This window comes from Cimex lectularius, unplaced genomic scaffold (genome assembly GCF_000648675.2).
Source record: "Cimex lectularius strain Harlan isolate CLEC.00 unplaced genomic scaffold, Clec_2.1 scaffold121, whole genome shotgun sequence".
NCBI lineage: Eukaryota > Metazoa > Arthropoda > Insecta > Hemiptera > Cimicidae > Cimex > Cimex lectularius.
Window position 1 is genome coordinate 652,677 of NW_019392904.1, and position 66,198 is coordinate 718,874.

Consider the following 66,198-nt stretch of genomic DNA (forward strand, 5'->3'; position numbering starts at 1 on the left):
ACTACCGGATCCGCTCCGGCTGCGGTTTTGTTCAAAGTGGAATTGCTAACCACCCCCTAGAGGAGTACCACCTACGGTAAAAGCCTCCAATCGAGCTCAGCCTACACCTACGTGCAAAGCATACTCGAGTAGGAGCAACCGATTCACTACCCGTTCCCATCCGCCACTACTCACGCATTCGAGGGACTTTTCAGAGTAATCATAGCGTCTTCAACGCTGATACGTTGCCATCCGATCCGCCGTATCTCGTGAGGCCGTGTTTATATTGGTGGTCATACGCAAGTTTTGTCACAGATAGAAGACAACCTCTTCTCTAAGGTCCCGTCAGGAGCGTTACCACGAACCACTACGAGTCCATTCCCAATCTAACAGGGGCTGAACCTTGGAACATTTCTGTTACCCCGTAGTACAGATGGTTACGCACCCTCCCCCGTCTATCCAGACAGGATCTGGTACCCTAACCTTCGTGTGCCTCTGATAAGGCACCCTCCGCCCCATGCCGACACGAGTACAGCTTCTGCTTTAGAGAGGTTGCCACGCCCTCAGGACTGCACCATTATTTTGCGCCCGGTGTTTAGTAACATGAAGTTCCCGTTCGGGGTCGCATCGTCTTGAGAAAGACGATGAGGTTCTTTATGGTCCGCACCTGGCACAAGGCCTTATCAGACGTTTGTTTCTCAAGGTAGGAGGCGACGCACCTCTGTCTCAGCTGTGTGCCGCACAGAGCTTGGTTCAAGGGCCGAACGAATTCGATCCGAACCTCCGACGGAATGAAAGTTTAAGTGCAAAAAGGAGAAATTCGAAAGGAAAAATAAAACAAACAATTCAAAAATCAATAGAAATATATGAAACTTAAAAAACAACCTAAGAAAAGGAAGTTCCTCTAAAATTCTGAAACTAATATATGTTTAAGTTGATTGTTGCTATATTTTTACTGATATGAATTTATGTATGAAATCAATGCAGATCCTAATGATAGATCGAAAGCTAGACATAAAATAATGACACTGATCTTTCACTTAGTTTGACCTGTACGTTGATTTTTCCTTAAAAATACCTCTTCTAAATTTTATTATTATATTCACAGATTTTGTATCTCCTTGATACAATTTTAACATTTTCATAAATCCAGACGTCTGCAATAAAACTGTGTAAATAATGTTCTATTATTTTCTAGTGCAACTTGATGAATATTAAGTATAACCTTAAAAAAGCGGCAGAAATAATTCGTCTTTTATATTTATTTTCATGTTTTCAGAAAATTCGAATTATTTAAAAAGATAATTATACATAATTATCATGTAACATATTATACATATAACTTAAGATAAATGCTGGTTTTATTAATTTTAATTGTAAGTTTGCAACATATAACAAAGTCTTTGCTAAATTATATTATTTCCTGTTATTATTTATGACTGTCTCAACCTGTCTTGGTCAGTCATTTGCAAAAATTCAGAAACAAACATTTCACTGAAAATGGCCAGAAATAAAAACGCAAACAACCAAACTACAAAAAATTTTTACTTGATACGTTTCAGTAATTCGTACGATGAAACGTTTGAATTTCCCGCCATGTGAGAACTTGAGCGGTACCACTAGAGTGGTCTTTATTAATGTTTTTAAAACTGTTTTGCAAAGCCTGGTTGATTAGTCTCATGTGAGGATAATTAAATGAAAGTTCGGAATAATTTTTATAGCTATATATCCTTTAAAAAAACAATTATAAATGATATATGCACTGACCATGCGCGAAAGGGAATTATGAGGTTTCAACCAAACACAATCAGTCTTTATCAAAAAATGTCATCCAAAGATACACCTACAGATCCTGCACCTCCTGCGTCTGCCGAAGGGACTTTTTCGACCGAATTGCAATTCGAACATTCACAAGACAAAGAGACGGTGGGACCGACTTCCGAGAAGGCGGCAGAGAGTGTTTTCAAGGTTCCCAAAGTCGTCGACTGGAAAAAGATGAGCGGAAAGACGAAAAAGACCAGGTACACCGAGAAGATGTCGAAGATCGCCGTGTCCGGTTCACCCAGGCTGACAATGCGTGGCAGCTTCACGCCAAGAAAGCGGCTCGTCACGTACATGAAGATCTCGAGAGAACGTGCCAAAAAAAGAAAAGACGATGATAAAAAGCTCAAAGAAGTGACGAAGAAAGACGGGACGAAGAAAACAGTTAAAAAAGCGCCGACCTTGTTACAGTCAAAAATACGAATAGAAGAGACGTTTCCGGAATCAACAAACAACAATTTTAGTCATTATGACCAACAAAATCATTTGTCCAATTCCTTTGTCAAGTCGTACCTGAAAATGTAAGTCACAATAAATTCTTTTGTTTACTGGAAATAATAACAGTTCCTGATTGCCTTGTTTTTCATTTACACACAAATATATAGCAAAACCTTTTCAATGAGTTGCCACACTTTGGTTAATTATAATTATTCACATAGATTAGTCATTTCTGATCACATTGGGCATTTCGACATTTTATTTAGCCACCTGTTCGCATATTTTGTCATATACAAGTAACCGGTTTTATGGATACGCTTTACCAGGAAATTTTATTATTAGGAAATATTACACTGTCTATTTTTTAGCTTTTAAACGTTTCTTTACTATAATATGTGTACAACATGCACTCAAAAACACTTACAGGAAATTATATAATTTTCAAAGCAAATTTACGTTTGCAAAACTCTAAAACTTAAAATATTTATAAAGTTTCAATCGGTCAATCTTTTTAACTAAAGTCTTGGTTGAGATGAAAAAGCCAGTGTAACGAGGGGGATTCGAACCCACGACCTTCGGCTGAATACGCTACTCTCTTACCACTTGAGCTATCTTGACTTCGATCCACTCGGACACCAACGACTCATCTCAACCTTTCGAATTTTCCCTCGGTGTACCATTTTTCAACTGCGAAGGTCGTGGGTTCGAATCCCGCTCGTGACACCGGCCTTTTCATCTCTTCATAGGTCAATTAAGACCACTAAACATCACGAATATTCAGCTGTTTAATAGTTTAAACGTCATTTTAGAAATCGAAATATCAGATTATATGTTTTAACGTACAGAGAAAAAGTGATCTATTTACAAGCAATCAAAGATGGTTTTAATCCGGAAAGTTAAAAATTCCACCTTGAAAGCTTACAAAAACCGTCTGTTTTATTTTATTTATGTATTTGTATTATTGATATAGCAATTCATTTTTTTAATTCTGTGAATGTTTACATTTAATTTCGTTTAATTCATTAGTATCGAGAAAAATGTAGTCTTTGTATAAATTCAAACTACATATACTTTTATCTTGATATAATCGACACAAATACCGGAACAATTGTCTGTATATTTAATAAAAATGAATTTAAGTGGTTAAAGAATATTTTTATAGTTATTATAAAAGAAAATATAGAATTATCAATTTAAGTGAATCCATTTAAAAAATTATAATTTAATAAGCAGGAGTAATGGATAACAAATGGGGCTCAAAATACTAAGCCCGCAAAACCAGGCTGTCATGCAGAAGTGTAGCTTGATGGCGCCGTAAAATACAAGGCCGTTCACATCAAAAAAATAAATGGTGTACAAATAATCACTTATTATATTTTTATTGTGAGATCAATGGATCTTTTATCTATAGCAGATAATCAATTGTAAATTATTTTTTTACTTAAAGGATCGGAAAAATAAATATGACAGTTTTTGCTATTCCACAAATGAATATTGTAATCTTATTGCCATATTCGTCAGTTTGCTGCGGTCTCAAGTACAATTTATTGGGGGGGGGGAAAAAAGGAAACTGAGGAATTTAAAAAATCAATTACAAAAATTATTACACAATGCAATAATTTAATAATATACTAAAATGCATTTTTAATCCTAATTAATGCAGATATCATATCAATCTTTAATAAAATATTTGATTGCGTTTGGGGAGTGAGATTGTTAGGCTTGTTTATTCTTAAGAAATCTTTCTTTTTGAAAATTCGAAAAAAAAGGTTTTCTTTATTATTTAAATGTATTTGGATCTAAATTGTATATTTACGTAAGATGCTCATTGTTTATTTATGTATTATAACATGATACACAAAGCTTATTAGTCAGTTTAAATCATCTTGACAATGGATTACTCTCTCTATCTGCCCATCTGGAATTGCTAACGTGACCCACTTTTCAAAATACATATCTTTCCTTAAGCATGACTCATTTATGTAATCTATAATAACACACAAACACTACACTTAATGTAGATTAACTTTACTATTAAATAGATTGGATGTCTAACTTAATTGACTTCTTTATTAAATGGATATCGATGAAAATTTTTGGTTTTAATAATCGTGCACCAATGCTTACAATTGTGCAAAATGCATCATTGAATTCAATAATTCTGTCTATGAACTGTAAAGAAACATAAAATTTAAAACAATAGTTGTAAATGTTTATTTGATTGTGATAGCTGACAAAATAATTTACCCATCTGTCATTGAGACGAATTTTTTCTGTGTTGTTACTTAACTGACGAATTTTAGACTTTGGCACAATTTTCCGTACTTCGCGTCTGCTCAATTTTCCCCCGGACTATCCGGAATCGGAAGAACAATTATCCTAATCGTGATGTTAGAAAGGGTATCCGGATTCGCAGTAAATCAAACGCCGGGGAAAGATCTCAATTGTTACGAGCAGTTGGTAAACAATGCGAAACATACGCTAGACGTTTTTATTGTTGTTTTATTGCATTAAATATCATCTAAATGGGATGCTTTATTCTTTATAGGCAATCTTAAGAACTCATTTTTCACCCTTGAAGGACCTCTTAGACAAATGTTACAAGAGAATTGCTTCCGCCTTCATTTTTATCTTTTTTATGCCCATATGTGGAAGGCATTCGCACTTTCTATTACAAGTTTTATTATCTTTTCTTTTATGATCTTTATTCGAACTATAAGACATTTAAAAAAAATAACTTAAAGATTGCTTGTTGACTTAAGTGACTCATGCTAGCCGCAACAATTAAATTAAACAAGAACAATAAATTAAATAAACAGAAAATATAAAACTGCTAAAGTTTAGAGAGTGACGACGTTAACATATAGTGAAATAAATTGACATAAAACAAAATAGAAAATTAATCTTTAATTAAGATATTGGTTGAGATAAAAAAAAGTCAGTGTCACGTGCGGGATTCGAACCCACGACCTTCGGCTAAATACGCCACTGCTCTACCATTTGAATCCCGCTAGGAACACTGATTTTTTATCTCAACCAATACCTTACTTAAAGATTAATTAATTGAGAAGAATTTATTTGGTCAATCGAACAACGAAACCTAATCGATTTAATAATAGAAAATATAAAAAATAGAAATAAAAATGATAAAAGGAAGGAAAAATGCTTTCTTATGTAGTAAAACGGCCTAATAATATTGTGAGCTATTAAATTCACTAGTTTCGTGGTCCGCTTGACCAATTAATATCTTACAATTAATTAAGGTTTTCAGTTGAGATAAAAAAGTCAATGGCACGAGCGGGATTCGAACCCACGACCTTCGGCTTGATACGCCGCTGCTCTGCCACTTGAGCTATCGTGACCTCGATCCACTCGGACACCAACCTCCCATCTCAACCGCACCTTTTGAATTTTCCCTCCTTTTTGCCATTTTTCAGCGGCGTATCAAGCCGAAGATCGTGGGTTCGAATCCCGCTCGTGCCATTGACTTTTTTATCTCAACTGAAAACCTTAATTAATTGTATTGTGGGCTATGTTGGCTCTGTTTGGAGGGAGATGAGAAGTTTGTACTGGAGGGTGTCAAAAGAAGTTAACGAGTCGGCTTTGCGGATTGGCAAAGGAAGACAATTCCAGAGATCTGTGGCTTGATCAAGTAATCCGATCAAATGCGGAGCTTTTATGCCAAGGAAAGTACAAATCACTGGGCGATGAGCTGGTGTTAAGCGAGTGGATATAAGATTCGAAATGGATAAGCTGAAAAATATAGTGAGGTCGAAGAGAATTTATGGTAAAGGCAGTTGCCTAGGAAATATTTCCTACTAAATGAGGAATGAAGCCAGGATAGGTCTGAATATAGATGTCAGACGCTGGATATTCGATGAGTACAAAAAATAAATCTGACACAACAGTTCATTTGTGCTTTCAGGCGGTTTTCTTGTTTCTACGAAAGCACACCATAAGCGACACACCTGCAATAGAAGATGGGAAAGTTGAGGGAGGATGTTCCCATCACATATTATTAATTGCTACTCGTTATATAGTTTTTCATTTGATTTTTGGTTTTACGGGTGAGAGAATATACTAAGCCATCACGACCAGCGGGGCTTATAGTACTGTTTCATTGTGCGCCGTCAATTTTATGAGATTGATAGTGCGTATTATGTATCACCAATTTTTGTAACCATGGTTTCTCCTCTCGCTCACTCACTNTCCAAGCAGAGACCTCACGTTGACATTTGTTATTTTTGTTTAATATTCTCGTAATTTTTTCTTCTGTCCTGCCTTATTGGTATACATTGTGCCAAGATTTCTTTTTTTTTACTTTTAACGTCATAGAAGGAACTTCCTTTATTTATTTCATGTAAATTATTCTTTGGGGACACCAGTCCCAGAATAAAGTTATTTTTCTTCTTCTTCTTCTTTATAATGAGTCACTTAAGGTGTTCGTAAACCAATGTCTCTCTCTCTCTCTCTCTCTCTCTTTCTCTCTCTCTCTCTCTCTCTCTCTCTTTCTTTCTCTCCCACGCTCTCTCACTCACTCCTCTCCCTCTCACTCACTCCTCTCCCTCTCATTATCACTTTCTCTCTCTCACTCTCTCTCTCTTTCTCTCTCTCTCTCTCTCTCTCTCTCTCACTCACTCTCTCACTCACTCTCTCACACTTTCTCTCAATTTCTCCAACGCTCTCCCATTCCCTGCCACCCTCTATCTCTCTTTCTCTTTATAATGAGTCACTTCTTACTCTCTCTCTCTGTCCCTCTCATTTAAACTGTCCTTTTTATCACTCTAACGTTCTCTCTTTGTTACCCATCCCATATTTAGATTACTTTAATTTTATTTTTGTTTTTATGGCTGATATACTGATATCCTACACCATCACGACTGGCAGGCCTTACAATTCTATATCATTATGCGCCTTAATTTTTTTAGATGGATAGTGGGTTATCATTTATCATCATTTTTGTAACCATGGTTCCTCTCTCCATCTCTCTCACATTCTCTCCTTCATCACCATTTTTAGACACCTGGACGTTTTACAACATAAAAAAATGATTGATCACAAGTCGCTAGAAAAGGGTTTTTAAGAATTGGTTAATAATAAAGATTCAAAATTATATTCAGAGGAAAGTTGTCATCACGTTGGGAGGAGTGTCTTGAGAGTTATGGAACGCTTTGTAATTTAAAAAATCCAACTTCTATTATTTTTTATCCTTTATTTCTTAATTATTCAATTATTTATACACCACTTTTTCGAAATGAAAAATTTGTGACACAGGCAGGATTCGAACCCGCGACCTTCGACAGTATGTGGCTCTTCCAACCACTTCAGCTAACTTGACTTCTCCTATGACAAATTTTTAATTTCGAAAAAATCCTGTATAATTAATTGAGTAGATTAATAAAACATGTTTAAAATCATTTCTTGAATTATTATTAATTATTAAAGGCGTTTTAACGGCTAAGGTCATTTCACGCCTTAACAAAAACTTAATTTAAACTTCCTATCTTATGTGAGCTATATCCCTTCTGAGTGCTATAAAGCTCTGTCTCCAAACATCCAAAATCTTTAATTTATCCTTTTAAAATACTTAATTTGGAATGCCAAAAAGCCCATTTTAAATTCTAAAATTTATTTCTATTCTTTAATTAGAATTTCGAACTTTTGTTCCATAATTTAAACATTTTCCTTAGGCTTGTATAGCCAATAATAATAGTAATAATAGAGTCAGACTAGCAACAGTCTCCGCATAAATACAGGCTCATCGTTATCCTTTTATTCTTCCATTCAAATACTATAAATAAATTAATGCTACTTAACAGTAATAAAAAAACAATAATACTTTTTTTGAGGGAGCTTTTCTTATTTAAATTGCGATTTTAGGCATTGTAGTTTATTACGCCTCAATTGGGATTTTCTTTTGTTTCATTTTTCCGCTCCGGCAGCCTCCATTTATTTGTTTTTGTAAGATAAATTTGAAAATTGGAGGGCTTATCACCTTCATTGGACAATTGTCTTTTAAAGACACAGAAATCAAACTACCTTTTATAATTTTATTTATTTTAAATCTCTTCTGTGTTTTATATATTTTTACTCGTTTTTGTATGAATTTTAGGTCAATTATTGTCTAGCATGAACTAGCTCTTTTCGACGAAAATATCAAACCGGCGCTGGCCATGCGCGGGAGGCTATTATCAGGTTATCCCCTCAACCCTACAACCCAGGAAAGTTATTTTGTTCAGGTTGAATTATAGAAAAATGAGCGAGGACCAGGCGAAAGCTGAGCAGGAAGAGAAGAAAGCAGTGGAAGAGAATAAAAGCGGAGATGAGAAGAAAGCCGACGGTGGAAAGCAGAAAGCGAAACTCAAACAGGCCGCCGCCGAGGAGATTTTATCCGGTTTCCACCAACTCCGGGCAGAGCAGCAGATGCTCATGAACAAGTTGACAGAAATCGAAGGCGACCTCAACGAACACAGGTAGTCACATCTGCAGACAATCCTCCAGTATAACATCTCCTCCCTTGCCTCCTACACATGCGACCAGGTGGTATTTATTTTTAACTGGGACCAACTTAAATCAATGCTTTCCTACCAAATGAATCAGAAAATCCATTATTCCAATCAAACTGAACAATAAAGTTCAAAAATGTTGCCAATTGAGGTTTTTTCACATCATACATGCAACATAACACTTCCATACTGCAGTCTGTCTAAAAAGTATAACCTATGCCCTCTGTGTTAGAAGATTAACTACCCAATACATTTCTTTAGAGTTAAAATGCCTTAAAACTTCACTCTTATGACATCTACAAGAGGCTTTCCTAAGCAAATTAATTTTTTGATCCACGCCCATCTGCAGATGATCCTAATGATCAGTGTTAGAGTAGTACAAACAGTAATAAAAGTGGTGGCCACAAGGCCTTCTGCACATCTACCTGGGTAGATCAATCGTACCCTTTTAATATTAAAAATCACTGGCTAGCTTCAGGTTGTTAATCAACTTCCATAGCCTTGCTCCTTGGTGTAAGATCTTGATGCGTTTCCTCTTCTAGTTGTAAGAATCTACACCTACATAGACCCTCTGAAAAACATAAAATGTGTTCTACAATCTTCTTGTATCTATGCTGTCCTATCCAGTGCATGTGCCTTCTTAGGTGGCAGTACCCCAACCGGGGCTGCACCAAGTTTTGGAGTCATTAATTTGAATTTAAACGTTTTCGTGGCAACATATTAGGTCACAATAGCGTTCAGGGGATAGAGAATTGATACTGGTTCCTTTTCAGGCCATCAGGTCGGATTTCTGACAGGGTTACTATACAATTCCATATGCTTTTTGTCTTTCCTCGCATGCATCTAAGGCCTTAAGTGCCACCAGACTGTCAGAAAATAATGGGTATCTTCCTGGAATGTTTTCCTAGCCTTTTAACTTCTCTGGTGCAGTGTTCAGTTTCTATGATTTCAGACTGGAAAACTGTAGCGCATTTTCCTATGTGTCCACTCAGTAATAAAAGTGGTGCTAACAAGGCCTTCTGCATCTCCCTGAGTAGATTTATTGCGCTCCTCTAATTTTACAAATCACTGGCTAGCTTCAGGTTGTTAAACAACGTCCATAGCCTTGCCAGTGGCTCCTTATTGTAAGATCTTGTAACTTTTCTTCTTCTACTAGCAAGCATTTACACCTACATAGAACCTCACAAAAATATAAAATGTATTCTACAATCTCCTCTTCTTCCTGTATCTGCACAGTGTTTCCTCAGTCTGTACTCCTATCCAGTGCATGTGCCTTCTTCGGTAACAGTACCCTGTCACTAGTCCAACCAGAGTCCTTTACTTCAAATGATTCCTTTGTAAGTCTTGTGGATGGCCACATACTTGGAGCTCCACCAAGTTTTGAACTCATTAATTGGATTTAATATTTTTTGTGGCAAGGTGTTACGCCACACAAAAGGGTTTAGTGCATAGAGAATTTATATTCACTTTTTTTTTTTCCTTTACCGCATGCAGCTAAGGCCTTGTGCCGCCTAACTCGGAAAAAATAGGTACCTTCCTCAAATGTTTTCCTAGCCTTTTAAGTGCTCTGGCACTGTGTTCAATTTCTATGATTTCAGACTGAAAAACTATAGCGCATTTACTGTACATACACTCACGGAAAAAAGTCTCCAAAAAATTTTTTCCATTATGTACCATATTAGTCATAAATTTACTCATAGCCTTTGAACCGTTTCATTTTGAGAAAAAAAAATGCAAGGAGTGTTAAATGTCGTTCAAGAAGGCACCCTTCTATTACTTAGAATAGTACATATGTAGTAGACCAGTTTCTAAGTTTATAATAATTATTTTAAATGCAATGTACCAGATTGTAACATTCCAAGGGCAAACCTGGGAATCGAACAAACGATTGGTACAAACGCCTTCATTAACTGGATATGGGTACATTTATGAAATTTTTCAATAAAAAAATTCCCTTATTACTGGACATCTGAAGGAATAACTAATCAGGATTCCTGAAAGCTGATGATGATACATGTTACTTTGCAAACAGCAATGTTTCAAAAATTCGCTCTTCTTGCACAACCTTTGGTCTTTCCTGGTCAGTTCTCACTTTTCAGTTCAGTTATGCAGAGAGTCTGAACCTAGATCTACTATTTTAATTATAAATGACAATATCTTTCAAAAATATGCAAATTTTCACAAGTTCAAAGCTCTTAATTCATGAAGAAGCCATTAGAAAACAAGTCATTATTGATTTGTAAAGGGTTGAAACTTTTTATGGCAAATCCAATATTAACTTTGCAATAGGGCCTGTTGTTTTATCTATATTCATCTGGTGACGAGCCTAGTAATTATTAGGGCATCAAGGTCTCATATTTGTTGTATTTGTACCTCTTCTGGGTCCGATTCCCAGGTTTGTCCTTGTAATGTTATTAAATCAATTGTTTGACCCATACTCATTTGTAGATGACCCTACTGATCAGTGTGACATCAGAGTCATGCATTTGAGCCTACCTTGCACTAGGTTTCCAGATCTAACTGTTACCGGTTCCTCGCCGGACCTTTGGCAATTCACCCGGTCGCCGGGTACCTGGGGCTCAGTGGAGATTTTTTTCCATGGCCGCTTTGTCTCCAAAAGTGAAATAATCGGGCGCCACAGTTTTATTTATTTTTTTCCTTCTTTTAGGAAAAAAGTGAAACCCTCAGAGTGAAATAACAAGATAACAAATAAAAAAAAGTAAATAAATACAATAAAAACCAAGAAAGTAAAATATCAATGTCCTCTGTATTATGAATAAAATGTAAAACAAAAAAATAAAATAAAACAAAACAAAAAAACTGTCCAGAAACCAATCTTACAATATAAATTAAAAGCTCGAACCTCGTGTACGTTCTTTTTCTTGTTGTTCTAGAGCAGTTCTCCCCTCGCACAGGCGAACCCTCCACTCCACGATGATGAGAAAAGTCCCAAAATAATAAAATAACACACTGTCTGTCATGTTCCTTTTTTTTTCTTTTTCACCCGGCTCATCCACACCGACCAGTCTCAACTCGAGTCCTTGTTCACGCCAGTGCAAAAAAAAGGTTTTTTTTTCTCTCTCTCATTTTCACTTATAACAGAACCCTTGGGGTATCCACAAACTCTATCCCTAAAGAATGTCAGTGCAATGTACATTCAAACACAAAAACTAGACATTCGTATTTTGTTTATTGCAAACTATATGTACATTTATTGTTATGTTAATTGCAACATACTTATTTTAATACAAACCAAATGAAATGAGATCAGAAATTCATGAGTTTCAATAATGATGATGGTTTGAAAGAAAATTCACCAAATAACCAGAAAATCATTTAATGCTCCTAATAGTGTGTATGACCTTAGGTCTTAAATCTCCTGAGCATCGAGTAAATAAGCTTTCATCTTGTGAAACAAAATTTCCCCAGAATTTCCCATTCTTCAACAAGAGCGGTTTGAAGCTTTTTAACAATTGTTGGGGGCGACGAATGATGTCTAATCTGCCTCTTTATTGTGATCCATAACTGTTCTATAGAAACATGCTGGCCAATTCATTGTAATAATCCAATCCCTATCCTCCAAGGTTTGGGTGACAACTCGAGCTACATACATTCGAGCATTATCATGCTTTAACATGAAATTATCCTCAATAAATGGAACAAATGGGACAACACCTTCCAGAATAACTTCTTAAATGTACCTTAGTGCAGGTGATAAGATCCATTCTGTATGGCAATCAGTTTGGCATGGGCATGGCACATGAAGCACCTCCACAGAGGTGATTTGTGACAGTCCAGGTCATCTGGTTGCCACAAGTCGGCAAAATCCAGTCAATACAGTCCAAAATCCTCTGAGCCATTGTCTAAGCTTCCTCCTTTGTATCCAACCATACTATCAACATAGACCTTCAAATCTCTTTTGTCCTTAAAACCACAAAAAGTCAATACCGATCCATAAAATCCATGACCCTCATTCTAACCAACTAGTCCTACACCTTTCATTCCAAACCCTTCCCGACTATCCTGTTAGGGCAATCTAAGTCTGAACAGCAATGGCCCACGCAATTCCTCCCTAGCAAGAAATTTAAATTTTCTTAAGAGCATAAATTAATGGGTTAATTCTCCCTCCACTCATAACATAAAACATAGAATTTATAAACACAACATTGCTAGTATCACTAGGAGCTGTCCTAATATAATAATAAAATAAATTAAAAAACAACTATTAAACTCAAATTTTACAAACTTCCGTGTGTTAGCTTAATTAGTTATTAACTAAAAAATTGTTATTTATATCAAAAAATTGACTATACAGCTTTTTTTATATCAATTTTTATATTCTGACCTTAGATTATTTTAAAAAATCTGTGTTCCTTCATATGTTTAGAAAGTATTACCATAAACCTAAACTTCATTATATAATATTTGGTTTAAACTAAATTAATATTGGTTTTTTTATTATTACGCATTGACAAATAAATTGTTTGGATGTTTTCAGAGTTGTTTTAGAACAGCTCAAGTTGATGGATAAGAGTAGAAAGTGCTTTAGATTGATTGGTGGCGTCCTTTGTGAAAAGACTGTCGGCGATATCATCCCAGAACTCACGCAGAACCGTGATCAGGTAATAAAAATGAACAGAACTCTTATGGGGTAAATTTTTATGTACAGATAGTAGTATAGTTGTCCTATTTCCAGCTTACGACACTGATGGACGCCATGAATAAACAGGTCGTCAAGAAAGGCGAGGAAATCAACGAGTGGAAGGAAAAGTTCCAGATCAGGATCAAAAGCCATGAGGAAATCCCTGCACACATCGCGGAACAATTCAGCCCTGAAGACATGCCCCGTTCGGTCATCATCGTCGGCGATTAACCGCGCTGTCGTGCCTGAACTTTGTGTAAAATCTTGAAATTATACCTGTTATTATCACGACACTTATATTTATTATCTTTGACAGTTCGAGGATAATAATTTTTCATTACGTTTTCATCGCTTCATGCATTGTTTTTTCAACCGAAACGCCAGCAGATTTTATAATTGTTTAAATATATTTAATTTCTCTACGTGTCTTGTAATGAAATCTCCTTATTTTCCTATTAACTGAAAATAGACAAAATATTTGTTCAGTGTATAAAAAAAAATTATATTATCTTCAAACAAATTCTATTTAATTACCATAAAAAATTTAAATTGCTGTTTAACAAGCGTTCGACAAAATTATGAACATTTATCAGGTTGTTAAGATCAATTTAGACTCGGTCGACACTATGAAGTCTTTGATTGCTTTCAGTTGTGCTAGTGTGAATCACTGTTATGGATCATACAAATATAAAAAAATACTGACTACAAACAAACTATGATGTAAAAGATATCGAACATAAATTAGGTAATTGGAGTATATTCAATTTGTTATTGATATTATTCAGAAAGAAAGATTATTTTCTAGAACTGTACTTTTTATCGACATGCATTAAATTTAAATTAATCAAATTAAATTTTACTTGGCAGTATACATTGTTTTTTGCAATTATTAAAACTTAAAACACAATACGCATTTCTTTTTAATCTAATCTAAAAATGTGTTTGTAATGAGAAATGTTGACAAGAACCAAATTGCACTATAAACTTAAATTCCTTTTTAATAAAGTGAATAAATATTACTAGAGACCCCAGAATAATTTGACGTTTATTAACCGTGGAGTACTATTTTGTTTGTACAGATTTATCTTATCTGCAATTTTTGATATCAAAAGCCAAAAACGTTGAGAGTCAGTATAACAAGATTCATGTTATAAAAATGTTGGTGTTTTTTCTGTTGAACTTGGCCAGAATCACACAGGCAGAAGTACTGCCTTTTAATTGTCATGTGAAACATTCGAGGCCTGTTGCATGGGACGTCGATTGTTCCAGCAGGAATCTTCAAGTTCTGCCTAAAACTCTGGAAAATCAGCCGATTGTGAATTTCACGCTTAGAAACAACATGTTTAAAAATGTAAGTTTCAGCGCATGGGTAAACTTAAAATACTTGGATATATCGTTTAACCAAGTGAATGCCTTTCATAAAAGCATGCTCAGCGGTGTAAAAAACCTCAACTTTCTAAACATATCCTACAATACTTTAAGAAATATTTATCCTGATAATTTTGAAGGGTTGGAACATTTAAAAACACTTGATATTTCTGGAAATTTTTTGTTGAAAAATGAAGAAAGTGTTTATCAAGCTATAAACAAGACGCTTTACAACGGTCTTAGAAGACTATACGCAAAATCACTTGGTTTGTCAGATTTTCCAATTAATATTTTTGACCATGCTTCTGAACTTGAAATTCTCGATTTGAAATACAACAACATCACTTTTCTTCCGATATTCCCGCCCAACTTAAGGGTGCTAGATTTGAGCAGCAATAATTTAAAGGAACTTAAAATGCACCCTTTTCACATGGCTACGAATTTAAGGGAGTTGATCATCGAGGACAATAAATACTTAACGACAATTGACCATGACGCTTTTCGACATACGAAACATCTGGAACGTATCTCCCTGCGTGGAAGCATCAGGTTGGACTACCTCCCAAAGCCACTTTTTTTCCATCTGCCACTCAAGTCGCTCTCCCTGGCAAGATGCAACTTTACAACCCTTCATCCATATTTTAAGCATCAGTTCGTCCAACTAGAATTCCTCGATTTGAGGGGTAATCCGTGGGAGTGCAATGCTTCGATTCGATGGTTCACCAGGCTTGATGGACCGCTTGCAAAAGAAATAAGGTAATTTTTTTCCTCTTCTTTCACCATAAAACCTAGGTTTTCCTTTTGCACTTTTATGAAAGGATTTTTCCTTCAGAAAAATGCATTTTTTCTATTCCACAACCTTTTGTCCATTTTCATATTAATATTTATTTATACAAATTATCACAATTTCTACATTATTTTAATTATATAAACAACAATAATTATTTATACACTACCTTAAAAAAAGAGTTGTATAATCTATTAAAATTGTTAAATAGAAAATATGATTAAAATTGTTATTAGCACGACTATCTTCTGATTAGTCAATGTTTAACTATGTTACGTATTCTGTAACCATAAATTTTATTTCCGATAATTTTCTTACACCCATGGGGTTTGTTCTTTCCAAGCAAAAAACAATAATATACAGGGTGTATCAACTTCTACAGTCCACCCATTTAATTCGGAAATGATTAACTTTAGCAAAAAATGGTCTTATACAAACCCCAAGTAAATTTTGGCTAGGAATCGCGTGGTGGGAACAGATTTAACATAACTTTCTCATCTACTGGAAAATGGCATTAACTTTGTTATTTTAAATGAGAAATCCATATTTTAATTACATAACCAACAATAATTATTTACACAATACCATAAAAAAAGAGTTGTATAACCTATTAAAATTGTTAAATAGAAAATATGATTAAAATCGTTATTAGCACAACTATCTTCTGATCAGTCAATGTTTAACTACGTTACTTATTCTGTAACCATAAATTTTATTTCCGATAATTTTCTTACACCCATGGGGTTTGTTCTTTCCAAGCAAAAAAAGATAATATACAGGGTGTATCAACTTCTACAGTCCACCCATTTAATTTGGAAATGATTAACTTTAGCAAAAAATGGTCTTATACAAACCCCAAGTAAATTTTGGCTAAGAATCGCGTGGTGGGAACAGATTTAACATAATTTTCTCATCTACTGGAAAATGACATAAACTTTGTTATTTTAAATGAGAAATTCATATTTTTATTGTACGATTCGATTCTAGAGTTTATTTTATGCCACTTTTACTGAAAATTTTGATAGGTTTGACCATTTCTGAGTTATATTGAAATTATAACTAAACTATATATGAAGGGTATTCAGCTACAAGTGTTACAAACTTTGCCGGTAGAGTCTACATTCTAAAGAGAACCAAAACATCCCAATTAACTATAGTCTGAATCTCAATAGTATCGGAATTATTCCCCCTTTTCTGATTTTTTTAACATTTCATGACCTTGATTCAAATATACAAGGTTTTGGATATTACCAACGCCACAGTTCATATCTTCTCTATTGATAGGTTGAAAAAATCCCAAGTTCTCCGTGGTTGAAAACCTTTATTCAATTTAAGAAATTACATGGCGTTTTGGGCTCCTGGCCCATCATCAGAAACTAAACAGAGAAATCTCATGGTATAATTCCCAGTCTGAAGGCACACCTTGGGAATTATTCAGATTGAGCCCGTAACGCCATGCAATTTACTAAATTGAATAAAGGTTTTCAACCACGGAGAACTTGGGATTTTTTCAACCTATCAATATAAAAGGTTTTGGACAAATCCGTTGATTCCATTGAAAACTACGTTCAATTTCAATGTGCATTGGAAACCCAGCTAAAGACAATTCATCACAAATACAAATAGTATTAATAATAAAATACATTATATTTAGAACATACAACAATTAATGTTAATTCATCATAAAAAATAAGGAAAACACAATACCATCCACAAAAAATAAAATTTCTTCTTGGTTGTTTGTCAAACTGATACTGTTAAATTTCCTTTTATTAAAGCCTGCCTAAGATAAAGACAATAAAAAAACCATAACATTTTCATGCAATTAATTTTATTGATGTGTATTTGTGATAAAACCAGACGTCATCGGTCCATATTTTGAAAATATAACACAACAAAAAACATTTTCTTTATCGTGTCAACGTTTCGATCTTTATTGAGATGATCTTCAGGGCTCAATAAAGATCGAAATTCACTAATTTCGTGGTCCGCTTGACCAATTAATACTTTACAATTAATTAAGGTTTTAGTTGAGATGAATAAAAGCTAATGGCACGAGAGGGATTCGAACCCACGACCTTCAGCTAGATACGCCGCTGCTCTACCACCTGAGCTATCATGACCTCGATCCACTCGGACATCAACTCCCCATCTCAAACTCATGAGGTGGGGTTGAGATGGGGAGTTGATGTCCGAGTGGATCGAGGTCACGATAGCTCAGGTGGTAGAGCAGCGGCGTATCTAGCCGAAGGTCGTGGATTCGAATCCCTCTCGTGCCATTAGCTTTTTTTTCATCTCAACTAAAAACCTTAATTAATTGTAAAGTATTAATTGGTCAAGCGGACCACGAAATTAGTGGATTTAATTAATTAAAATTAAGTACTCTTCACTACAGCTCTCCGTCGCCATTTCAATTGTCGTCGAGAATCCAAACCAATTACATGACATTTGAAAAATGGCAAAAGGAGGGAAAACTCATAAGGTGGGGTTGAGATGGGGAGTTGATGTCCGAGTGGATCGAGGTCATGATAGCTCAAGTGGTAGAGCAGCGGTGTATCTAGCCGAAGGTCGTGGATTCGAATCCCTCTCGTGCCATTAGCTTTTTTTCATCTCAACTAAAAACCTTAATTAATTGTAAAGATCGAAATGTTGGCACGATAAAGAAAATGTTTTTCTGAAGCCTACATCATCCCAGACCGCATCTCAAGATTTCTGAATAATCATTGACTAACAGTCACTAATCACCACACATTACTAACAAAACCAAACTTTTTACCATTTGTTAATCGCAAATTGGCATTTCAGATGTTTCACTCCGAGGAATGTGTCGATTGACAGCTACTTCGGAATGAAAATGTCACACATAGTATTGGGAAATCTATTGGCCCTCCTCATGGGACTCCTCTTGATATTTTTCGGCCTCGGATTATGGTTTGCGTTAGACCTGGAGAAGAAAAGCAGGCTTAGCCACATGTATTCACCGCTGGAGAAAAACGTGGTGCAAACCAGGCCCGTCTATGTCTCGACTGTATGCTGATGACGCTACGTGATTTAATTATGTATAAGAAAGGAAGACAGTGAGAGAGAGAAAGAACGAATGAAAGGGAGAAAATCCCATCCGAAATATTACACTAAAAATTAACTTACTGTCGATAAAGCTTGCAGAGCTAGCAGTGTGTGGATGCGTAAAACACATTTTCTAAAATATGTAATAGCTTATTTACTGATTTTAATTAGGATATAGATGTGCTTATTTTTGTTTTAAAAAAATATGATTAATTTGTGCTTCATTGCAATATTTATTTTCTTTGATTGATAAAGCTAAATTGGACAGTCTACATTTTAACTATATAATATAAAATTAAGCTGTCAAACTTAAAATTTTATTTATCTTAATTATTTTAAACAGGACATATGTATTTATTCTGTTAGAAAACTATTTTTAATTATTATTTAACACCTCTGGTAGCAAATGAAAATAATAGCCAGAGTAGGTCACAATTGTATGCTATTTTACTAGAGATATATATTATATTTTATCTAATATATTATTTTTATAATGGCTTAATAATGCAATTATTGTGCACAAGACCACAGGTCTTCCTTTTTTCTTTAAGCACTGAAAGTAAGAAAATGCAAAAGCAAACAGAAAACAAATTAATCATTGTCTTTAAGTATTATCAATTTAAAATAAAAACATATATGAGTAATATTAAATAACATAGTAGTAATTAATAATTTCTTTAAAATAATTTTGCATGATTAGTCAACTTTATAACAATTGGAACGTCTTCCTTAATATGTGTATTCTTGTTTTTATTTAGGTTTTTACTTGTTTTGTGTAATTTAATGTTGTAATCTATCATTTGCCACCCTAGTATTCATTTTTATCATTGAAAGTAAGTAGGAAAATGCAACCAAAATCTACAAAATTATGAGCTGGAAATAAGACAAACAAATAGTTAAGCACAAATTATTAATATTTTATTATATTTAAACATTAAAGGCATTTCTTTTTCATTAATATATTTTATTAACATTCTACAATTCGTTTTAGTTTAGATGTTAGTATGTAAGATGGCCGCAAATAGCAAACTGAACTATGAGGTAAATTTCATGTTCAGCATAGAAAAATAATTGTTTAAAATAAAAATGTTATTAATTTTTATGACTAGGTACTGTAAAAAGATAATAAAAATTCGATATGTATATCGCTAGTGGTCAATATTGACTAATTACAATTTTATCTCTGATCTTTTGTAATAAATTTTTTAATTATATTATTTAATCTATTATATAAGATTGTTTTTATTTTATATGACCTCTATGCCAACTTTGTTAAAAATATTTATATACATGTGCAGTTTTGATTTAATTTTTTTCATTTTATAAATAAAATTAATTGTATATATACTCAATTAATTATACAAAATTTTTTCAAAGTGAAAAATTTGTGTCACAGGCGGGATTCGAACCCACAACCTTCAACTCAAAACACCGCTGTTCTAAACAATTGAGCTACTGTGACTTCGATCGCCCATGCCACAATCTTCTCCTTTCTACTTCCCGTTTATTCTGGTTGTAAGCAAATCACGGTTTCACATTTTATTAATGATTGTACTACATTAGTGGGACTGTGTACGATCGACATGGTGATTCTGTGTTATTACCAACTTTTCATTATTTTTTATCATGTTCTTAATTAAACATATATTCAATTAAATATACACAATTTTTGAGCACAGCGGCGAATTGAGCCAAAAGTCAAAAGCCTGTGACACAAATTTTTCATTTCGAAAAAATTGCATGTAATTAATTGTGTATATATATATATAATTAAGAATAACTTGGTAAAAAATAATAAAACTAATTTAGTTCAATAAAATAAACAATAAACAAAATAATAAATGTTCAACATGAATTCTATGACCAATTGGGCCTTTGCACGCTGAAGGGGACATCTCATTTGACTTCAATATTGTTATAAACTGGAACTTCAATTTGTTATAACAACGAAATTAATCAAGTTCAGATTAATGATTTTTTAAATTCACTAATTTCATGGTCCGCTTGACCAATTAATATATTACAATTAATTAAGGTTTTTAGTTGGGATAAACAAGTCAATGGGACGAGCGGGATTCGAACCCACGATCTTCGGCTAGATACACCGCTGCTCTACCACTTGAGCTATCGTGACCTCAATCCACTCAGACATCAACTTCCTATCTAAACCCCTTTTGAGCTTTCCCTCCTTTTTGCCATTTTTTATCCCAACTAAAAACCTTAATTAATTGTAATATATTAATTGGCCAAGCGGACAACCAAATTAGTGAATTAATGATTTTGTTCATTTTTCTATACATTATTTTATTAAATATTTTGTTTTTATTCAATCCTCTCTGATCATTCTAGCCTGCCTAATTGTGTTGGTTTTGTCTATCAGATGTGCTTCATCGCTACTTTATTAGTATCAATGTTTGTTGTAGAGTTCAACAAAATATCTCATTATTCGATGTTAATTTGATATACTCCCTTCTATTTAAGTAAAATTATTGTAATACTATTGTATTTAGTTTCAGCCGTACAATTGTTTGTTTTTGGCAAGGCCACCACCAGGCACAAGGGTTGGTCTGTCAGAGTATTTCAGCATCTTCAGTGTGGGGAAAACATGCAAGAAACATTTTTCAGAGGCTGAAATGCAATCATAGGCAGATCAAAATGATTGGTCATGAACGAATTAGAAGTTTTATTTGGGAAGACATGCTTTATTCTTATTTTATTAATTGCACAAAAATTATATATATTTTTTTAAACTCTTTTTAACCGAGCCAGTAGGAAGTGGAGATTTTCTCTCAGAAAAATTTTCTTTTATTCTTTTTAAAACTTTTTCTTAACGATCAGTACCTATGTTTCTCTAACCTCTCTAGTTTATTTTCAGAACCATCTTTATCTTTAGGGTGCTTAGTGCCTGGTTTTGCAACCATATGTCTCTAACTTCATTCTAAACAAGATTATTCGAGTTTTTGAGTTCCCAAACAGTACAGACTTATCAATTCCCTAAATGCAAAAGAAACATGTCTCCCCGATTCTGCCGTGGCTCATGCCTTCCCCAAATATAAACTTTAGTCTAACAAGATTTCGTAAAGAAAATACTCCCTCATACATTTATAAAAAAGAATTTTTAAGAATAAAAAGTACAATCCCAAACGCAACTTTCGCATTTACGGACGGTTCCAGTAACCCAAGTGGTGTTGGAGCGGCATTTGTTTATCAGGATAGAAAAATGATGTTCACTCTTTCTCAGATATGTAACAACTACTCTGCTGAAATAATTGTGATCAATAAATGCATTAACATCCTAAACTTGAACCACACAGCCCTAGTTGTATGCAGATTCCCTTTCTGCTCTATTAACCATCAAAAATAAACTTTCCACAAGTCCAAGAATCCAAAAGATTTTACTTGCTATAAAAAATAGTACGAGTACAGCAGTTAGTTTTTTGTGGGTCCCAGGTCACTGTGGTATAAAAGGCAACGAGGAGGCTGACCGAGCGGCGAAATGTGCTGCATCAAATGGTATTTATGTGCCGGAAGTGCCATGTGAAGACTTTGCTGTTTTTCTTAAAGAAAAAATTTGGAACCTCTAGCAATCAGAATGGCGAAATATCGAGGATAACAAACTCAGAGAAATTAAGGAAAGTGTCAGACAGTGGGACACGGCAATGCAAAGATCTCGAAAAGAAGAAACCTTGCTGGCCAGGCTTAGGATAGGTCACACAAGACTAACCTTATGGTTACCTAATGGCCAGAGAACCTCCCCCACGATGCACAACTTGTGGTGAACTAATCACCATCAAGCATATTCTTTCATCATGCAGAAACTATGAAGACCTTCGGGTCAATCAATAAGCCTGGAAACAATGTGACTGAAATTTTGAAAGATTCGCCAGCTAACATTAGAAAGCTTTTGAGTTCCTAACTGAAACTGGGTTGATGGATAAATTGTGACAAACAATGAGTAGGAGGGCGGGGCGGCCTTAAAGCTGGCCTCTGGGTTGAGTTTGACCCCCGGAACTTGGGAGGGTTGTGGATGCTGGCACACCATGCGCAGCCCTCTAAGAAGCCACTGTCTTAACCACTAAGGTCTTGTGTGGAGGTGTGGAGAGGAGCTGGTCTAGGTGTCTGGTTCTTGTCTGGTCTTGTGGTGTCTGGTTTGCTGTAGGGGCACGCCTGCTCTTGATGTCCCTGCCCCTCCTGGCTTATCGCTTTCTGTTTTCTTCCCTCATTGATTAATTCATCATCAAGGCAGTTTTGACCCATCGTGGTTGTATGCCTTTATAATAATATTGGGTTGTCCGGAAAATAATGCAGGATTTTGGTATTAAACAAAAAAAAAGAAACTAGTTACTTTAAAGCAATGTTCTNCTTAGGATAGGTCACACAAGACTAACCTTATGGTTACCTAATGGCCAGAGAACCTCCCCCACGATGCACAACTTGTGGTGAACTAATCACCATCAAGCATATTCTGTCATCATGCAGAAACTATGAAGACCTTCGGGTCAAACATAAGCCTGGAAACAATGTGACTGAAATTTTGAAAGATTCGCCAGCTAACATTAGAAAGCTTTTGAGTTCCTAACTGAAACTGGGTTGACGGATAAATTGTGACAAAAAATGAGTAGGAGCGCGGGGCGGCCTTAAGTGCGGGCGCAGCTCCTGTGCTGGGGGGTGGGTGGGGCTGGCCTCTGGGTTGAGTTTGACCCCCAGAACTTGGGAGGGCTGTGGATGCTGGCACACCATGCACAGCCCTCTAAGAACTCTGCCACTGTCTTAACCACTAAGGTCTTATGTGGAGGTGTGGAGAGGAGCTGGTCTAGGTGTCTGGTTCTTGTCTGGTCTTTTGGTGTCCGGTTTGCTGTAGGAGCACACCTGCTCTTGATGTCCCTGCCCCTCCTGGCTTATCGCTTTCTGTTTTCTTCCCTCATTGATTAATTCATCATCAAGGCAGTTTTGACCCATCGTGGTTGTATGCCTTTATAATAATAATATTTTTTTTTTAAATAAAGAAATAAAAAACAAGATTATTCTGTTTCTGTAAAATATTCTCTCATTACATGACCAATCGTATTATTGGAAATGAATTGCTTCAACAAGAATTAAAACTGCTGGTGGTGCTGAGAAAAAATCAAATATACATTGCAACAATTAATTATTTTTCTGTTAGCTTCTTATTCGAATATAAATAATAATAACAGTGCTACATAAAAAAATAATTGTAACATTATTATTAAAAAGCTGTGAGTCAAAAGCTCACTTGCTACCAACGGCATGTAGATTAGTGACCACTTGTGTGCAATGCTATCAAAAACTTAAAAAAGTCAATGAAAAAATATAACGATGAGCTGGATTATCGACCTGCTGGAAACATAAAGTTTTTTCGGAGGATCTACGGAAGAGGTCAACACAGAGAAAAACTTCCTTTCGGTTTTCGCCGAGCTTTCGACAGTTTTTATACTGTCTTCAGGGCCTGTTTTATTATCATATTAAAAAAAAAAAAAAAATTAAAAACATGAAAAACAAATTGCACAAAAATTAAAATATCTTACTTAAACCTTAATGGGGAAATAAAAAGACATGGTGTTTTGGGCACAGAAGTACATTATGTTTTTTTTTCGTTTTTTTTTGGTGCTCAACACAAAAAAAACGTAATGTACTTCTCTGCCCAAAACACCATGTCTTTTTATTTCCCCATTAAGGTTTACATAAGATATTTCAATTTTTGTGCAATTTGTTTTTAATTGTTTTTTTATATTTTTTATATATGATAATAAAACGCCCTGAAGACAGTATAAAAACTGTCAAAAGCTCGGCGAAAACCTGAAAGGAAGTTTTTCTCAGTGTTGACCTCTTCCATAGATCCTCCAAAAAAAACTTCAATGAAAAAAATTAATCTTCTTATTTGAATGACCAAACACTAATTTATTACTCATCATGTGACATAAAAATGTTGAAAAAATTTAATTCAAAGGAAGCAGCTGAAGAAATTTATGCAGTAGTTAATGCAGGCATTTGATGGAAAACAATCTTCTTTCAAATTAAATACCAGCAATTATAAAGAAATTAGATAATTTCTTATAAAAATGTACTCTTATTTCAAACAAATGGCATACCAAACATTTCTTCCCAAAAATACATTCAGTTTTCAAGCCAATCACTCAAAATGAATCCTTTAAAATTACTATAAAAATTTATAAATATTTTTTTTTAAAAAAGGTGTTAAAACAGTGTGGCAAAATAATAAGAAATATTGTAGAATTAAATTAATTAAACTTCTTTAAAAAAATATAGTAAAGGTTTGTTATTTATGTAGCATATGGTTATTCACATATGAGCAATTTTAAGAGTGTTATTTTAAAGAGGAATTTGTCGAATTAGTCTGTTGTAATTATTTAAAATTTTAAAAGACAAGATGACTGAGGAACTGCAGGCGATAAGGAACTGTGAGTTTCCCGAGGCAAACTTTAACCCAAGGGGTAAAGCCTTGAGGAAGAAGCTGGGACAGGAAATTGGGAAAGCGATAGCTGAAAAAAGCAGGGGCTTGTTCAGCGCAGACGACTGGCAGTGCAACAAGTGCGGCAATGTCAACTGGGCCCGGCGAAACCAGTGCAACATGTGCAAGACACCCAAATATGGGGTTGTCGAGGAGAGGACGGGCTATGGAGGTGGGTACAATGAAAGAGATGAGATCGAGTATATACGCAGAGATGATTCGGACAATGAGTATGATGAGTTTGGGAGGAGGAAAAAAAACAAGCCGAACAAGGAGGAAGAAGAGGATGATGATGTTGATGGGGATAGTTGTGATGACCTGTCAAAATATGACTTGAGTGACTGGGGAGATGACTCTAATGACCAAAAAGAAGTAGAATCAGAGAGTAAGAAAGATCGAGACCGTTCAAGATCTCCAACAAAATGAAAAATTAATTAAGTTACACTGTATTGACAAATAAAATATTTTTTAGCCCTTAGGAATTTGTTTTTATTTTAAAATAAACACTATTGAGTCACAGTTCCCAACCAGAGGTACCCTTGCAACTGGGGTACACAAAAGGCCATAGGGGGTATGAAAAAAATTGATAATTGCAGCCAAACACTCAATCTTGGCGACTAAAATCATATTGGCATATTGGCTATATATGGCAATAATAAGGCCTATGACTCATTAACCTAGTGGAATAAAACTTGAAAAAAAATCACAGGAGCAATAGCGTTGCCGTACATATAATAGAACACATCCAAAATAGTCGGAAAATGCATCAAAAATCTCTAAAACCTGGGAAATCATAAAATCTAACAATGTCTAGGTTACAAAAAAATTCTGGGTAATGAACAAACTGATCAGAGGAGGATCTGCAAGTCCTTCTTGCCCAGAATCTGTAATTGGGATAACCAAATCAAACATTCTGACTGACTTCTCCATCTCAGACTGGATCCGCCAAAACCAAAAGGAGAAGTGGATGACTCCAGAGGTGCCCCAGGCACAGTAAACTGCTGATTAAAAAAGCCTCATAAAAAATGGCAAACATATTTTTACAGGGTAAAACTCAGAGGAGTGATGGTGGATAAACACTGGTTACTGGCAATTGAGAAAACACCTATACAACATATACAATGATGACCCCATATTATGTTTTGTAATGAAGAGGAAGCAACTGTCATCCTAGTGCGTCGCTACAGTTAAAGAGGGTAAAATTCAAAGGAGTGTGGGCTATGCATTGGTTATGATAGCTAGGTTACTGCATAGGTTACTAGAAAGCCCTGAAAGCGAGGTTTGGTATTTCCCAAGTTATGCAGGCTTCTGGCTTATTGTCCTTTTACTAGTGCCATTTTTCAGTTAATTTTAATTGATCCTTTTTTTTTAGAAGTAGTGGATCATTGCAATTCTTTTTGTCTGGTCTTCTTGTTCCATTGAACATCTTATGTGTATGTATATATGTTAAAAGGAATTAAGAATTCACCGGAATCGGGAAGAAAGTATCAAAGAAAATGTCCAAAATACCAAAATTTTCGACAAACTTAAAATATTAAAATTAATTAATCCAATCCGATTACACGACATTTGAAAAATGGCAAAAAGGAGGGAAAACTCAAAAGGTGGGGTTGAGATAGGAAGTTGATGTCCGAGTGGATCGAGGTCACGATAGCTCAAGTGGTAGAGCGGCGTATCAACTATCAAGCCGAAGATCGTGGGTTCGAATCCCGCTCGTGCCATTGACTTTTTTATCTCAACTAAAAACCTTAATTAATTTTAATATATTAATTGGTCAAGTGGACCACGAAATTAGCAAACTTAAAATAACTAACACGGCTAAAACTATTAGACAAAATAGTAGACTTTTGAAAACCATTCAACATAATTATTGAAAAGATAGTAAAATAGATGGATAAAACTAAAGAAGAAAAACCTGAAACTCTTCTAATGTAAACAGATAGCTCAAAGATGTGAAATAATACTTATGGGCATAAAGAGGCATGGTGCCACATGGCCTCTGACCTACCACAACAATCTTTCAAGTAAAATTGATAGCCAAAGAACAATGTGCACATGAAATAAATAACATTAATAACATAATGCTACAACTCCAACCTTGTCTGGAACTGCCTAATACCTTAAAAAAGTGGTATGTACAAATAGCATAATACTGATGTGGGTCCTAGGTCATGATGGAACCCCAGGCAACGAAGCACCAAATATTCTAGCCCAAAAGGGAACCTTGGAACCAAACGTTGGGCAAATGCCTTTTTGACATAACTAAAAGCCACGTTCAAAAAGAACTTCTTTGAAGAAGAATGTCACTTAAATGATTGGAAACAACATGTTGAATTAATAATTATTTTGTAGAAATGTGTATGTTAAATAAAATTGACGTTTAACAATAGTGAAAAAAAGAAATCCATTTGACCAGGGAGGATAGATGGGCCAAGATTATCAATCCTAGGTTTCTCGGCCAACCATATTCAAAGCCTAATTATTAGGTATAGAAACATACACATAGGAAATAAGTAGCAAACATCAAGAGTGCAACTATACTACTATCAGAAAACTTTAAAGAAAACTCAAAACTAGTCCAGAACTGCTTGAACACCCTCAAAAAATAAGATCTACAAAATAGGTGGGTCCCAGGTCATGAGGGAAATTCAGATTCAGCTATGAGGCAGGAGAGCAGGAGAAATACTAGCATACTAGCTTAAAAAAAAATGTATGCCGGTATGAGGAAAGCAAAAAGACTACTTGTAAAAAAAAAAACCAATGGGACAAAAGAAAACCCTACTAGACAGAATGGAATTAAAATCTTTCTTTGAAGTTATCATCTTTGATGGATTTGATGATGTGGGAGTGTAGTTCCGAATTAAAAAAACTTAGGCGAACATAATTACAGGAAGATATCACTTACAAAAAATGGACTATCATCATATGATTTCCAAATGCTACACAATTACATTCTCTCATAAGAAACAACCTTTTATTTATCTCTATACTCTCCATGATGCTCTTTTAACGCGAGTTGAGGTCGTAAAGGATCTTGGTGTACTTTTTGATCAATAGCTCAAGTTTAAAGAACATATTTCTTCAATAAAAAATAGATCTATGAAGATGCTAGGTTTCATCATCCGGAACACCTATGAATTTAAAAATCCTCTATGTTTTGTCCATCTTTATAAAGCTTTTGTACAACCCATACTAGAATATGCTACACCTGTTTGGAACCCATTCTATCTAAATTATCAAAAAATTCTTCAATCTGTACAAAACAAATTTTTAAAAAACTTTCCTACAAACTCAATTTTCCTCCGAATTCTGCCTACCCTGGAATCCGCTCTGAATTTAAACTTTTCGAACTGGCACTAAGAAGGGATTACTTTGATATTGTTTTTGTATTTAAATTATTAAACAGTCTCATTGATAGTCCTTCCCTCCTATCTCAACTACAGCTACATGTCCCTTCACACTCTCTTAAAACCTAGAAATTATTTTATATTGAATTCCAAAGCTCTAACTACATGCTCTCTTATCCTCTACACAGAATGATGATCAAGAGTTACAAGATCTGCAATAGCATTGACTTCTTCAATAGTTCTGTGCAATCTGTGAAAAACCTTATCCTATAACCTTAGTTGAATGCTTTTATATTTCATACTGTACAAAATTATTACAATTTATTTCATTTACTAGTTCAATTAATTCTCGGACTCTAGTCTTATTATATATTTACAAAGAGCATTATTTTCACTAAATATGTACCTAATTATTGTAGTTTCAATTGTCTTTCAGCTTTATTTTGTTTCCTTTATTTTGTTTTAGTTAGTAATTATGTCTTTCATTTTTGTTGTTCAGTTTTTACTCTTTAATTGTATTTTTATATTTATCATTTATATTTATCATTTATATTTACCATTTATATTATTACCATGTATATACATCCTTATTCTTTTTATATACATTATTTGTATTTTTACATATATTATTTATAATTTTTGTTATTGTAAAATGTCTTTTTTTATAGTGGATTTCGATCCGTAAATAAATAAATAAATAAATAAATAAATAAATATGACCAATGTCAAAAATGTCTAAAAGTGACAGATAACATATGAAACTGTCTTACATAGGAAAAACTATGGTACCTAAGAAACACATTCCTGTGCAATATAGACCAAAATACCATTCCCCTGAGAAGAATTCCTACTTCTTTCAACATAATAAAATCTTCTACTAAAACCATTCGCAGATATCGGACACAATAGATGAAAAAAAGTACTAAATAATATAATTCATGTTCAAAAACTCATCTGAAACAATTTATTTTCATTATACAAGATTTATTTTTAACAAGATCTAACTAATAAACTTATATTAAAGGTTAATAAATAAATAACTCTAATAAACAAATATTAAAGGTGAATTGTGAGTACTTGAAACTCTTATACTGGCACTTATATAGACTGTTCTTGTAATCAAAGATCGTTTTCTTTTATTAAACATAATAGGTGGGTTTATTTTGAGATCTTAACCTTCTATTTTATCAACAAATGCTAGACTTTTTTTACAATATATTTGATATATAAAAAAATAAAAACAATTGTTTCATACAAATTTTGACACTCGCTTATGATTGTAAACAGCGCTCAAAACTTCAGAATATGCCATGGCCGGGGCAGTTTGTGGTATTTTCTTCACCTGGTAGTCAGGCTCGAGATAATTGTTGACGCCTTCCATGTTCAGTTGTTTTTCAATTTTTTTCTTTGCCGGTTTCGTTTTGATCTTGATGTAATAATTATTCGACTTGTTGTATAAATTCCTCCTGAACTTTGAATTTCTTAGGACTTTCGGCTTCGCCTGAGCCTTGACCTCTTTTTGCGGTACTGTCCTTTTGGAACTAGTGCGAGGACTTTTCTTCGATTGATAATGGATTTTGTTGAGGACATTCCCACCCCCAAGGAGAATTATTGAATTTTTTTCCTTCACTTCTTTAATCTTACTGTTAATATCCCATGACCTTATTGCTGTGTCTAAGTAGCATTTGTACTTTGAAAATAAGTCCTTTGCTTTCTTGCTTATAATGTTATGAAGACCACTTGATTGTTTTTCTAATTTCTGCACTGTATTGACTGCCTTAACTATGCTATCCTGTAAAACTTTGGTATCATCTATCACTTGCAATTGTTTTTTATTTTCTACCTTTTGAACAGGAGTTGTTTTCGGTCTTTTTACTTGAGGACTAGAGCTCAGTTTGACATTGTTTTTTATTTCTATATCCTCTTTATTATTAGGAACTAAAATCTTTTTAGAAACAACTGGCTCCTCAGGTGTTTCTAAATTCCTCTTTTCTTCATCTAATTTTTTCTCGGCAGATTGAATAGTAATTGAGCTTTGCGAGTTCAATGTTCCTTGAGGAGCAGGAAGTTTTACATTATTAATTTGGTAGTTAATAAGTGCCTTGCGCAAATTTAATTCCAAGTCTTGGTGCTTCTGTTGCAGAGGGGTGAACGTTTGAAGGGTTTGACTATTGAGTCGAGTAAGAGCATCTTTAATTTCCTTTGGAAGTCGACTAAAATCATTCTTAGACACAGACGGTAAAGAGCTTTTTTGATTTTCATTTACTTCTTCTTTAGTGGATGCATCATTCCTTGTACTCAACATCATTTCTGATGAGATTGTATCAACTTTTGGCTCACTTTCAGTTTTCAGTTCGACTTTTTCCAATACTGGAAAACTTTGTCCAAAGTTGGCCTCTTGTTCATTTTCTTTGGGCTCGTTAATTTTAACAACATTATCATTTTTTTCATTCTTACTAAGTTTAATATTGCCGATTTTATGATTCCCTTCCAAAAGTGGCTGCGCTACGAAAGAATCTTCTATATTCACATTTGGACCTTCATTTGTATTTGCTTGAGAAGAAGTGCTGACTTTAGCAAAAGTGTTGTCAAATACAGTTCGTCCGGGGTGTTTGGGCAAAATCAAACGAGCTGGAATGTGGTTTATTGAATTAGATAATATTTTATATTTTGCATGTTCTTTTGCAAGATTTTTGGCAGTAAGTTGAGGCAAAGATGACATTGGGCGAGTAAGTTTAGCAATATTTGAAGTCGTTTCATCTGAAGGCTTTAATTTAGTGTTAGCTTGGATGGTGGTGGTAATTGATGTCTTTGGCCTGTTACTTTCATTTGATTTGACATTCAAATTTATATTATCCTTCGAACTCTGCCTTTTGGATTTTGTCCCCGACGGGATGAACTTTTCCCTTTTTATGTTTGTGTCAACTTTAGTCTTTTCTTCACTACCGTGTGCTTCCGGCATTCCAAAACTGTTCCTTTTGTAATAATTCAAAAGTTGGGCTTCAACCAATTGAGGTCTGACTTTTTTATTTTCAATCTTTGGTACTCCTTTAGCCTTTCCTGTTGGTTTTGCAATTTGAAGAACTTTATTCTTTTGCTTATTCTTTTCATATTCTTTTCTAAGTCGTTCGCCTTCTTTTCTCAAGATCATAACTGATTCATTAAAAGATTGAGCTTTTTTCTCTTTTAAAGCTTTAATCGACATAGATGCAGTCATGGAAATGTCTGGATCATTCTTGGGGGGTATACTGTCGACATCAAGTTCTCTTGGATTAACATATGAACTTCCTACTGTCTTATTTTTTTCAACAATGTCTTTAGATTTTTTTGTTTTTTTCTTATCACCAATTTTTGAGTAGAGCATTTCTTTAGATGATAATTTTATCGGCTTGTTCGGAAATTCGACAATAAGCTTGTTTCTTTGAAATGAAGATTTGAATTTTGTTACCCCTCTACCTTTTTGTGCTTCCGGTATGTCTAGTTGATCCATAAGATCTTTCCACAATTTCTTCTTTTCTTCAGTACTTTTGGCATTCAAACTTTCAATATTTTTAGGTATTACTACTTTCTTCTTTACTTTATCGTTATCCTCATGCCTCGCTTTAAACTCTTCCATTTGTTGCGCCATTCTAAGGTTGTGATCCTTTTTCTTTTTCATCGAATTTTCCTGCAATTTTGAATATAGTTTCTTTTTTGTACTTGGCTTTTTTGAAATTGTCAAAAATGGGTCTGTAATGTGTATAGGCTCTGAGGCCATGGGAGTTGGGTCAATATCTTTTTTAGATGTAAATTGTAAATTTTTAGAATGCAAAAGTTTGATAGGAGATTCAAGTGCGATAGATGAAGCCGTTATGTGCGGAACTGGTTTTGCTCTATCAACGTCTTTTTCATTTTTCTTTTCAAGCTTAACTTGAATCGAATTATGCTTTGTTGGTATCGGTGAGATCCTCCTTTTCATCTTGTAAACGGTCTTACATTTGTTTTCTTTCACCAGTATTTCATTTTCATTGTGATATTCATGTTTTTTTGGAAAGGTGTTTTCCCTTTTGTTTTGATCTTTATTATTTATAGCCTTTTTCTGGAGCCATGGTGGAATCTGGTACAAGTATTTTTTTGGGTCGCCAGTGTACGTTTTCTGATTTTTTTCTTCTCCATCATTATATATGGTTCCATAAGCACCTACCTGAAATAACGATAGAACTAATGAACTTAAAAATGAAATGCACATTTTCTTTTGAATACTTGTTGTATATATTAAAACTGAAAATGTTAAAAAATAAACAAACATAATCACATCAGCCATAAAATATTGTATTTTTAGCAAAGACTTTATTTTATTCTTGCAGATATTTTCAAAGCTATATTTTGAAGAAAAAAAGTTACATTTACTATTATTAACTATATACATGAAATAATATTTTGTTTACTTCATTTGATTGTGTAATAGGTAACAAATATGCAACTAAGTTCGATTTTTGTTACTTTTATATCACTGTACAGACACAGTATAAATACTGTTTACCTGACATTCACCTCACAGAAAATATAAGATTAGAAATATAAGCTACCTGTTTACGCCAAAGTAATTAGCGTAAATATTTTGTTTCCGTTTAAACGCTGACCCATTCTCTTGCGCCCTAATCCCTAAAACGAGCCGATAAGGGACTGCGTCCGCAACTGGCTCCCGTTGTGACTTGCTCTCATGCGTCCGAGAGAAACTAACGTCTTGCTTCCGTGCAAACATTTTTCTTTTTAGTTTTAGCATTCCTTACTTCAAGGTTAGAAAGTTATTTTCAGTTTAGTTTTCTTTTAATTTCAAATCATGGGAGTGATATCAGCCAGCCGCTGATAGAAAAGGTTCGGACGGAACCTAGCTGGTATTGTAGTAATCTAAGCCATCATATTATCCTGGGACTTGGTTATGTTTAGGCTATGTTTATAGTTTAGGTGCTGCATTGCTGGGTACCGAAAAGAAGACTGGCGAGGACTACACACCCATCACCTCAGGTATTGGGTTTTTTTTATTTAATTGTATTTTATTTTATTATTTTGTTATTGGTTTCACGACTACCAGCGCGCGCCCTATTTAACAGCGCCTACATAATTATTGGTCCTCCGGGCCGGATGATGGTCTTCTTTTCCCAGCAATGCAGCACCTAAACCCACAACATAACCAAGGCCCTGGATAATATGATGACTTAAATTATTACAATACCTGCTAGGTTCCATCTGAACCTTTTCTAATTAACCTCCCGTGATTTGAAATTAAAAGAAAACTAAACTGAAGATAACCTTCTAGCCTTGAAGTAAGGAATGCTAAAACTAAAAAAAAAGTTTCTCTCGGACGCATGAGAGCAAGTCACGACGGGAGCCAGTTGCAGACACAGTCCCTTATCGGCCCGTTTTAGGGATTAGAGCGCAAGGGAATGGGTCAGCATTTAAACGGAAACAAAATATTTATGCTAGTTACTTTGGCGTAAACACTACCTTTTGCAAAGTGAAACAAACTGATGTTTGTTACTTAACACATTCATTATGGCATTGTTTGTATTACCACACCCGAAATACTGAATTATTAAAGGTGTGGAAGGAGGCATTCACTTTTTTGAAAAGATAATTAAGGAGCTTTGTTTTTGAATGTCACCTGTGTATGGGGAAGTCTCGCTTCATCATTTGTAATTATGCCAGTAAAAAAAAAATATTAAAATAAATTTTTAGAATAACCTATATGTCGAGATTCTCAAAATAATTTTGACATAATAAAATAAACATTTTTGTTGTTTATATGAACTATACCTTTATAAAAGTATCTCGTAACTATTTTATAAAATATTGTATCCATCTAAATTTACGTTTAAAATGTTAAATATTAGGATTTCGGGGTGAGGATGTCATTATTTAAGGCAATGTGATGGGTTTTGAAGATGGGAAAGTATAGGAGAGAGCTTGAGCACCAGGGCTAAAATGGATCTGATATAGAACTTTCAGAAACTAGATTGAATGAATTCATTGACCAAAGTAGTGTCGAGATTATTACGTATAATTAGGTTAGTGACAAAGTAAATATGTCCTTGGTTTCATGGGAATGTATTCCATTCATATCCAACCTAGGACATGTTAAAATTAGAATGATGGCAGAACTGCTCACTGGACACCACAGATTCTGGAGGAATATGTATAGGCTTCGAGAAGCAGAAAGTAGCCTTTATGGATTACCAACAAAGAAGAAGAAACAGTAGAACTTCTCAACCAAACCTCTGTTGGTGTGAAGGACACAGATGGAGATTCCTACTCCTGGAAGAGAAAAGCCAAGGCATAAAGATACACCTGGGAGCTTTTAACAAGCTTTGGGATCTGATAAAAAGCCTTAAGCAAAATGAAGAATCTCTGGACAATAGCTAATAGACATAATAGACCAATAGCACAGTACGCAAGGTTGTGGATCATCAGTTTCACTCCATGTGTCCAAATCGGTTGCGGTAATGTCTTGTATAGAGTAGTTGAGTTTTAACGGTCAGAACAAATTTCGAACCTAAAGGTTTTGCAGTTGTCCAAGTCTTCTGTTAAGCTGCTCTTAAGTTTTGCATGTGGATTCCACATCAATTCCTAAGTTTCTGACATATGGAAGTCAATGCTGTTTGTCCAGTGAAGAGCAAGACTGTTTTTCTAGGTAAATGTACACTGGTTACATTTTTTCTCATTCAGATTTGTCCTCATCTTTTTGCATCAATCATTGATAAACTCAGTGTGCTTGGAGGTTGTTTGGGTAGGATTGAGTTTAGAAAAAGTCAGCATTCAAAATGGTAAACAGAATGAGGCCAAGAGTGTTCCCCCGTGATTGTGACCCTCAAAATCCTGGGCCAGAATTGGATGTTATATATTAATGTTTAAACTGTGTTTAGGACAATAAACTTTTAGGATAGACTTGTTTAAGTTAGCAGTAATGTATTTTAGTTTAAAAAACTTAAAGAATTTAATATAAAACACCAATAGTTTATGCCCATTATGGCTTTTACGTTGATATACACAAGTTGTTCTTTAGCATTTCTTAAATTAACCACTCACACTCACTACATTATGCTGGCAGTGGTCGGGGCTAAGCAGCTGTCGGGATATCACTTTATGAATGAATTTTACGAGCCCTCTACTTTGAGAAAAGTGCATTTCATCTACTTGTTAAATTTAAATCAAAATTTTCCGAAAAATTCTCTTACTTGAAATTTGGATACCACATCAGATTTAGATTGACATGTGTTAAATTATCAAAATTTTTACTTTATTAGCAGATGTGAGTTTACTCTTAATTATAAAGTTTTTTGAGCTAAAATTAAAATATAAAAAAAATAAAAATAAAATAAAAGTATGAAGAAATAAGAAAAAAATCACCACATATACGAAAAAAAAAGGTTTCTTGTTCAAGTTTTATTAGACTACAAGTACAAAATTTTACATTTTGGGAAAGAACATGTCTGAAATTTTATAATAATAATTGTTTGAAGTCGGCCTAGTGTTGTTTAGACCTGCTTCAGTGTACCATGTTTTCTCATATTCTGCAGACAGGCACGGTAGTTTTAGTTTTTTAGTGAAATCATCTGTTTCAGGCACTGTGACTGAAATGCTTTTAGTATCAAATAAGGTCACTTGTGATTTGGCCGATGTCACATTTGGAATATCAGGGACAAAGTCGTTTTCAAATTCATGCTCATCTAGCCTCACCTTGTCTTCTTTACATTCTGCTGATTCATACTTTAACAGCTTCTCTGGACTTTTTGACCGTGATCTGGGATAGATTACATTTCTTTGAATCGAAGCTTCTTTTTCACTTTCTCTCTTGGCCATAGACAAGCAATTCTTTCGATTGTTTATTTTTTTATCAGCAGGGTTTTTCATATTAGTCTTACATCCTGATGGCAAGGAACTGCAGGAGCTACTTTTCTCGGGAGTTAATGGACATAAATTCCCTTCAGGGACTATGAAACACTTCAACATTGGCTGCTGTATGTGAAACATTTTATTTGGAATATCACTTGCTTTGATTTGCGCTGCGTTAAAAGCTTTCTTCTTTGAGCTTGTTTTACATTCTTCTGTTTTACTAAAATTCTTAATATTTGGTGGCATATACATATCATTATTGCAAGTTTCACTTTTGTCTTCTGAAGGAATCGGGCGTGTCTTTCTTTTACCAGGATTTATTGGTTTAATCCTTGGTCTCACTGTACACAGACTCATCATTGGTGTTGATTTTTCTATAGATGTTCTTGGAAGGCACTCTTGGATGTCTGTTTTTGAACTTAATGGAGAAGATGGCCTACTAGATTCTCGACGAGAATAATACTCTTCTTTTTTCTTTGGCTCATTTGGTTTTTCATCCGTTGAACATTTAGCCTGTTGCAATTCAGCTTTAACTTCTTGAGTAATTTCTGTTGAACTAGCTTTAGGACAGATTTTATCTGATGGTTCAGGGGGTCTGCTAACCTTGGGGACATTTTCTAATTTGACTTCACTCTTTGACAATTGAGGTGTTACTTCGGTCTTGCTTGGACAAGTGTCTTTTGGTTTTTCAACATTTTCGTTCTTTTCTAACTTATTGTTTGGAGGGGCTGACATAAGTGTTTCTTCACTTTTTGAAATAACTGGTTTGTCACAACTTTCAACTTTTACATTTTCTTCACTTTTGAGTGCTTTTATGGGCTGGGGAATATCTGTGCATTTCTCACTACTCTTAATTGAAGTATCTTCTTTTTTTGGAGCTGCTTCCTCTTTTTTAGCCAGTTGATCTGAATGGAGATTTGCATCACTTGTACAATTTTTTGTTGAGTCTGTTTCGCTGGATTTTAAAGTTGGATTTTCTTCATTGGGTGAAGCCGCTGATTTTTTCTGGCAAGCTAATATTGAAGAATCTTTTTCTTTTGCATCTGATAAATTTTCTTTTTTTGTAAAAGTAAGGGAACTAAACTTTGGGTTTTGTTTATTAAATAATTCATGTTTTGCTTTATGATGTTTTTCTAACCAAGCTATTTCCTTGTTGGAATTCTGTGCAACGACACAGTTCGGTAATGAGAGTGTAGCTTGCAAAGCGCCATTTTTGCTATCCCTTGTTAAATTTAAAGCCACATTTCCTGAAATGCCTGAAATTTCCAATTTGATGTTTGATTTATCTCTACAGTCAATAACATTTGAATTATTAAAGCTATACTTCTTTTTTTCAAAAATGCTTTTCATCCAGGGAGGGAATGACGAATTTATTTTAGATGATATGCCTGACATGTTTTTCTTTCCATCATCTTTGGAAACATATTTATGATTTTTTGATGAATCTCTGTTGTAAATTTTATCAGCTATCCTGCTCATCAAGCTGTCAAATTTACTTAGATATTGTTTATGCCCAAGCCTGTCGAGTGATCGGGAAGTCAATTGTGCAACCTCTTTTCTACTTGTATCATACAATTCTTCGAACAAATTGTGAACTCCTTCCATTGACTTAATTTTTCTCAAATTATTATTTGTACGTTTTATTTTTTGAGAACATCTACTTCTATCAGAACTTGACACTCCAGTTTTACTTTCTAAGTAGGGTTTTGGGTCTTTACTATTTGTACTTTGACTTTCACTACCTTTAAGTACTTCGGATGTAATATCTTGAAGTGATTTTTCATATGCCTTTTGAACTTCAGCTCTCATTTCTTGTAACAATTTTGTATTAACGGGTTTCTCGGTGGCTTTACTTACGGTTGTTGTTTTAGCATCAGGTGAAGTGTTTGATTTTAATAACTGCTCGTGAGATTCTTTCGGCAATCGGCTGGGATTATTCTCATTCTTTTGTGGCATAACAGAACCACACTCTTTTGCTTCTATACTGTCCTGTTTGACATTTGCTGTATTAGTTCCATCAAATTCACAAGGAGGTGGTAGTTTTAGACCACCAGAAAAGAAGCCTGTTTCTTTCATCGGAAACGACACATCTGGGTGATTCAAAAGAATCCCACTTCGCTGATTGATCATGCTATTGTCGACTTGACTATTATTAAAAACAGTCTCCCGAATTTGCATTTTCCACGAATCATGTGATTTTTCATTATCTGAAATAGGTTTAGCGTTTAACTTATCACTTGCATTTTTTTCTTCTAAGCTCATTTCTCTCATATCCAATACTGATTCTTGTTTAAACGGCAACTCCAACTTGTTTATAGTATTATCTTCTATGTTTTTATTATCACAAATACATGGAGATGTCATCTCAGCAATCGGATTGATTTCTGTTCTTCTGTTTGTGCAGGTTGGAGAAGAGAGTGACTTCAAATCACTTTTCTTCGGAGCAGTGATTGCATAAGGCACATCATACGCTATCTTGTTTGTACCTACATACTCTTTTCCCAACTTCTCATGAATCAGTTTTTTCAGCTGCAGTACGTTCTTTTTTAGTTTAGACAATGGTTCATTTTTACTAGGAAAAGTGACTGTTTGTAAATATTGAGAGCTGGTCGTAGGTATGGTCGTCCTACCCAACTTTAAGTCGTCCATTTTTTCCAAATTGATTTTTATTTGGCCGGTACCTACCAAGTTATCCAAATTAACTTTAATTCTTGTATTGACTCTGTCAACCGTGGAAGGCGGATTTACTACTGCCCGTTCGTTGAAAGGACTGGTTTTGGATGGGTCATCGCCATTCGTAATATCCTTCTTGTAAAAGTAGAGGGGTTGGTAAGCCATCTTATTCTCAGCAATTTTTTTCAAAGTGCTATTGTTTACTTTCGGTGAAGTCGAATAAAATCTTTTTGTAGTAAGTAACGACATTCCTTGGCTATTAAATAGTCCCACAGGGATGCTCAGTGTTTCTGTTTTTAAATGCTCGATTTCAGTATTACCTAGTTCTTCAGGTTGGGCAACTGAAAGTTAAAACAATGGAAATTAGTATACTCAATTAATTACACACAATTTTTTTTTTAAATGAAAAATTTGTGTCACAGGCGGGATTTGAACCCACGACTTTCGGCTCAATACGCCGCTGCTCTACCACTTGAGCTACCGTGACTTCGATCGCCCATGCCACAAACTTCTCATTTTGACTACCCGATTTTTTTCTAATTGTAAGCAAATCGCGGCTTCATATAGAAATTCTTTTTTATTAACGATTGTATTAGATTAGCGGGACTGTGTACGATTCACAGGTGTGATTCTAGTATAATACTAAATTTTATCAGCCTCTATTAAATATATAAATACTCAACTAATTATACACAAATTTTTTCGAAATGAAAAATTTGTGTCACAGGCGGGATTCGAACCCACGACTTTCGGCTCAATATGACGCTTCTCTACCTCTTGAGCTACCATGACTTCGATCGCCCATGCCACAAACTTCTCATGAAGTCACGGTAGCTCAAGTGGTAGAGCAGTGGCGTATTGAGCTGAAAGTCGTGGGTTCATATCCCGTCTGTGATACAAATTTTTCATTTCGAAAAAAATTGTGTATAATTAATTGAGTATTTATATATTTAATAGAAGCTGATAAAATTTAGTAGGAAATTAGTATATTTAAAATTTATATTATGAATATAAAACAAAAACATAGAAAGTAGTTTCGTAATGAATGATAAATTTCTTTTTAATTTATTTTTGTTTAATTGTAATACTTATCGAAAAGAATACCATTAAAGAGAAAAGGAGAAAAGTACCTGGTGTTATCATTTGTTCTGTTGTCTGAAGCATGTTATTTTTTGCTTCAAAAATTGGCTGACTTGTTTTGTCACTTTGGTAAGATTTTAATCTGGTTTGAAATTCCTTTAATTTAATATTCATTTTCTCCCTACCCGCTGACACCGAAAGAAATTTGTGTTCAGAGCAATTTTTTGTCATGTTAAAATCTTTACTATCCAGCTTGAATTTCTCTGACTTTAGCCTGTCCTTCTTGCTCTTTGATTCTAAGTACCCTTTGTGTTTTTCCATCATGTACTTTAACACTTTTTTGTTGTTGAGGTTAGAGTTTATATAGCTTGCATATTTTCCTTCTTTTTCGCGTGATAAGGCTATATCTAATGGCTTTTCTTCTATTTTCAGAGATAATGAAGTGTCTACATCGTCAAAGAAATGGTGTGTCGAGAAAGCTCTTGCTGTTGTTTTATTGGTAGTTTTTGCTGTTAAAAATATAGACTGGGCAGGATTAGAACTTTGCAGTAACTCTGCAGGAGATGCTGGAATTTCACTGAGTTCTTCATTTCTAGATTCTCGGGCAATTTTTGCATCTTTGTCTTTGTCTTTTGAAATTACATTTTGTTTGTTTTTCACTTTATGACTTTCTGTTTTTACACTCATCAAACGACTGCTATCTTTAGTGATTTCTCTTAGTCTCTCACTAGTAATATGCATATCAAGCTTAAGTTGATGAAATTTATTTTCTTTCATCAATTCCCTGTATTTATTTGGTGCTACAGCTTTCAGTTCATCCAGTTCTTTTTTTAAAGAGGATTTCAAATAGTGTACAATAGATTCTGGCTTTTTATCTGTCATATTTTCCAATTTGTAGCATAGACGGTTGATGCTGTCTAAGTAAATATTAGACTGTTTGTGCAATTTTATTTTCATTTTCAAATTTTCAACTTCCTCTTTAGACACTTTTTTGCTTTCTTCATCTTTTTTTTCTACAGCATTTTTATCTTTGTTCGTTTCTTCTTTTCCTTTCACATCTTTCCTCAATTCTGCTACTTTAACAGTAACTTGGTTAGGAATAACTGTATCGGCATGCCCTTTACTAGGATAAAGTGGTTGGAGTATTTCGTGAGGATACGATTTGGTCGTGAGCTTCAGAATCAACCTTTTGCTTCCTTGCGGATGGGGAGTCTGTGGCTTTGGTCTTTTTTCGATGTTCCCTTTGTATTTGTAGAGTGGAGGCCACATTATTTTATCCTTACTTGTCTTACTCAATCTGAAACTGGCCACCTTCCTTGACAATTGGTTCATTTCAAAGTCGCTAAAGTTATGAAATGATTTGCGAATTTTTTTGTCGATACATTTAAACTTATAATAGGATTTCTTGTAAGCGTAAAGCGAACGGTAAAGGGGGTTGGTTTTATCAGTGTGTTTGTACGATTTCAACTGATTAATGTCCTTCTTCATTAAATCGAGGTTTTCTGAATCATGCGGCTGTCGAGCCATCTTTCGATAACGCCTTGAAATTGTCGTTCTGTATGGCTTGTATCGGCTAGCATGCTTCCGATTTCCTGGGTAGACATCATCTGCTTTTATATTGTTGTAACTTATTCCTTTCATACCTTTTGCATTCTGAAAAACAAAAATAAAAACAACAAACATTAACAATATAAACATGTCATATTATGTAAGTATTTTAAAAATAAATAGTTTTACATTTTAGCTCTATAGCACTCATTAGCAACAGAGATTCTTTTGTAAATTAATTTTTTTGAAGAATTTACAAGGAATAGATAACAAACTAACAGGATGATAAGATGAGAGGGAGCTTAAAATTATAAGAGACTTTTGGATCATTTTAATGTAAAAAAGTTGACACTGCATGGGGAAGTGCTTAGTTCTAAATATGTTTTCACAGTTAAAATACAAATTCTTCATTATGTTTTAAGGAAAGATACGGAAAAAAAAACTTCTCATTATTACGATTATTGTTATACATAATGAGATGGAGGTGAAGCCTCTCCCTGCTACAGTTAAAAATATTCCGTTTTTAATTCACAACAGAACAAAGTACAGTATTCTTTGGTTCAGATTCAGAGGAATTCAGGAGAATCCTAGTAAAGATAAGAAACATAGAGTGCATATATACAGTCAGAAAGTATCGATTTTATACTGTAATATAGGAGAAACCTATTATCAAACAAAACTCAAAGACCTGTAATGTTTTATGAATACATTTGAACATTGTTGTTAGAAAGATAAGAGTAGTGAGAAGGTAATCAAAGAGGTATTACAATAGAGAAAGAAGTAGTCAGAGAGAAGAAAAATTCACTTAATTAAGAAGGTAATTGGAAAAATAAATCAAGACTGTAAACATAGGGAAATGCAGAAAGAAAATGTATATGACAAATGTATATTTTAAAAGAATCAAAAAAATATATATATATTCTACCAGTTAAAGAACATGATAATCAAGAAGAAAATAAGTTATAAAGCTGAACAGAGTAGACTAGAGTGGAATAGAATAAACCTCAGTTGAAAAATGGAAATTAAGAACATGATAAATGGGTGATGTGTGTTATGTGAGGAAAACAGATAAGAGAGAGAGGAGAGAGAGATAGTGTGTGTGTGTGTGAGAGAGAGAGAGAGAAACGAGGGAAGAGGGAGAGAAAGAGAGAGAAACGAGAGAAGAGGAAAGAGAGAGAGAGAGAGAGAGAGATAGAGAGAGAGCGAGAGAGAGAGAGAGAGAGAGAGAGAGAGTACTGTATGCTTGAACTAGGATAGAGTGGATTGAGATGATAAGGGGACAAAAAGACAATAAGAAATGCTAACAATGAATGAAAAATATAGTGATAGATAGCTAGATAGACAAATCTTTAAATAGGCAGATAAATAAAATATATAAAAGAAAGAGTGTGAGAGAAAGAAACAGAGAGAAGAGAAGAGAAGAGAGAGAGAGTGTGAGAGCGGGGTGGGAAAATGGGGTAGGTAGGGAGGAGGATGAAAGAAAGGGTGGGAGAGGGGAAAGAGAGAGATGAAAAATGAATGTGAGAATAGGCTTTAAATAGGATAGAGTTGGGAAGAGGACAAAAGATACTATAAGTCGTACTAAGAATGAATAAGAGAAATATAGGCAGATAGATAGATAAATTGTCAGAAAGGTAAATAAATAGACAGATAGAAAGGTGGATAGATAGGTAGAAAGAGAGAAAGAAAGAAATGTAAATGAAAAGGAAATTTACTTTAACTAGGATAGAGGACAGAAGAGACACTAAGAAGGGTTAACAATGAATGAAAGATGTAATGATAGATAGCTAAACTTTCAAATCGTCAGATAGGTAGAAAAATTGATAAAGTGAGAGTGAGAGAGAGAGAGAGAGAGAGAGAGAGAGAGAGAGAGAGAGAGAGAGAGAGAGAGAGAGAGAGAGAGAGAGAGAGAGAGAGTAATATAAGTGAACAAAGGAATATGCTTGAACTAGGATAGAGTGGATTGAGTTGATAAGAGGACAAAAGAAATGCTAGCAATGAATAAGAAATATAGTGATAGATAGCTAGATAGACAAATCTTCAGATAGACAGATAAATAAAATAGATAAAAGAGAGAGTGAGAGAGAGAGAGAGNGAGAGTGAGAGAGAGATATGTAATGAAATAGCCTGTTATTTTGTGTTATGGACTTTGTAATAAATAAATTATTTTATTCAGGATAACACAAAGACACACCTTTGCAGACTACTAGATTCTGTATTTGCACTGTACTCGAATTAGTAGGCAATTCTGTTGCGGCTTATTTTGAACATCGTTTGCCGATATGTATCTGTTTGAACCAACTTTAGTTGTTTCTCTTTGGCCCCAATTCGCTTTCCGCGGGGGAGGGGCTTCCCGGATTCTTTGAAGTGCTAGACATCAGTAACGAGGATTAGTTTGAAGGCGCTGAATAGGTTAAAAACCCGTTTAACCGATCGGTCTTACAGGTTTAGTAGAGAGTAGCGCCGTATTGGCGATTTATCGTATCGTACTTTCATCATTTTCAGTACGTGTATGAATTAGATCTTTCCCAACAGGAGGAAAACACCCGGACATGAGGCATTTCTATCATCAGTATAAGATTAAATCTCTTATGAATTTCCGCTTCAAGTTTTGAACGTTAGGGGTGAGACCCCTGTCTTGTTTTTCCTGCAGCCGAAGTTAGGCTCCAGGGGCTATCGACGGTACGGTCATTTCAGCCTGAATAACACATTGCTAGACCCACCATTCAATCTTAATATACACGCAAAGGAAACAATACTTAATCATTGTCAAGCAGAACAGTTCTCGTTGATGCGATTATTGCTAGTTTCTAAAATTAAATAGAAAGAAAAATAAAGAAAGACATGATTTGAAATACGCTTGATAATATTCGAAAATAAAACGCAATATAGATAAATCTTGTAAAAGTCTAAACTTTAAATATTTTGGAAAGTGGTTAACTGTTTATTGTTTTTTCATTAAAAAAATTAAGTATTTAGAAATATACAACACATTATATAAAAGAGAAAATTTAGCTTAAAAAACATTAGATAAATATTTATCCACTTTCACTCCCCCCCCCGGATAGACTAGAAAAACAATAACGTGTAAATTATACGGAAAACTATTACCTGGTTTACATGACCAGTCAGATTGCTGCAGGACAAAGACAAAAGCATTTTGTCCAGCAAACTGTACATGCACTTCACCGACATCTTGCTTAAAAATTGGTATCTCTGTAACGCCTGTATTCTGTAGTTAAAAATACGTGAAATTTGTGTGTGTGAAATTTGAAATAAAGGTCGAAAAAGTGATTTTGCCGTAACCACGGTGATGTGTAACTTGGCCTTCCTCATGTTTTAATAATGACTGTGTAAATGTTGTGTTACTTTAGCAACGAGAAACCGTGTTAATATTAATTATTTTAATAAATACATATTTTTTAATTAAATTTCAAAACAGACGAAATTTCATATGATAAATAAAACCTATTGGTAACACATTTTCTTTTTATCAATTTGATTGATGTGAGATTTCCTCTTTGGCAGAGGCTTCCTGGATTACTGAAGCCGCACCCTTCAGTCAATGGATGTAAACAGTAGGGAGTTCCTCAAAACGTCTGGGTGATCAGTCTCGCCTTAAAAGTAAAATGAACCAGAGGAGTAGGTGACTCCAAGAAGCCCCCAAACGAGGTTGGACTCGTGGTGGTTTAAGAACCCTTAGCTGGAGGGTACTATCATCCAGAACCTTCTCTATCTCTCCGTTGGTGGCTGAAAGCCTTATGATGGAAGCTACAAAACTGCCTTTTTAAAGGCACATGTCCGTATGGATGCTTCTTTGATACACTTCTGAGCCTGGCCAGCGTTGCGTTTGTCAAAGGGTGTGACAAATCCATGCATGTAAAATCTTCCTGATGCCTTCTTAGGATGACCCTGGGGTCTGAGCCCCCCCTCCCCCCCGATGTGAGTTTGGGTGATAAAGATCCTCAGTCTGATTAAACCCAGTAAAGATGGGAACATATGTCTGAATGCACTTGCTCTAAGTATGCTCACACAGGCATATCACAAAGCAGACTGTCACAGGAATGACTGCTCACTACGTCCCAATAATGGTAAACATGGTCGTTGAGTGAGGAACCTATCTTGTTCTTGTGCTACATCTTGCCTTCCCATGGTGAGCACTGTTCAAGCCCCTTCCAGGACTTGGGCAGGTGGAGTTAGAGATATGGCATAACCCAAAGAGATGGTCTCTTCTTCCCTGAATTCACAAATGTGGAGATACTTGTGGGTAAACAGGACCGACCTATGATCTGAAGGCAACCTGAAAAGGTGAACTCTCGGGGGTAGTCGTAGCTATCGGTTGCTCTGAACAAAGACTTCCTGCCTCTTTCATCCACCCAGAGGAATTGTGACCCTCACACGAAGGGGACCATGGGGGGGACATTGGGTTATATACTTTACTATATTGTACTTTTTGATTGCACTTTCATACACTCGTTTCGAGCAATGGAGCCTTGCATATCAGACATTTTCACATATCCTCCTTGAGCTGAGGTAACTCAGGTAAAATATTGCTAGAATCATAGCACTATTATCTCTGCTTAAAACTAATTGGTTCTTGTACTATAGATGGTTTTGTAGTGGCAACTCTGGTTCCTGTTCCTAGAGGGCAATTGCTTCTGGACCTAGGCTCAGATTTTGGAGAGAAATCTCTGTGTTTTGCAGTCCAGTTACCTTGGTGGAGAGGGGAACACCAAGAAAATTGAAAAATTCCACTATGGTCACCATCTGCAATCACCAAATTATCCAGCAGGTGTCACCACTGCTTCAAAAATGGTCTCACCTTCCATGAAGATGCCAATGACAGCTCTATGCTATAAGTATAGCTTATTTCAGACTTGCCAACGAGGTCTTAACTCTCACTATTGGAGTAGGCTGTCAGCACTAGCTACCACAACAAGGGTTTGCTAGGGTAGCTCGCAGCATCATTTTTCAACAGCCGATGTGGCAGTGTGGTGCACAAGTCTCTTTGCTTGCTATTGAGTCTACCAACTCCTGCTACATGAACATCGGGTTCATCGACTTCAGTCCACAGGCTTCTTCCATTAACTCCTAACACTGGTCTTTCTGAGGATAACAAAAAACCCCGGTCACTAAACCATCTAAGGAACCTTACTCCTTGCACTGCCAATGATAGACAGTATGCCTTTGTTGTGGTAGGCTGTGCTGTCGGTAATACCAACCAATAGGCTGGATCCTCTAATCTGTCCAATGTGTCGCTTGCAATTGTATCATACTAGACAGCTGACACAAAGTATGAGTGCAGATCAGTTGATTGTTCAGGTGTGGGGTGGGAAGCCTAAACTTCTTGCAGAGGTGGAAGCCCTTCACTATAAACATTGATAGACCAATGTAGCCCCAAGGTTAGATGCGGTCTAAAAGGTCCTCAGGCCCTATTAAGGGCATAGAGATCGCAGGGAGACAATTTCTAGAGGTTCTTCATTAGGCTTAAGGATTTTTACCAGATGCCAAAGATGGTCATCCATGTGTATCCTTCATGTATGGCTTTTTCTTTCCCAGTAGTAGGAACCTCAGCCTTCGAAGGCCATCGCACCAAGAGAGGACATGTTCTGCTGGGTTTTTTGTTCCTGGCAATATCTGCACAAGCTTGTGCACACAATATATTTGCCTCTGGAGTCTGCAATTGCCAGTCTGTAGTCCTACTACCATTCTAGACCTACCAAGTCTTAGGCCCAGTAGTTCTGCCGTCAGTTTCTGAGATGGTCCTCAAAAGAAATTTTTTATGTGCCTCTGTCCTGGAATAGGTCATGACGGTGCTAGGTATCACCAGAACATTGTCCACCTGAAGTTCCTTGTGAAGCATTAGTTGCTTGCTTTTACACAGACTATTGGTGCCTGTCCGACATGACACTGTGAATTGTAGATGTCTCCAGACTCCAGAGTACGCAGTGCCCAGTCAGAAGTCTATCATTAATGTCAGTGCGATGACCTTTGAAGGCTGAGATTCCTACTACTGGGAGAGCAAAATTGAAGGATACATATGGGTGACTTTACAAACACTTTGGAGTATGATAAAAATTCTTAAGCTTAATGATTAACCTTTTTTCCTTCTGCTCTCTATGCCCTTAATAAGGCCTGAGGATCTTTTTAGACTGCACCTAACCCTGAGGCCATATCATTACAAGCATTACTACTGAACCTAAGACTTGTTAGGCCTAGAATGATAGTAGGACTAGACTCTAGCACTTCTGCTGTTAATTTCTATGCTAGAAAACATTTCCATTGAGCCGAGGATTTAAAGATGATTTTTCTACGACCTTTTGTAATTTTTTTGATTTAAATAAAAAATAATCACAATTTTTGTGGTACCTTGGGAGAATATTTACAAACCAGAACCATAGGCTATTCGGTATGCCACAAAAAGGTTCATAGCCAATAAGATTATTGATTGAACTTTCCTTGTTACCCGAACAAGAAAACAGGAAAATAAAAAGAAATCAATTTTTTTATTATAAGTTTCTTTTTATTAAAAATAAAATTTACACTAGATTAAAAACAAAAATCACCACTGAAATACTACCCAAAATATGAGATTTCCTCGTTGTAATATTATAAACAAAAAATACCATAAACTAAAACACATAGGTCATCATCAGATGATACATAAGATAAAAAGTATTAATACTTTGGTGATGAAAGGTACAAAGTGTTTTCAAAAGTAGAAAAGTTTTTTCTTTTTTAGCAATACATTAAATAATTAATTAATCTGAGTAAATATTCAGTATATACAAAAATTCAACAACAAAATCACCCATGTTCAAAGGAACTATGATTTATGAAAATGTACAGTGTGCCTGATCATGACTTTACAAATCTTGATATAACCATAAGTTTTATAATATTTTTTCAAAATATTCTTCTTAACAAGAACTAGAAGAATAAATATTTTTTACATATTTTTTTTTAATTTACAGAAATTTTAAAATTACAAAAATCCAAGCAAAATGAAGGATTGTATTTTAAATTGAAAGCACAAACATTATTATCACAAAAAATTATTATATTTTTATAATTTTCCAGCAATTCCAACATCCTGATTTCCAAGACAGTTTAACAAATGAACTTCTAAAATTACATTATTCAAATTAACCTTAATCACTTAATTATAAATTTTAAACTGTACTATCAATTCTTCTCATTCCACAATTAATACTGTTTGTAATTCCTGTAATAAATTTTAGAAGCGATTCATAAATAACTTGTTTCATTGTTACACTTTATGGTCTGTTATTAACAATTTTTAAATAGATCCATATTATTTTTAACAATAGATAAAAGTAGTAAAGCCATGACAGTTGATATATGGGTGAGATATATATTACACAAAACAAAAACAATATCCACTAGATTAAGGCATATTCATTGTCATTTGCACTTAACCAATAGAAACAAATTAAAAATCTATGTTAGAAGGTTTTAAACTGTTGATCTATTATCCTCCACTGATTTAACCTGATTAAATAAAACTGGTAAAGTTAAAAGCAATTAAAAACCCAACAACCTTAAGGACTTAAAAAATTGCAATAAAACTTTAACGCCATTTATTGTTCGTTTCCCCCCTCAATTTAAATTGAAGCGAAAAACTCGTGTTGTTTTGGGATTGTTAATCCTGGAAAAGCCTCTCTAGTTCCTCTGGCGTCCTTCGTCTCAGTCCTATAAAGTCATCTACGCTATCCACCTGTCTCGACATACCAAACAGCGAATCTTCCTGCAAAATAAAAACAAAACAAAAACTTAAATGAAAATACGGTACTACAATCTGGCACTTCCGTCTCACTGAACTACAGGATGAGAGGCCACTGACGCTTTAACTTCTTACGATGATTGTTAGGGTTTAGCAGTTAGAGTTCAGCAACAGGATTAAGCTTAAAACTAAGGGATTGGGGTGTAATAAAATGTAAAATTCAAAAAGATGGGATTGAGATGGGAAGTTATTGTCCGAGTGGATCGAATTCATGATAGCTCAAGCGGTAAAGGAGCGGCGTATCAGGTGAAGGTCGTGGGTTCGAATCCCGCTCGTGACACTGACTTTTTTATCTCAACTTAAAACCTTAATTAACTGTAATATATTAATTNTCTTACGATGATTGTTAGGGTTTAGCAGTTAGAGTTCAGCAACAGGATTAAGCTTAAAACTTAGGGATTGGGGTGTAATAAAAGAGATTTGTGAAATTTGGGGTATCATGATTTTATGACATTTTTCACAAAAGGAATATTAAGGTCATTGTGGATTATGTGATTGAAGAAGGGAGTGTTTACTATTTTTAAGAGGATGTTGGATTGAAAAATCAGAATGCGATTATAGTCTTAATGTTTGGTTCAACCCCACAGTTTGATGCCATACGTCTAAGTGGGTTTTATTACTGTCTCATCAGTTCTTACTTTTTATGTTAATCTTTTGTTGATACACGGCCCAAGCAAATATAGTACAGGAAGGGATGTATGATGTAGTGAAGGCAATTACTCCATGTTGGAGGGATAGAGGTTATATGGTGGCTTTTGTCAATATTTATTTTTTACCATTTTGGTCACCAACACCCAACATTATTTTCATTTCAACTTTTTCAGGTAAGGTTTAATTCACTAATTTCGTGGTCCGCTTGACCAATTAATATCTTTCAATTAATTAAGGTTTTTAGTTGAGATAAAAAAGTCAATGGCACGAGCGGGATNTGGGATTGAGATGGGAAGTTATTGTCCGAGTGGATCGAATTCATGATAGCTCAAGCGGTAAAGGAGCGGCGTATCAGGTGAAGGTCGTGGGTTCGAATCCCGCTCGTGACACTGACTTTTTTATCTCAACTTAAAACCTTAATTAACTGTAATATATTAATTGGTCAAGCGGACCACGAAATTAGTGAATTTAATAATTTAAAATGAAGTATACTTCACTAAAGCTCTCCTTGGCCATTACATTTGTCGTCGAGAATCCAATCCGATTACACGACATTTGAAAAATTGCAAAAAGGAGGGAAAATTCAAAAGGTGGGGTTGAGATGGGAAGTTAGTGTCCGAGTGGATTGAGGTCACGGATAGCTCAAGTGGTAGAGCAGCGGCGTATCTAGCCGAAGATCGTGGGTTCGAATCCCGAACGTGCTATTGACTTTTTTTATCTCAACTAAAAACCTTAATTACTTCTAAGGTTTAATGTTGACAAGGTGAGCCTGTATGAAGCAATGTGAGAGGATGGGATCTTTATTGGAGGAAAGGATAGCAGTATTATCTACAAATTCACTAGTTGTTGTGGTCTGTTTGACCAATTAATATCATTCAATTAATTAAGGATTTTAGTTGTAAAAAAAGTCATCGTCACGAGCGGGATTTGAACCCACGACCTTCGGCTAGATTCGCCGCTGCTCTACCACTTGAGCTAATGTGACTTCGATCCACTCAGACACTAACTTCCCATCTCAACCCCACCTTTTGAATTTTCCCTCCTTTTTGCCATTTTTAAACTAAAAACCTTAATTAATTGAATTATATACAAATATGAACGAATTTGTTGGGATGGATCAAGGATTCGAGATTCAACAGGATAGTAGTTGGAGACCGTCCTGAAAGAATCGGTCAGTCAGGTATGATTGGGGGATGAGGAGGAGCGTAAAGGGGAGGATGGGATGCTCAAGAGCTTAACAGCAAATTTGACGCCAGACCCTATGAGAAGTTTAACACATACAGGGTGGCCGGTCTCAATATAAGGCCATTTTTTTGGCGCACTGTTTACTATTGGCTATTATTTCTCCCAACCTTTATGGATTCCAATTTTGAAAGTTTTTAGATTCAGTGTGAAACAGCTTTCAAATGTTGTGCACTGTTCTGATATTACCTCTATTGATGCCTGAGAAAATTGGCTGAAATATTTTTTTCTTCAACTTATTTGCTTTTTAAACTTAAGATTTGATTATTTTTACATTATATATGAATACAGAGTTGATGGATTAACTGTTAAATGCTAAAATATTTTGTGAGATTGTTTGATTCAAGGTTTTGAAAAGAAAAAACTCCGAAAGTTGAACAATTTGGTGTTTCCTTCAGCTACCCGAGTCCTCTTCATTTAATTTGTTAGAAATTTAATTGTTAAATAAATTAGGTTATTATAATGATAATATAAAAAATATATTTCTGTTTTTCAGGGTTTTGTAAAAATTTTTTAAATTCATTTTGTTAATTTTTGAAAATGGAGTCTTACAAGGAAGAGCAGTCAAATGAAGAAGGTAAAAATTGTTATTTGGAGCATATTGCAAGTCACTGAACTGGTACAAAACTTTGCCCCCCTTTCACCTCTTCCAGACAGTACTCAAGAGTAGCTTCTTCTTGTTTAATACTTATTCCCAAAAGGAGAGGAAGAAGCTTAACAACTTCCGACTGAACCTAGAGTTTCTTCCTCTTATTAGCTATTTCTCTACTCTTCTACCTTCAATGTCGGGGGGATGAAAAAGACAAAATCTTTGCGTAAATTGCAGCAAAATAGCTGAAGGGCAAGGTGACAAAATGAGAACAAACTTCTACTGCCCAGGTTATAGGACTGGTGACAGAAAAATTGTACTGTCGTCTATCCTACACAGATTAATTTTTTGAAATATTTTTTCATTGGAAATAGTTATTGCGTATTTATGACAATGGAACGACTCTAGCATTCTTCTGGACCAGCTAGGAGAAGAACAGACCTGTTTTTTTTTTTTTGTTTTTTTTTTTGAAACCTCGATCAGTTTGTGCAAAATTGTCCAATACAAAAAATCCTTTTTTGATTCTTTTGTTAGCAGCGGTGAGCTTTTTTTCTTTTGTTTCATTTTGAGGTTTATTTATTTATTTTTTTTTAATTTTCTAATAAAATTGTTTTGTATGTGCCAATGTGTTTTGGAAAGAATTATTGCAATTTGTTTTTGGTTTCTAGTTTTTCCTTGGTTTTCAATTTGTATGCCTTTTGGACTGAGCTTTCTGTTGGGACATTGTCTCCTGTTTTTTGGGAGGCTTTCAGACGCCCATGGTACATAATTTTTTAATAAATAATGAATGGTTTGTAATTTTATTTTTTTAAATGAGGTTATTTCAACCATAAAGAACACCCTCAGGTGCCGGTGGTTTATTTTTTTATTTTTTTGGAGGGAGGACAGATCGTTTGTAAGTATGTTGGGTTCAAATGCAGAGCCACTGGATTCAAACCCAGAACCTTTACCTTACAGTGATGAGGGCCATGTCAACGCCTAAACTGCTGCGGCTACCGATGTCCCCTATATTAGTTAGTTTAAATATCAATAATATGTCGGTTTTAGTTCCATTCTGTAATTACGAATTTTTTAACATGAGATTTGATAAAAAGCAAACGTCACAGTATGGCGATGAACTTTCAAATTGTCGCCAAACCCCTACTGCTCGAATATCCCATCGTTCAATGCGAGACAATTGGAAAAGGAAGACGCTCTGTGAGGAATGGTGGGGGGGAGTCGGGTTTCAAGCAAGAGACAGAAAGGACGAGATAACATGCCTGTAAGTCTGCGCAAACCAGAAAAAGAAGAAGTCTGTAAATTAGTTTCTTTATATCGTACGTACGAATTATAATATTTTCAATATTTTTACGAGCTCATAGTTTTGGCAAAAGAGGATTAGTTTATATTTTTATTATTTTATTTTGTATTCAAATAGAGGTTAGGATTAGTTTATATTTTTATTATTTTATTTTGTATTCAAATAGAGGTTACCTGTTTTTTAAAAATTAATTAAAATATATTTGAATTTACTAATTAGGAAAGTATTTGTTCATTTGTTTAATTTTTTTATTATAGAAAGAATTGCTCAATAAATAGGTTTATAGAGGAATTTATTTGATTTAATTTACCCTAACATAATAAAAATATAAACTAATCCTCTTTTGGCCAAAACTATGAGCTCGTAAAAATATTGAAAATATTATAATTCGTACGTACGATGATATAAAGAAACTAATTTACAGACTTCTTCTTTTTCTGGTTTGCGCAGACTCTTACAGGCATGTTCTCTCGTCCTTTCAGTCTCTTGCTTGAAACCCGACTCCCCCCACCATTCCTCACAGAGCGTCTTCCTTTTCCAATTGTATCGCATTGAACGATGGGATATTCGAGCAGTAGGGGTTTGGCGACAATTTGAAAGTTCGCCGCCATAACGGATGGGATTTGAACCTATGATCTTTGGAATTGTTCCCTGCTGCTCTAACCTACTTAGCCATCTAGACATCGATTAATTTAAAAAAAAAAAAAAAAAAAAAATTGCTCAGAAAAGGAAGAAGGATCATCCACAGTACACAAGATTGGTGTGATAAGATAATGCTATTAATTCATTTACAAATTTCAAACATACCCGGGCTTGAAATGATTTTGGCTCCTCTTTTTCCTGGCTATGTGTATATTTTTGTTTCTTGATTGTCTCTTTAGTACACATCATTGACGGACACTCAATATGGACGAGATGGAATACCTAAAATATCATACCATTTAAATAATAAGTTTACGATCACTAAAAGAACATAAAATGGATTTTATTGGTTATAAATTTAATAAAGTGATACTCACTTCATTTGCTGTATTATTTGTCCCAATAATGCGTATGAATACGACTGGCCTGATCGGGAAAACAATGAGCTGCCAGGACTGACAATCTTCTTCCCGTTTGTCCCAAACGATTTCCCAGTTCTTCTTGTTGACAGACACTTCGACGTAATAACGATAACTGCGATCGTCTCGGTCCCACAGGAGAAGGCTCATTGAATCTATCATATAAGGCTGACCGAGTTGCACGAGTATAGCCCCGCTTCCGATCTGGTGGCACGTGTACCCGTTATTCCAGTCGTAGACCAAGTTACCGTCAAGAAGGGAATTCCTTGTACGGCACACTCCTTCAATAACAGATGCACTCTCCTTCGTTGTTGCAACATTATGGTAAAGAGGTTCTAAAAAAAATATATATAAAAAGTTTATAGCATTTTTAAAAATATTTTTTCTCACTTACTAATTAGCCCATCGACAAGGACGAAGTTGTCTGTAGAATACATAACTTCAAGAGCTACGATATGGAAAACAGGATTGACTGTATTGTAAGTACCGACAATTCTTATGTAATTTACAACTCTTGGTTCAAAATAAAGCTTTTGCCATGATCTACAGTAATAATTTGTGTGATCTATCACTCTAACCCAGTCCTTTTTATCAATCGACACTTCAATATAATAAGAGTATGACCTGAAAAAAAATTAAATAAAGCTTTTTTTATTGTATAAATTTAATAATTAATTACCTTAAGTCTTTGTCCCAAAGAAGCATTTTAATGTGGTTTACGATGCACTGTGAACCCAATTTAATAATAATACTATCCCGGACATCATTGATTGAATGTCTTGTATAGCCGTTTTCCATATCGTAATTCATCGTGTTGCCATCGAGCAAGGCGGATTTCATTTCTCCTTGAAGTACTTGCGTGCCCCAACATGGCTCTGCCATGTTTACATTTACATCTGAAATTATTAAATACATTAGAGTTCGTGGTCCGATTGACCAATTAACTTTTTTCAATTAATTAATCTTTATGAAAGGTGAAAAATGGCAAAAAGGAGGGGAAATTCAAAAGGTTGAGATGGGAAGTTGTGTCCGAAAGGATCGAAGTCATGATAGTGGCGTATTGAGCCAAAGGTCATGGGTTCGAATCCCACTTGTGGCACTGGTTTTTTTTTATCTCAACCAATACCTTTCATAAAGATTAATTGAAAAAATCTGAAATTATGTTAATTTATTTATATTAGTATTTTTCAATTAGCGTAATAAACATACTAAGAGTTCCACGGTAGCGAAGAGCATTGCAACGCAGGCTGGTCTGTTGTTCTAAAGCATCGAGGATAGTTTCAGACGCGACAAGGCCAGAAGGTCTGACAACGGTGCAAAGATCCTCAAGAGACATGAGCTCAAATCTAACAGCACTCAAAACATGCTGGAGCTGTGGAGTTCCTTTCATATTGTTCGCTTCACACCAGGCAAGGACAATTTTAAAAATCTCGAGTTCAGGTGCATAGAAGGAATGCCTTTCTATTATTTCTTTCAGCCCTTCCTAAAAACACAAAAAAATTTAAAGATAAATTTATTATAATTTTTAATGTACTTCAACCTAAGGCATTAATGAACGATAGTACGCATAACATTAACTGAGAGGTTTAATTACAGCAGAAAGAAGTAAGAAGCTGTTGGTGTGGGAGGCTAAGGTGGAGGGAATGTTCTGATCGATGTATGTCTTGCAGGTTTCCGTTAGGTTTTTTAACTGGTATAACCGTGCCGCATCATATATAGAGAAGACATTCTGCGTGGAGAGGGAGTCGATGAAGAAGTCACAGATTGCTTTTTCCAGGTTCTGAAACCCATATTGGTGAGCAAGGCCGAGAATGTCCAGCGTGACATCTTCCTGTAAATAAAAATAAAATTATAATCCGATGTGACTGTGCACGGAAATTATATTACCACTAATGTTGCAAGTGACAATCGTCCCGTGTATATGTATTTAAGTAACGATTTAAATGCAACAACATTAGAGACACACAGGGAAATTTCCGTCTGGCTTGACTCTCTCATGCCACCATATAATAAAGCCCTGTAAAAACAAAAACTATATTATTTTTGTGTTGTAAAATTTTTTATTATTCAAACAAGAAAACTGAGCCAAAATCTTTCTAAAAATAAATTTTTTTAAAAGGCTATGCAACATTTTTATTTTCAATAATTCTATGATGGCCATCAAAAGTATTTAGTACAAGTGTCAAGCTTTTCAAATTTGCCTAATATATTAAGCTTATATAAGCTCAACCTGCAACCGATGAGGGCCTATCAATTTTTGACATTGACCATTTCAGCATCGAGAATCAGACACCTGGATAATGTTTTACAACATAAAAAATTTATTGATCAAAAGTCATTAGAAAATGAGTTCACAGAATTTGTAAATAATAAAGACTCCAAATTCTATTGAGAGGTTATGGAAAAGTTGCCATCACGGAAGTTATTAAGAGTGATAGTTAGGGAAAGTGATGCAAAAGCTACTAGCCAAGTGCAAAATGTGTGATCTGTGAGGAACATTTATTTCTTTAGAGGTATTTAAATTAAAAAGTCTTTCATTGTCTGCAAACGTTTTAGCAAACTAATGCGAATTATGTAAAAAAAGTGGTGGTTTCATTTTTATTTTACATGTATAAAGTTAGGTAACACTGCTGATGACGCATACTGTCATTTCATCTGACAGTTTAACACAGATTGCACTTGGTCCATGGTGGTGTATTGGTTCCCAGTTCTAATGCTTGGAGGAAAGAAGGCTTTCTATTGTAGTAATAATAGTTGTCTATACCAAGTTTGTGTTGGGAGTGAATGTATTTATTAGCGTGAATTGTGTTTTTGAGAGAGAGTCGATGGCAGAATGTTGAGTACCCCACCGACCCTTAATTAGGTTAATTGAATTGTACGTGCAAAGGTTGTGTTGAAAGGGTATGTATTTATTAGCGTGAATTGTGATATGAGAGAGTCGATGGCAGAATATCATACCCCATTGACCCTTAATTAAGTTAGTTGTATTGTACGTGCAAAGGTTGTGTTGAGAGAGAAAGTATTTATTAGTGTGAATGTTTGATATGAGAGAGTCGATGGCAGAATATCGTACCCCACTGACCCTTAATTTGGTTAGTTGTACATGTGTAAAGGTGATGGAGGAATATCCACCACCCTAATGGCATGAATGGTATGTAACTAGGAGTGTGTATTTAAGAATTTTATGTATAAATTATTAGGAGTAATATATTTTTAAAAATATTTAGGAATTATTTAAAAATGAATGTACTACAAAAAGCCAATAGGTTCAACTTAGCACATGTTTGTATGTACGTACGTATGTGTGCATTTGGTCCTTTATAAATCTAAAATAAAAAGAAAGGAATATCCATTTCCCTAATGGCCTGAATGGTATGGAAATACGAGTGAATGAGGTTATGAATGAACCTGAGTACGAATGGGTTTGGAACTGCATGCGTTGGGTACTGAATTGACCTAGCTGTTGACATCCCCTACCACCACCACCACCACGAGAGGCCAACTATGGTGGCTGGGTGGCTGAGACTGAGGTCTGCTTCCAACCAGCTGAAACCCAGGGTGGGTGTTTCTCGAGTCTGTTGGCAATTTACTGTGAATAGCAAAAGCTGGAAATGCTGGTGGACCATGGGAAGAGAAAAGGCTCAACTGGGTACATGTTTGTATGTATGTATGTATGTGTGCATTGGAATTATATAAATCCCAAAAAAATAAACATACAAATGCAACAATGAACATGGTGAGAATCTGAAACCCATCCAACAGACTAAAGAGTGGATGGGCAGACCCTTAATTAGGTTAGTTGTATAATTATGTGTTGGAGGAATATCCACCTCCTAATGGTATGAATGGCATGTAATAGGAGTGAAAGTATTTAAGAATGAACCTGAGGACAAATGGGTTTGGCGCTGCATGCAATGGGTCCTGAATTGACCTAGCTATTGAGGCCTCCCCTCCTCCCGAGTCAAACCTTGGTGGCTGGGCGGATAAGACTGAAGTCTTTCCCCAGACTGCCAACACCCTGGGTGGGTGATTTACGAGTATGCTGCCAATTTACTGTAAACAGCAAAAGCTGGGACTGCTGGTGGACTACCACCCACACTTAACTTGGCATATGTTTGTAAGTGCGTATACATGTGCATTTGGGCCTATATAAATCCCAAAAAAATAAACATACAATCGCAACTATGAACTTGGAGAGAATCTGAAACACATCCGACAGACTAAAGAGAAGATAGGCAGACCAAAATCATAGCAAAAACCCAAGTTCATGTTCTCCCTGGGTATGTTATTATCGATAGCACTATGTATATTTTTAATTTGCCAATGCAGTTATTTTGGGCTATGGCAATGGCTGTCAACCAGAATAAACAAAGTACCTACAATGTGCCAACAACGAGGAGGCATTTTAAATTAAGCTCACTGTCTCAGGAAAGTGGTCAGGATATTTCTTCGAACATGGACTTGATGGTAAACTAACGACGACGAAGACCGTTTCGGTATTAAATTAAGCACAATTTTGTGTTATTGTTACCTAAAATACTCGCTCCTTGCTGCCAGGATGACTTTGTGAGCCTTGAACGATTCTCCTTCGACCCTGAGGGTGACATCGCTGTAGTCATCGTTCAGATAAAGGGCCTTGATGTCGTCCGAGAGAGAGTTTATGTGGACGATCTCGTCATGGGAACGTGTGCACATTTCCATCTAGAACGTATAAATTGCACGTAACTTTGACCTGATAGGGATGTCGTTTATAGTTGAAACACGTACGATCCTGAAATGAGTGACTCCGAGCAGTCAAATAAAAAAAGCAACAAAAACAGATAACACTTTGTCTCCACTTGAACTCTTCCTCTATCAATTTCAACGGGTCTGATCAGTGGGTTGTCTGGATTTTTGAATAATGAAATAGCGAGAAAGACTGCTAAACTCACGACTAAAATCTACATTGTTTTTAATAATTTTCTATTTAACAACTGATCAGGACGCTGGGCCCAGTGGGCGTTTTGGTAACTGCTAGTCCACATGTGGCAAGCTATCGATACAAAGAATCGATTAGGAAAAGCGCGCCGAATATGAAAAAACACCTCCCGTATCATAACTTTTAAATTTTTTCTACCTCTGTCTGCCTTGCATCTCTTTTATTTAACATTTTTTCAATCTACCTACCTCTCTCTTTATTTGTTTAAATCTTTCTGTTCTTATCATGCTTCATTTCTCACTCTCTTTTACCCGCACCGTTACCATGCTCTCTGACAATGTCTCTTTCTCTCTCTCTCTCTCTCTCTCTCTCTCTCTCTCTCTCTCTCTCTCTCTCTCTCTCTNTCACTCACTCACTCATTCGATCTCGGGAACTTTATTGTATAGTGAGAGCGCAGTGTCAACAACGCCTTAACGCCCCAAATTTTGAACGTTAAATTTTTTTGATCGTTTATAACGTTTTATCTCAACCATCTTACCTTTCATAAATATTAATTAATTGGAAAAAAGTTAATCGGTCAATCGGACCACGAACTTTAATGGATTTAACAATTAAACTGAAGTATATCTTCACGAAAGCTCTTCGTGGCCATTTCATTTGTCGCCGAGAATCAAATAGATTACACGACATTTGAAAAATTGGCAAAAAGGAGGGAAAATTCGAGAGGTGAGGTTGCAAGTGGTAGAGCAGCGGTGTATTTAAATGAAGGTCGTGGGTTCGAATCCCACTCCTTTTTCCTTTCATAAATATTAATTAATCGAAAAAAGTTAATTGGTCAATCCGACCAAGAACTCTAATGGGGTTAAAAAATAAATTATTCAATTTAAAAGTTATTTGTTTTCATAATAGCTTTGAATTCACTAATCGAAAGGCAAAAACAGTTTCCGAATATCTATGCAAATACTTTTTCTCTCCAAAATTTACTGTCGAAATCTTGATTCTTTGTTTACTTTGTGCAATGTTATGTTAATGGCCAGCATGTTTTGCTTAGTTAGTACTATATTAGCCTTCAATATGGAAATACTTCGGTCAGTTCAGGAAGTAATTGTTTGATTGTACAATGGAGGAAAATCATTTCGTGAAATGGGAAATGTACTTTTAATAAATGACCCTCAATTCATTGCATAATCTTCCGGTATAAGGAGCTCGGTAATGCTTAAAACTGCTTTTAGGTCGGCCAGAAGAATTAAAAGAAGTGACTACCGGCCTGTAAACAAGTGTCTCCGAAATTCAAAGTGGCGCCCTAAACAGTATGAAATATTATTAGAAAACAAGACATGCAACAGATCCCAGAAAGAAGTCCTATATACTCCAGAAGAACAAAAGAGCATTTACTTGAGCACTGTCATTTTTACAGATGAGAACTAATTTAATTTCTTAGGAAAGACGTTTGGCTTGAAATTAAAGAATATTAACGAGGAGTGGGATGCTTGTTTGAGGGTGCAAATTGCATGAGCTATAGAAGAGTTTGCAATTCACACATGTCAAGGGGTTTTTTATACCAATACGTCTAAATCAGAATTTAAAGGAAAGCACAATCGGGTATAGAAAAGACTTTCCGTTTTCAGCAAGACCCCAAACACATGGGTCGGAAAATTTGAAAATGGCTAGGCAGCTCCGGACACCAGCCCAATCGCTCGATTAAAACCTTATCCAGCAATTGTGGGATCATGTTACAAGACATCTTAAAGAAAAAATATTAAACAACCATCTAAAAGAAGAGATTTTGCTGTGAAATCTTATACAGATTTTTTTGTTTAAGTCAGCTCCCTTACTCTGTATCCTTTGTCATTTGAGTCAATGAAATTTTTGTCTGAAAAGTGATGAAATTTTGCTATAGTTTCCATGTTTTTTTTCATGGCATACGCAAAAGTTTGTTAATTAGATCAGCTTATTCACATTAATTACGATTCACATGTACAGTATTGTATTCTCTGAGAATCATAATTCTTACAAAAATTTCATTCCTTCCAAAGAAATAGTTCAATTTTCTTTATATAAATCCCTATGTTTTTCTGTTTGATTTTAATAAGATTCCAAACACTGTCCGTAAAAAATTCAAATAATTCAACTACTGAACTAACAAAAGAAATTTGCTAAAAACATTTGACCTTCTTGAGTTTATTAGGTCCATATTTTTATCTAAATAACATCCAGTTTTTCGTTTTTTAGTCTATCAGCCAGCCAACAATGCTTAGTGCTTAGGTTGGTATCAAGTATTTCAAAGTCAAAATTATGATATTCAACATCGTTATCTTTGAATCCTCCGATTCTTTCTTCTCCAATACATATTTCAGTTAGTGCAAGCTACCTAATGCGAATGCTTCAAGTTTCCTATATAAATTAACTGGTGTCAATTTTTTCATCAAAAGAATTTCCTTTGGATCTTGGAGACTTATCTCAACTTTAAATTAGTAAAACATTACAAACTCAAACGTTAGAAGGCTAAAAAATATGTTAACAATACACTGACAGGCCAAAAATACTACCCAATTGATTTTTTTTCATTTTCTCGATTAAAAAAAATTCTGCTTTTTATTTGTCTCATTGTTTATACCAATATTTGTTTATGCTATGTTTTAAATTGGGAATATCAATTAGAGGTGAACACACTTAATCCTTAATCCAAAACAAAGATAATGGATTTGTCCATGTTTACTTTTTGCGGAATTTAAAATGTTTCTTCAGTATCATTTGAATTCTGAAGCAATAAACAGTTTAGTTTTCTTCTTTGTTTGCTTAATTTCAATTTTAAACTTAAAAATGTCACTTAGGATGTTGTGCGTGGAGATTGATGATGGGCGTTCCATCAGTTATGCGGTTCTTGCCATCGTAGTTTCCTACGAAACACTGCGAGACGCAGACTTTTCCAGAAATTGGGTTCTACCATAGAAGGCATGGTTGTGGTCGCCCTAGGGTAACCGAACCACAGGATGGCAAATTTGAGAATTTTGCGAAACCGGCACCTTACTGATGTTCAAGCGATTCATCAGCTCCAGGAGTTCGAGTGTCCAAATTTCTGAACGCACTTCTCGAAAAAGACTTCATCAGAACGGTCTGATGGATTTTCGTACCGTAACAAGACCAGAATTGGTCTTTGGACGATTGTTCTGCTGTACTTTTTACAAATAAGTGTAGATTTGCTCTACGATCTCCAGATGAGCGTGAAAGAGTGTAGAGAAATAAAAAATAAAAGATTGGAAGCTTATAAACTTTCCCAGAGCCAACCTTTTCAACGTAGCTCAGTGATTGTGTGGGCGGCAATTTCAATGGAGAGTCGCACAGTGTTGGTTCATGTTCGTTGGAATGTACGATGGCCACTCACTATGTGGATGAAATTTTGGAACATAATGGGTAACCTATCCCCGATGAAATCAGTGACAATCCTATTCTAATGCACGATAATGCCCGTCCACATGTCTCTCGCATAGTACAAACATATCTTCAACGTTATTCATCAAGGTCTGGGCCTGGCCAGCCTTTTCTCCAGATTTGAACCCCATCGAACATTTATGGGATAACCTCAAAAGATGAATAAGAGCACGTCCATCACTTCCTGATAGATTCCATGATCTTGAAAGGACTCTTTGCAAAGAATGGGCTAACCTCCAGCAAAGGGAAATTTCCAAACTGGTAGAAAGTATGCTGAGGCGTCTTCGAGGTGAAATTAAAGCAAGAGAAGGAAGTGCGTTATTGAAATTAAAAATCTAAAACAAAATTACAACAAATTTTATCTGCCCGTCTTTTTTTTTTTTTCATTTTCCTAAGCAATTTAATTTTTTTTTTAGTTTTTTAGACAAAGACTCAATTATTAAACGTTAGAAAACGTGAAAAGTTGATTGATATATAAACACATATACAAAACAAGTTATATTGCAAGTGGGTGGAATTTTTTGCCTGCAGTGTATAAACCATCCGGTACCATTGTAGCCACCAGATAACTTTATTTTACAAAAAGTGCAAATAATTACAAGCGTTGGAATAAATCACTATTTCGGTTTAAATTATACCAAAATAATTAATTCACCAACGAGCATAAACAGACTAATGCTTGTAAATTCTGCAAGTAGTCAGATGGAGTAGTACATTTTCAAAAAGGAGTTAATTAAAAATAGATTTTTAAAGTTAAAAGGAGTATTATGTTTTAATAAAAGCTATAAAACTAATAACTTGATCGGAAAAGGTTTCGAAACAAAAATAGGACAATTGTAGATTACCAATAACGCCAACATTCATACAAAATAACGAATGTTTACTGTAATGGTTAAATTAGGCATAATTAAATTGTAAATGTTTTTGGTGATCTCTCTTAAAACATATGATATTGACGAAAGCATGAATGATGGCAAATTACATTTTGCTTACAAAGCAAAGTAGGACCCTCATGTACGGAGAGTTAGGGGAAATATTCAAATTTCCTTCCACTATACTTTTAATTCATATCATCATGTGCCATCCGAGTTGTTTGAATGATTAAAAATTAAACTCCAATGATTTTTTTTTCGAGGGTTCTCAACAGCAGAGGTTATATCAACCCTCAGGGTGCCGGTGTTTTTGAAAAAAAGCTCATTTGTAGGTATGTCGGGCTCGAATGCAGGGCCGCTGGATTCGAACCCGGGACCTTTACCTTACAGTGATGAGCGCCGTGTCAACGCCTAAACCGTTGCGGCCACCGACGCCCCTAATGACTGTTGTTGGTAGCAGGTGTGTTTTATTCTTTTATAAGTCTCAATTTGTTTCTCCATGTGGTGAAGACAGATTGTAAAATGATTTAGACAAAAGTAGATTAAGTAGAGTAGTCTAGAAGTTTTGAATAAATCTTAATTTATTTGAGTTGAATCATTATAAAGATTTAGAAGTTTGAACAGCTAACCTTTCTTCCTTCAATCTGCTGTGTGCTGCAGTTAAGCTGTCCAAGTTTTGAAACGCCACAATGTAAATTCTAAACCGGGTTTTCCAGGTTGGGGAGCCGAGGTTTAGCTTTGTCATGGAAAGGAAAGGGCTGCATATAAACAAATAGGAGTGTCGAGGCCTCCTTCTTGGCCATTTCTCAAAGGAAGGAGGTCCGCCCCCTCATTTGCCAACCGCCCTATCCACTCCTAAAATAAATCCTCTGGAGGACATTCAATTCTTCACCCTCCGTTCCTCCTCCTTTGCATAATAGCCTTCTTTTTAGGGTCCGCAATGACTCTCACCTTTGTTTGACTCGTACGCATCTCCTCTAAGAAAAAATTCAGTGCCCTTTTTTCCCTGTCTTCCTTTGAACTGGAATTGACTCTTTACATCTGAGACTCGTTGTTTTTATGAAAAAATCAATACGTTTAAGCCATGTTTATATTGACCTTAAATCAAGCCTCCTTCTCAAAATATTTAAGTACTCGCGGTATAACTATTGCTATGGCAAAACACAATGCTTTAACTTTTTCACACAAAACCCCACCCCTCACGAGCTTAAAAAGATATCTTGACTTAACAGAAATTACACAATCACAAGACTGAAGACGGCAAAATGCCGAGACGCGTCTGACAGAGCAGGATGATAAGTGCGACCAAATTATGGTAAATATTATTACATTTAACTTTTTATTAGGTTTAGTGGTCCGCTTGACCAAATAAATTCTTTGCAATTAATTATGATTTTGGTTGAGATAAAAAAGTCAGTGTCATAAGCGGGATTCGAACCCACGACCTTCGGCTAAATACGCCGCTGTTCTACCACTTGAAAAATGGCAAAAAGGAAAGAAAATTCAAAAAGGTGGGGGTTGAGATTGGAAGTTGGTGTCGGAGTGGATCAAAGTCACGATAGTTCAAGTGGTAGAGCAGCGGCGTATTTAGCCGAAGGTTTAGGGTTCGAATCCCGCTTGTGACACTGATTTTTTTATCTCAACCAAAACCTTAATAAATTGAAAATTACATTTAAGAAAACGTTTCATGTAAGCATGCATTGCTTGGCAATACCATGCATGTAATTAAAAGCCTATTTTTAAAAACTTTCTTCGTTATAGTGTTACACTTTATCTAGTATTCTTCTTCCACCATGAACTGCTTTGAAAAACCAAGGGTCCTGAGCCGAATTTCGGTTTGATAAAGAAAGTGATAAGGCCTCACGTTACTTTACAAAAGAGAAGACCTTTACTTACTAAAATGTTCATCAGACCACAGGCCCTTTGTTCTACGGCATTATTAGCTGTGTGAACACCCCCCCCCCCTACCGACTGCCTACTTCCTATTTCATTAACCATCTCCTCCGTCTAATTATTATTGATACTTTAACACCATCTTCCACGTTCTTCTGAAGAGCCAATATGTTCAGGGCGAAAAAGCCGGATATTACAATTTTCACTGGTTAAATCGCAGATATTAACACTTATGTTTATTTATTAATATTGTGAAATTTTCTTAGAGGTTTTTAAATTTCGCGGAATGTCAGGATAAAGCCTCTTTTGGGAGACTTCACGGATACTTTTTTTATTTAAGATCTCGAGGTTGTTAAAAACCAGCCTGCTTAACTTGTGTCAAAGTAAAGAGAAATGACCAAAATCGAGACAAAACCCCTTTTCCGACGAGGGGACTGAGGTGTTGGTTCGAACACGATACCGCCATATGGCAACGCCAGTGGATGGTTGCTCCCAAAAAAAAGTAGGAAACCCGTTTAGGGATTAGGAAGCATTTTGAGGGCTATTGTACCAAGCTAGATGTGCGCTGATATGCTAATGGACTGAAGTACCGATGGAAAACGGAGATACAGACAGCTAACACCTATTCACAACCCCATCCTCTTGACAGTTCAATGGGGACATTTTTATTTTCTAAGGAGACCCGCGCTTAGCCGAGGGGCTTTTTATTTATTTTGTACCGAAGAGAACGTTAAAATTCCAATTTGGCCAGTGATGTGCTTTGTATTCTAAAAAGTGTCAAATAAAAAGGTTAGAGGAACATAACCCAACACTAAAGTT

General features: G+C 35.2%; 6 protein-coding genes and 1 pseudogene across 8 annotated transcripts; 4 read left to right on the forward strand and 3 right to left on the reverse strand.

Annotated features, from left to right (window-relative positions):
* Positions 1 to 1,675: 1,675 nt before the first annotated feature.
* LOC112127794 lies at positions 1,676 to 8,366 on the forward strand. Its single transcript, XM_024229244.1, has 2 exons — positions 1,676 to 2,321; positions 8,351 to 8,366. The coding sequence occupies exons 1-2, from the start codon at positions 1,765 to 1,767 to the stop codon at positions 8,364 to 8,366; spliced, it is 573 nt and encodes a 190-aa protein (XP_024085012.1). The 5' UTR covers positions 1,676 to 1,764.
* A 52-nt stretch (positions 8,367 to 8,418) lies between these two features.
* LOC106661140 (prefoldin subunit 2) lies at positions 8,419 to 13,808 on the forward strand. Its single transcript, XM_014384355.2, has 3 exons — positions 8,419 to 8,711; positions 13,243 to 13,366; positions 13,441 to 13,808. The coding sequence occupies exons 1-3, from the start codon at positions 8,494 to 8,496 to the stop codon at positions 13,615 to 13,617; spliced, it is 519 nt and encodes a 172-aa protein (XP_014239841.1). The 5' UTR covers positions 8,419 to 8,493; the 3' UTR covers positions 13,618 to 13,808.
* Positions 13,809 to 14,451: 643 nt separating this feature from the next.
* On the forward strand, positions 14,452 to 19,565 carry LOC106661139 (leucine-rich repeat-containing protein 70-like). Its single transcript, XM_014384353.2, has 2 exons — positions 14,452 to 15,510; positions 18,347 to 19,565. Exons 1-2 carry the CDS (start codon positions 14,543 to 14,545, stop codon positions 18,576 to 18,578), a joined length of 1,200 nt encoding a protein of 399 aa, XP_014239839.1. The 5' UTR covers positions 14,452 to 14,542; the 3' UTR covers positions 18,579 to 19,565.
* A 5,362-nt stretch (positions 19,566 to 24,927) lies between these two features.
* On the forward strand, positions 24,928 to 25,575 carry LOC106661031 (annotated as a pseudogene).
* Positions 25,576 to 29,646: 4,071 nt separating this feature from the next.
* Positions 29,647 to 35,706, reverse strand: LOC106661165. Of its 2 annotated transcripts, none has more exons than XM_014384403.1 (2): positions 35,516 to 35,706; positions 29,647 to 32,627 (listed from the first exon to the last, which is right to left on the reverse strand). In XM_014384403.1, the coding sequence occupies exons 1-2, from the start codon at positions 35,606 to 35,608 to the stop codon at positions 29,694 to 29,696; spliced, it is 3,027 nt and encodes a 1,008-aa protein (XP_014239889.1). In that variant the 5' UTR covers positions 35,609 to 35,706; the 3' UTR covers positions 29,647 to 29,693. The 2 variants fall into 2 exon arrangements, with proteins under 2 accessions (XP_014239889.1, XP_014239888.1); XM_014384402.1 differs by having other exon boundaries at positions 35,510 to 35,706.
* Positions 35,707 to 35,836: 130 nt separating this feature from the next.
* LOC112127792 lies at positions 35,837 to 44,976 on the reverse strand. The gene is made up of 3 exons (XM_024229242.1): positions 44,729 to 44,976; positions 40,120 to 41,722; positions 35,837 to 39,330 (listed from the first exon to the last, which is right to left on the reverse strand). Exons 1-3 carry the CDS (start codon positions 44,951 to 44,953, stop codon positions 35,891 to 35,893), a joined length of 5,268 nt encoding a protein of 1,755 aa, XP_024085010.1. The 5' UTR covers positions 44,954 to 44,976; the 3' UTR covers positions 35,837 to 35,890.
* A 4,225-nt stretch (positions 44,977 to 49,201) lies between these two features.
* Positions 49,202 to 59,277, reverse strand: LOC106661100 (BTB/POZ domain-containing protein 9). Of its 2 annotated transcripts, none has more exons than XM_024229240.1 (10): positions 59,032 to 59,277; positions 58,796 to 58,965; positions 56,155 to 56,281; positions 55,859 to 56,095; positions 55,474 to 55,747; positions 54,944 to 55,160; positions 54,659 to 54,888; positions 54,223 to 54,599; positions 54,011 to 54,127; positions 49,202 to 49,385 (listed from the first exon to the last, which is right to left on the reverse strand). In XM_024229240.1, the coding sequence occupies exons 2-10, from the start codon at positions 58,963 to 58,965 to the stop codon at positions 49,281 to 49,283; spliced, it is 1,854 nt and encodes a 617-aa protein (XP_024085008.1). In that variant the 5' UTR covers positions 59,032 to 59,277; the 3' UTR covers positions 49,202 to 49,280. The 2 variants fall into 2 exon arrangements, with proteins under 2 accessions (XP_024085008.1, XP_024085007.1); XM_024229239.1 differs by having other exon boundaries at positions 56,152 to 56,281.
* Between the last annotated feature and the right edge of the window lie 6,921 nt (positions 59,278 to 66,198).

Excerpts from the sequence above, each read along its gene's own strand:
- LOC112127794 (XM_024229244.1), top strand. The coding sequence starts at position 1,765 with ATGAGGTTTCAACCAAACACAATCAGTCTTTATCAAAAAATGTCATCC.
- LOC106661140 (XM_014384355.2), top strand. The coding sequence starts at position 8,494 with ATGAGCGAGGACCAGGCGAAAGCTGAGCAGGAAGAGAAGAAAGCAGTG. Across the intron at positions 8,712-13,242 it reads GGCGACCTCAACGAACACAG|AGTTGTTTTAGAACAGCTCA; the intron begins GTAGTCACATCT and ends GGATGTTTTCAG. Across the intron at positions 13,367-13,440 it reads TCACGCAGAACCGTGATCAG|CTTACGACACTGATGGACGC; the intron begins GTAATAAAAATG and ends TCCTATTTCCAG.
- LOC106661139 (XM_014384353.2), top strand. The coding sequence starts at position 14,543 with ATGTTGGTGTTTTTTCTGTTGAACTTGGCCAGAATCACACAGGCAGAA. Across the intron at positions 15,511-18,346 it reads CCGCTTGCAAAAGAAATAAG|ATGTTTCACTCCGAGGAATG; the intron begins GTAATTTTTTTC and ends TTGGCATTTCAG.
- LOC106661165 (XM_014384402.1), bottom strand. The coding sequence starts at position 35,608 with ATGCACTTTTCTCAAAGTAGAGGGCTCGTAAAATTCATTCATAAAGTG. Across the intron at positions 32,628-35,509 it reads GCCAGCATAATGTAGTGAGT|GTAGGTGCTTATGGAACCAT; the intron begins GTGAGTGGTTAA and ends TCGTTATTTCAG.
- LOC112127792 (XM_024229242.1), bottom strand. The coding sequence starts at position 44,953 with ATGAGGAAGGCCAAGTTACACATCACCGTGGTTACGGCAAAATCACTT. Across the intron at positions 41,723-44,728 it reads TGACTGGTCATGTAAACCAG|AATGCAAAAGGTATGAAAGG; the intron begins GTAATAGTTTTC and ends TTTGTTTTTCAG. Across the intron at positions 39,331-40,119 it reads AGAACAAATGATAACACCAG|TTGCCCAACCTGAAGAACTA; the intron begins GTACTTTTCTCC and ends TTTAACTTTCAG.
- LOC106661100 (XM_024229239.1), bottom strand. The coding sequence starts at position 58,965 with ATGGAAATGTGCACACGTTCCCATGACGAGATCGTCCACATAAACTCT. Across the intron at positions 54,600-54,658 it reads CCTTGTCGATGGGCTAATTA|AACCTCTTTACCATAATGTT; the intron begins GTAAGTGAGAAA and ends TATTTTTTTTAG. Across the intron at positions 49,386-54,010 it reads CAAAATCATTTCAAGCCCGG|GAAGATTCGCTGTTTGGTAT; the intron begins GTATGTTTGAAA and ends TTTATTTTGCAG.